This window comes from Carya illinoinensis, chromosome 3 (genome assembly GCF_018687715.1).
Source record: "Carya illinoinensis cultivar Pawnee chromosome 3, C.illinoinensisPawnee_v1, whole genome shotgun sequence".
Classification (NCBI taxonomy): Eukaryota; Viridiplantae; Streptophyta; class Magnoliopsida; order Fagales; family Juglandaceae; genus Carya; species Carya illinoinensis.
Window position 1 is genome coordinate 27,046,626 of NC_056754.1, and position 60,948 is coordinate 27,107,573.

Sequence of the window (60,948 nt, forward strand, 5' to 3'; positions counted from 1 at the left end):
CGATTTTGACTTCAGGGACTTATCTAGACAACTCCTAACATTTCTAGATAGACTCAGCATTGTTTAGATACAAATCAATAATTAATTTTACATTCATCCAATAATAATAAATAATATGATAAGATAAGCCTTATCATTTACTCATCTAATCCTAGCCAACTTTTTTGCCTTTACAAAATCCCCATTTGGCGGATTAATGACGAAACCAGTTTGATGAATGTAAATTCCCTGAAAATATGTCAACTATCAAATCACAAAAAATATAGAAGATTATAAAGAGTTGTGATTTAATAAAAATAGAATTGACAGTTAGCCTAATCAAAATACATGCCAAATTGTATCTGCATTACAGCCTCAAAAAAAAAAAAAAACTAAACTGGAAAACAGAAAAAAAAGTAACATGATAAGTTTTTCAATTTTTTCAGTTGTCATTGTACTCCCCTTTGATCCTGCTGCTCCCCCTTAAACTTTTCTCCCCCTTTTTGTCAACAATCAGTCATGGAGGTCTATCTTTCATCGTCAGAATCAACTACACTTGCCATAATGTGTTGGACATCCAAAGAAAGTTGAACCAGTCGATCATTTGCCTGTACACAATCAGAGCGTACTGCAGCCAATTGTTGCTCCAACTTGGACTGACTGGCCTCCCACTTAGCTGTGAAGCTATCAATCTTCTAAGATAACAAAGAGATTTGCTCAAGAACTTGAGAGGTGGGGATGGACGGTTCAAGTGGAGAGGATGCTGACTCAGTAGTGAGGGGGTGCTTCTTGGTGATGACAGCTGCTAATTTAACCACGGTTAAGGCTGAAATAGGCCCTGGCAGCTTCATGGTATGTTCATTTGCTCGAAGTGGCACTTTTGCAATCATGGCCAATTTAGTAATTAGACTTCCAAATGGGAGATTTAACTCTTTTTCCACATGTGAACGATGAATAATATCAATGACATGCCGTGGAAAATCAATAGACACACCAGTAGCAAGAGTATACATAAAATAAGCTCTCTCTAGAGAAATTTCGGTGTGACGACTAATAGGCCAGAGATTGGTCAATACTATTTTGGCCAGGAGCCGATACTGAGGAAGCATATTGTGAAGAGGCAGTCTGTGTGTCTTGGCAGTCCATTTGGGGCCAGTGAGACCAACAAATAGATTGCGCATCGCAATCTTGGTTGGGGCTCCCATGCCCTTATATGGGTATAGAGGGGATTCCACCTCAGGAAGAATAAATAAATTGCGGAGAATAGCAGGAGATACCTCAATTTGAATCCCTCAAACAGTAGAGATGATGCTATGATCATCTAAATTGAAGTGGGCTATATTGGAATAAAATTCCTGGACCACCTCGACACAAGGTGTAGGAAGGGCATGAGTGAGCTTCTCCCATCCTCTTTCAATGAATATATGGCGGATAATTTGGAAGTCATCCGAAGGAAAGTCATGAATGCTTACCTCCCGTTCACCCAAGACGGGTCTCTTGGAAAAGGTATTTCTATAGGCATTCTCAGCTTCAATGGAGGTGAAGCGATCAGGAGGTGCTTCTGTGGGCACAAGCACCGATGGTGATGGAGATGGAGGAGGGGCGGAAGTGTCGCCTAACTGCATTGGTTCAAGTGAAGGGACATCCTCACTTGAAGAGTGCTCGGATGGTACAGGAGTAGTGATCTTTATGTGTTTTGCCCTTTCTTTGAATCTCATTATGTATAGATAAGAAAGAACCGTCCTAACAATTGCCCAAAACAAAATAGAGATGAGTCAGGAAAAAACACACACTTGGTGTGCACCCGTGGAGAATAAAAACAGAGAATCCGTGTGCAATGGAGCTTTGTCCTCAATACATGTATATAGTGGGAAGAAACAATACAACCAACCCATTTTCGAGTAGTGCAGCTCAACCAAACAACCAAAAAAAATAAAACCCTTCACAGAAACTGTAGATATCAACATATCGAAACTTGAGAGAAGAAAAGAAGAGGAAAAAAAAAAACAGAAGAGCCGAGAATACTTACCTTGAAGATGGAATGAGGAGGAATGAGAGTGAAAAGAGCACCATGTATGGAGGATTGTGGGAAGGAAGCAAGCTGCCATGAAAATGGGTAAGGGGATGCTTATGAGGGTCGGGCTAATTGTAGGAGACAAAGGGCAAGAGGTATGCTAAAAGGTTTTAAAAGAAGAACCCCCCACCGCGCATGTGCTGGACCAAAGAGTCCTATTAGGACTTCTACACTTAGACATAAAAGACCCGATATATATGTATGCAACACATTGGGAACCCCTTTTTTTTAATTTTAAATAAAAAGGAACAACAGAACAAAAAACCAAAAAAAAAAAAAAAAACTCTTAGTTTAATAAAAAAATTAAAAAAAAAAAAAAACAAGATAACATGCCTAAAAACACCTTAGTTTAATCAAGTCAGAATATACAAAAAAAAATTCAATAATCCTTAGCACACTCATGTTTGCAACAATCCCTTTTTGGATGTTCACTCCTCATAGAATTAGTAATGTCAAAGTTCATGTGAGTGTGTGAGTGAGTATACTTATACCATAGCATGTTATGAACTTCCCTTTTTTTTTCTTTTTTTTTTCTTTTTTTTTTTTCTTGCTTTCTTTTGTTTTATATTTTTGATACCTTTGTTTAAAGAAAGATAATTTTTTTTTATAAAGATGCTCTCAAGAGTTTGTTTCTTGACCTTAAAAGTCAAACTTTATGCTAGGGCCTAGATACATAAGCATCTCCTCCAAACACTAGTTTGTACACCCCTTTGTTCATGTTTGGTTGCTCATCTTTTTCCATAATGATTGGAGCAACGATTTTTTCTGTAAGAACTCAAGGTGATAGATCCGTGTAGGGTGCTTGTCTTTTTCTGCAATGAATAGACACCACTTTTTCTATATGGATCACTCTTTGTGTTTGCCAAGAAGAGAGCTCTTTAAAGATGTACTAGGTTCAACTAGTATTAGTCAATTTAAGGCATGAACTCCCTCTTTGATGAGCATAAAAAAAAAAAATTATAGGATGCTTACATATAGGTTCCTCACAGTGCATTATAAATGAACTTTGCCAAAAAGACCTATAGGGTTAGTATACTTAAAGAGAACTGCACAAAGAGGAGCAGTACATAAGATCAGAAAATTTTTAAGGCAATTCCATACATGCTCAAACTATGATGTAACAAACATGTACCTTAAAGAAAATACACAATCCAGTTTTGTTTTTATATTTATTTAAATTTAAAAAAAAAACTAAAACATTCATGCTTTTAAAGAAAGAAAAAAAAACTGGAAGAAAATATCCTAAAACTAGTATGATAGAAAACCTTTCACTTGGGATCACATATACCAATGGCTTTTCGTAAAAACTCAAATCTAAGTCCATCCAAAGGTTTAGTAAACAAATCAGCCAGTTGATGTTCAGTAGACACATGTTCCAAGGATATTATTTTAGACTCAACCAAGTCTCTTATAAAATGATGTCTAATATCAATGTGCTTGGTTCGAGAATGCTGGACAGGATTTTTGGAAATACTTATAGCACTTGAATTATCACAATATATTGTCATAGTGTCTTGAGAAAAACCATAATCATCAAGCATTTTTTTCATCCATAATAGCTGAGTACAACAACTCCCTGCAGCTATGTATTCAGCTTCAGCAGTAGATAAAGAAATAGAATTTTGTTTTTTACTCATCCAAGCTGCAAGATTTCCACCTATATAAAAACACCCACCCGTAGTACTCTTTCTATCATCAGCATTCCCAGCCCAATCAGCATCCGAATAGCCAACAAGTATAAGATTAGTGTCTTTTGAGTACCATATCCCATAATCAACAGTGGCATTAAGGTATTTTATGATTCTTTTTACTGTAGTAAGATGGGATTCTTTAGGATTAGCTTGAAATCTAGCACATACACCAACACTGAAAGCTATATCAGGTCTACTTGCTGTAATATATAATAAACTTCCTATCATGCTTCTATAAAGAGTGGGATCAATATTTTTACCTGTGGAGTCATTGTTGATTTTCACTGAAGTGCTCATGGGAGTTCGAGCATTGCTTTTTCCTTCCATTCCAAATTTTTTTACAAGATCTCTTGCATATTTGGATTGTGAAATAAATATTCCTTCTTTACATTGTTTTACTTGAATACCCAAGAAGAAATTTAACTCACCAATCATACTCATCTCAAATTCAGATTTCATTTCATTTGCAAAGTTATAAGCAAGAGATTCAAGTGTTGCTCCAAAAACAATATCATCAACATATATTTGAGCAATTAAGAGTTGTTTACTTGATCTTCTTGTGAATAAAGTCCTATCAGCTTGTCCTCTAACAAAGTCATGATCAAGTAAGTAGGCAGTTAACCTTTCATACCAAGCTCGAGGTGTTTGTTTCAATCCATACAACGCCTTCTTCAACCTGTAGACATATTCAGGGTAGAGATGATTAACAAATCCTTTTGGTTGGTTGACATATACCTCTTCTTGTAACACTCCATTTAGGAAGGCACTCTTGACATCCATTTGATATAATTTGAAGTCTAGATGACAGGCAAGTGCTAGTAGAATGCGAACAGATTCTAGTCGGGCCACAGGAGCAAATGTTTCATCAAAATCAATCCCTTCTACTTGTGTGTAACCTTGTGCAACCAGCCTTGCTTTATTTCTCACAATAGTACCATGCTCATCGGATTTGTTCTTAAAGATCCACTTAGTCCCAATGATGTTATAATTTTCTGGTCTAGGAACTAACGCTCATACATCATTTCTAGTAAATTGATGGAGTTCTTCATGCATGGCGTTGACCCAACTTTCATCATTTAGTGCTTCCTCGACTTTCTTGGGTTCAACCTGTGACAAATAACACACAAAAGAAACCTGATTTAGTACTCTTCTTCTAAGCCTCATACCTTCATCTAGCTCACCGAGAATGTTTTCTTTAGGATGATTTTGAGTGATTTTTGAAGAAGGTTCTTTGATTTGTGGATTTTGTGATGTCTCCTCTATATGATCTTCCTCATTTTGCACGTGTGAGTCTTTTGCACTGGTCTGCCCCAGTTCCTTCATATTCTCAAGCTCCTTCATGGTAGTTTCAGCTGAAATGTCATCCACAACTACGTTAATTGATTCCATAACAGATTGTGTACATAAGTTGTAAACTCTATAAGCCTTACTATTGGAGGAATAGCCAAGAAACAATCCTTCATCACTTTTGCTTTCAAATTTATGATTGTTTTCTCTGTCTTTCAGAATATAACACTTGCTACCAAAAATTTAAAAATACTTTACCGTAGGCCTTTTATTTTTCCACAAACCGTAAGGTGTTTGATTGGTGCCGGGTCTTAGAACCACTCGATTCAAGATATGATTTGCTGTATTCACAGCTTCTCCCCAAAAATATAAAGTCATCTTCTTGTTGCATAACATTGTTCGTGCCATTTCCTGAATTGCTCTATTTTTCCTTTCCACCATTCCATTTTGTTGTGGAGTGATAGGTGCAGAAAATTCTTGGTGTATTCCCTGTTCATCACAAAAAGAAGTAAAATTAGTATTCTCAAATTCTCGACCATGATCATTGCGTATTCTAGAAATAGAAACTCCCTTCTCTATTTGTAGTTTCTTGAATAGCTTTTTGGCAAGATCAAAAACTTCAGATTTTTCTCTTAAGAGCATTATCCATGTGAACCTTGAAAAGTCATCTACAATCACCATGATATACTTCTTTCCTCCAAGACTCTCAGTTTGTGTTGGACCCATCAAATCCATATGCAATAGCTCAAGAGGTCAAGAGGTAAGAATATAAGAAATCTTCTTGTGTTGAGCTCTAGTTTGTTTTCCTTCTTGGCATGCTCCACACACTATTTTCTTCACCTTTATTACCTTGGGCAGTCCATCAATAATTTTTCTTTTTGAGATTTTTGGCAAATTTTTAAAATTAATATGCCCAAGGCATTGATGCCATAATTCAGCTTCATCAAGTGTGACTCTATGACATTTCTCCAATGGTTTTGGAGAAATTCCATAACAATTGTCTAAAGTTCTCGTACCTTGTAAGATCCATTCTCCACCTTTATCATATAGGTTGCATGCATCTTTTGAAAACTGCATAGAAAAATTATTGTCACAAAACTGACTAATGCTGAGTAAATTAGCTTTCAAACCATTAACAAATAAAACATCATGCAACATAGGTAGTCCTGGTATTTCAATACTCCATTTCCCTTCTATGACAGCCTTGCTCCCATCTCCAAAGGTCACGGTGCCTCCATGAGATGTTTCAATTTTCTTGAGTAAGTTTTTGTCTCTAGACATGTGCCTTGAACAGCCGCTGTCCAGGTACCACAGACAATCTTCCTTTGATCTCAGTGCTGTGTGAGCAACAAGACATACTGCATCTTTCTTTCTCACCCATTTTGTCTTGAGTATTGACTTGTGTTTTTCTTTGTTTTGAAGGCAAATATCTGCTAGTTCCCCAAGCTTAAGATTTATGAGATTGATTTGTTGACTCATGTCATCAACTTGAGTCTGTAGGCTCTTCTCTTTTCTTTTTCCTTCAAATTTCTGCACTTGATTCATGTTAAAACAATGTGGTCTTATATGACCTACTACTCCACACTTATGATATGTAGGAACAAATTTATCATGCAGGTTTTTTGAATAAACTAGCTTAAGTTCAGCATGATTTTGAAAACTCTTACCTTGACTTCCTTTAACAAAAACAATACCTTTGGAGGTTGTAGCAGCAGATGATGAGACCAATTTTTCTTTTCCTTTAGAAGTCGTGTACCCTAGACCAGTTCTGTCACTACTCATTTTTTGAAAACTCAACATTTCTTCTCATTTTTGTGTTGTTGTTTTTTCTTCAACCTTTTCCAATTCCTTTTCTAGTGCAATATTTCGATTTTTTAATCTGGCTATTTCACTCTCAGAAACTTTTAAAGCTTCAGACATGTTGTTTTTCTCACTCTTCATATCAGTGAACTTCTTATACAACTTCTTGTTGAGTTTCTTTAATTTGATCACTTCTTCACACACATCATTGTAAGCCTCCTGTAAACTCAGTTCTTGATCACCCTCAACAATTGATACATTTGAATCACTGTACTCACAACTACTTTCAGATTTTGTCTGTGTAATATCAGGAAGATCATTCACAATAGTAGAGAAAGCCATAAAAGATTTTTCATCATCAGAAGATGAGTTTGAACTTTCAGAATCTGAAATATCGCTAAGTGTGACATTCAACGCTTTCCCTTTGTTTTTCTTGAAGTTTGGACATTCAACTCTTATATGACCATACCCAGAACATTCATAACACTGAACTTTATCCTTTTCCTCAGTTTTTTCTTTTTTTCAATTTTCAGATTCATTTTTCTTAGCAAAAACATTTTTTTTTCGTTTTTGTTTACCATTCTCTTTATTAAACATGAACTTTCTAAATTTTCTAGCAAGTAAAGAAATCTCTTCATCATTCAGACTTTCTTCATCAGAAATATTTTTATAATTTTCTTCTATAGTCTTTAAAGCAATGGACTTACCTTTTCTTGTTTGAGGAAGTGAAGATTCATATGTTTGCAAAGAACCTACCAATTCTTCTACCTTTATTGCATCCAGATCTTTACTTTCTTCAATTGCAGTAACTTTGGGTCGAAATCTTTCAGGTAAAGACCTTAGAATCTTCCTTACAACTCTTGAATCTTCCACCTTTTCTCCAAGATTAAACCTGAAATTCACAATATCATTCAGTTTAGAATAAAAATCATCAAAACTTTCCTCTTCCAGCATTTTAATCTCCTCAAATTTAGAAGTTAACAATTGTAATTTTGAGTTCTTCACAATTTTTGTTCTTTCATGTGTAATCTCCAAGATATCCCATGCCTCTTTAGCAATCTCACACATGGAGATTCTCTTAAATTCTTTTGGAGATACAGCCATGAATATAGCATTCAGCCCCTTGCTATTCCAATTACAGTTGGTGATTTCTTCTTTTGTCCAATCATCAATATTTGTTTCTGGTCTGATCCATCCTCGTACAACCGCATTCCACACTCGCTCATCCAATGATTTGAGAAAGGCTCGCATGCGTACTTTCCAATATGCATAATTTTTACCATTGAAGTGCAGTGAGGCAGTCAATGATGACATATTGCAGGGGCACGGATCACACTCGAAAGAGTGAACCACGCTCTGATGCCAATTGAAATTCCCAACGTACCCCTATAAAACCACAAAATCGTCTACCAATTTCCTTGAACAAATAAGTTAGATCTCAATTATCAAGATTATGAAACGAATCAAATACTTTAAAATAAATAATCAATTTTGCAAGACACAACGATTGGTTACGAAGGGAAACCCTTTAAAGAACTCTTTAAAGGTAAAACCCTACGGGGCAGCTAAACCTAGGAAAGTCAATTTTATTATTTGAAGAACAATTACAAGCAATAATCAATTACAAAACCTTTACAATTCGACTCTCTTACTTGCCTAGACAAACGACCCGTTTGTCTTCTACCACAGTAACAGCCAGAACCTCTGGCGATCTTTAAATGTTGACTTCCCTTCTGGAACTCCAAAGGCTGAAACCCAATCGATGTTGCTACGCACTCAAAGCACGATTACACTCAAGAAGATATGAAAAACCCCATGAAAATTCTCAAGTGAATTTTCTCTCATAAACACTCAGAATCTCCTCTGTAAAATTCGTGGCTTGAAGTCCTTGAAAAGATACAAAACCGAATCCCTTTAAATAGAAGGTCTGAAAAGAGTTCTAGTTGCAGTAGGACTCTACTGACGGTTAGCAACAGACGCAAAAATGCGTCCCGATGGACTGCTAACATTTCGTGATAACTTCTTCTGATATAGACTAAACTCAGTTCAGATTTCTTCTGGACAAGTGCAATGCTATCAGAACTCGATTTTGACTTCAGGGACTTATCTAGACAACTCCTAAAATTTCTAGATAGACTCAGCATTGTTTAGATACAAATCAATAATTATTTTTACATTCATCCAATAATAATAAATAATATGATAAGATAAGCCTTATCATTTACTTATCTAATCCTAGCCAACTTTTTTGCCTTTACAAATACCTAGTTGCCTTATATTGAACATATAGTATTAAAGATGGATTTAATTTGTGTGAGTGGGCGAGCAGATTATTTTCATTTTTCTTCCTAGTGTTGTGATGAAAAGTTTTCGTTATTGAATTTTTAAAATTTTCAGTATATTTTCTCAAAGGGGTGAAGGAACTACTCATTCCTTGAAAGGGATGGAAATTGTGAGAAAATAAATGAAGTTAGAATGGATGCTTCGACTTGCTAAAAGGAGGGAGGAAATGCCTATAGTGACTATTGACATTCGGTTAGAAGAACTCCCACTAAGGAGGCATAATCTTAATTAGACAACTCAAACGAAAATGCAGCTGCTCTAGTTTGAAATGTACTTCTTTTTTTATCTTCTTTTTTTCTTCTGGTTCCTATTTCCCTTTTATATTTTCTCAAATTTTTACATGCATATTCTATTTGCAAGAACTTGTATGCCTTCTTTGTTGTCTGTCTTACCATGCTTATTATGTCACAATTTATTTACTTATTTTATAGATAAATAATGTGCAAGGCCAATACTTGAATCTTTATTTGAAGGATAATGGTAGTGAATATCCAAAAGAAATGAATGGGTGTGAAGCTAGTAAGAACTAACTTTTATCTTCTTAATTTATAGGAGATGGAGCTTCAAGCTGGATATTGAAAGTGTTGAAACAATCATAAGAACTAGCAGTCCAACAAGAGCTAAGGTTTTAGGAAGTATGTTACCTTAAGTTCTATATATTAACAAGCATCTCCATGGTCCGTTCTCTCTCTCTCTCTCTCTCTCTCTCTCTCTCTCTCTCTCTCTCTCTCTCTCTCTCTCTCTCTCTCTCTCTCTCTCTCTCTCTCTCCTTATTTTTGTTGTTATTTCTAACAAATGGAAATGTGTAGGTTGTTGAAGAAAGGTAGGGTTCTCTTGGTCAACTGGATGTTTCTGTAGCATCTCATTCAGCTGCCTCATCTCGAGCTTATCTATGTGCCATAAATTATAGAAAGAAAGGGGAACAACGAACAAGTTTATATAATCCAAATGAGACAGTTACCAAAAAGTACATTGCCACCTTTCTTTATCCATTGCATTGCTTTTTTTTTTTTTTTTTTCCCTTTAATTTCATGTATGTTCCCTTTATGTTGAAACTTACCATTGTTGTTTGGGGTGAAAATAATTATCACATTCATTTTGCTTACATTTTACATATTTCTTCTTCTCAAGGGCATGATTGGCATGACTTGAAAGATGTACCTTTCAAGCATCATAAAATCAGGGCACCTAAAGTTCAAGATTCTTTATCGATCGTGGGAATGTAGAAGAATCAAAATATGTTTTCTAAGGATGGTGGCCTTATATCTTTTGTAATAGGTTTGCCAATGATGGAATCTCATGCACAGTACGTTTCAATAAAAGAATAATGATCATGTTGGTTTTGTTGAGGGAAATGTGGAGATGGAATTCGCTTCATCTCAAATGAAACAATCTAGCACAGGAATTGTAGTGACTAATGATGCATTGAGTGCAAACCAGTTGGCAACTAAGGCAATTCAGTTTCATATGAATGGAAAACATGAAGAAGCTGAGAAAATCTTGGTAAGACTGTGTAGTTCGCATTATAAATTTTGGTAGTGTGTGCTCTCTCTAAAATGATTGTCTGATTGTTTGTGACTTGCAACAGATTTCTTAAGGGATTGGAGAATATTAAAGAGAACAAAAATAATTAAGTAACTGCCACTAACAACAATATTAATTTGAAGGTAAAAGTTTGTAAACTCTCAATGGGGCATTGCAATCTAAGTTCAATAGTTTCCAAACTAGAAAGGAAGTTCCTAGGTCTTGCATGTCTACAAAGAGGTACAAAAAGTGTTGAGTGTTGTAATTTAATTAACCTTGATCATATAACTAATAACAATAAACTTACTGAAGAAAGCTCTGAGTTGTTTTAGATCGTAATCTAATGAAATCTAAGGGAGTTCCATAATTTAGACTGGTTGATGAATTCTTCTCGTAAAACGGCTTGGCTGCTTTGCCGTTTAGTTTATCAAAGCACCATTGATCATAGCATTAGCGGGCTTTCATCCTTAAGCACTATTTCTTCTTGTTGTTATTTATTTTTAAACCATTATTATAATGTGATTTTTGGGGTCTTGGCTTGTTATCTATCTTTCTAGTGCTTGATTATTTTGGGTCACCTCTCATTTTCAAATTGAAAAATAATGAAGGTGATTTTGGAAGGGTCTTAGAGGTAATGCAAGATTCCACTTCTTGTGCTATATTATTGAATGAATTTAAAGATGCATGCCATAAATAGTATTTATGTTTTTGTTAGAGCACTTATTCAACCTTTTTCACTTTTGGTTAAAGCAAAAAAACAAGATTTTTTAAGGGTTTTTTTTTTTTTTTTTGTGTGTATCCTTTCCCCTAACTCTCTCTTCCATGTAGGTCAATACCTAGTTGCATTATGAAACTTATAGTTGTATAAATGGATTTAACTTGAGTATGTGGGCGAGCAAATTATTTTTGTTTTTCTTCCAAACATAGTCATGGATTGTTTTTTATTTTTTATTTTTATCAAATTTTTAAAATTTCCTATACAGTTTCTTAAAGGCCCAGAAACATCTTATAGTGGTTAAACAAGATTTTTTTTTTTTTTTTTTTTTTTTGTTATTGGTTTGTAGAAAATGGTGAAGCAACTACTGATTCTATGAAAGGGATGGAAATCATGAGAAAATAAATGGGATTAGAATGGATGCCTCGATCTGTTGAAATTAGCGTGGAAAGGCATGTAGCGACTATTAACATCTAGTTATAAGAAAATCTCACAAAGGAGGTATAATCTTAGCTTGACAACTCATACGAAAATTTAGTTGTTCTAGTTTGCAATGTACTTATATTTTATCTCTCTTTTTTTTTAGTACATTTGGTTCCCATCTCCTTATACCATTTTTTAAATTTTTATATGCATATTCTGTTTGCATGAAACATGTGTGCCTTCTTTATTATTTGCCGTCCCTTGCTTATTATGAAACAATTTTTTTTTTTTTTCAAGATAAATAAGGTGCATTCCAAGGAATTGAATCCTTATTTGAAGGATAATAGTTGTGGTTATCTAGAACATACTAATGGAAGCAAAGTTAGTGGGAACCAACTTTTATCTTCATCTTTTGTTAGAGAATGAGTTGCAAGTTGGAGACTAAAAGCCTTTAAGCATGCACAAGAATAAGCAGCCTAAAAAGGGCAAAGTATTCTGGAAGTATGTTACCTTAAATTCTATATATTTGCAAGTATTTTTTAGAACATTTTTCTCTTCCTTCCTATTTTTACTGTTGTCTCTAACAAATGGAATTGTGCAGGTTGTCAAAGAAATGTGTGGTTTTCTTGGTCAACTAGTTGTTTCTATTATATCTTATTCAGCTGCCACATCTCGAACTTATCTATGTGCCAAAAATGATAGAAAGAAAGAGAATGGAGCATTGAACAGGTTTAGACAATTAAAGTGAGACAGTTACCAAAAAGATACATTGCCGCCTTGCATTATCCAGTGCATTGCTTTTTTTTCCCCTTTAAATGCATTTATGTTTAATTTAAGTTGAAACTTATTCTTTTGTTTGGGGTGAAAATAATTATCATATTTATTTTGCTGGCATGTTACATATTTATGCATCTTATGAGCATGACAAGCATGACTTGAAGGATGTACATTTCCAGCATCTTAAAATCAATGAGCCTAAAGATCAAGATTCCTTATTACAAGAAAGATGGAAGAATCAAAATATCTTCTAAGAATGTTGGCTGATCAGCTTATAATTATGTCTTCTAAGCGTAGAAGCTGTCAAAGTAATACAAGGATAAGTCCAGGATCGTATTCCATAGAGACAAAGAGTTATCAAAACGTTTGTGAGATTTCTTTTGTGTAAAAAATGTATCAATTATGAAAGATGAAAATAAATGTGAATCTATATTTCTAAAATTACCAAAACTAAGAAGTTTAGAAAAAATGTGTAGCAAATAAATTAAACTTGTAAGAAACAATAAAAGAAACACTTGGGATATAATTTTCACCCACTGAATTGGAGATGGATTTACTTTTCTTTTCATCTTCTCTCGACCATGCTTCCATTCCTAGAAGTCATGGTCGGATAATATAGCAATGAATCCCAATTCTTAACCTAATAAAACTACTTGATAGATTATATAACAATTATAAGATAGTGAAAGAAAGTCATCAAAGTCTTGTTACTTGTTCAACTATTAATTGTGCCTTTACATCTACAACTAATCTAAACCAAGAACAAAGAACTTCAATCCTTTCTAGATGTAAACTAAAATATCATCCAACAAGTTAATCATTGAAATCGCATAACATTGAAGAAAATCCATTCCAAAACAGTCATAGGTTACTCATTGAATCTCAAGCTCAAAAATCTAGCCTATCATCTCTAAATTAGCAAAATGTCCAAAAATGATGAATCCTAACATTTCAATTTGCTATATAAAAATAAATGTAGAAGAATAAAAATAGCTAACTGCTCCTAAGTTCTGGAAAAGGAACCAACAAAATAAAATTAAAATGAAACTGACCAATCCAATGAAAGATGAACAAGAAACGAAAAATAAAATCAAAACGAGAGTGAGAGAGGGCTTCCGCCTACACCCAGTTCATAAACCCGGGAAAAAAGAAAATAAAATCTAGCCGACTAAAATCCCCCAAAACCAACGTAAAGTAAAACTAAAAACAAGAAAAAAATTCAATCCAAACTAGCCGACACCTAAGAGCTTAAGAAAGGAAACTCGGAAGAAATGAAAACGTAAAACCCACACAAAAATAATCCAAAAGCCGCCACCTAGGTCTGTGTCTTCACAAGACAAAGAAAAAAAATAAAGAATAAAATAACTAAACGAGAGTGTGAGCAGGCCTTCCACTGACTCCTTAAGGTCTGGAAAGAAATTAAACTAACAAGAATAAAATGCAAACCAGCCGAACAGGTCTGGAACTAAAGAAAAAAAAGCTAAGAACTGTCAAAACGAAAAAGAACCAAGCCGCCTATGTCTGAACCGAGCAGAAAAAAAGTAGAGCTATGAAAAAATAAGTTATGAAGCTGTCCCCCGGGTCTGCAACGTGCTGCGTCCAGCGTGATATCTTCGGCGTGCCCCTACTGTGTCCAGAGTGAAGTGCAATTGATCCCTATTAGATGAGATTCCACAAAATCATAATCAATTCTTCTATTTTCTTATAGGTCCCATTCTTTCTTTCCTTCCATAAATGCCCAATAATATATAAATGAAATGATATTATAGTTTAAGTATTTCAATGGCAAATATGAGACGTTGATGCAAAATATTATCATCAATAAATTTTTTATTAAGTGTTAAAATTTTAATATATAATTAAGTGTTCAACCCTTCTTTGATGTAATAAATCAATCACTAAAACAACTTAATTATGCATTTCTAACACTTCATCATTGGCCTTATATCTTCTGCAGCATTTAGGTTTGCTAATGGTTGAAACTTCATGCACAATGTTTTTTTATCGCAAAATAATGATTCTATAGGCTTTGTTAAGGGAAATGTGAAGACATAATATCTTTCATCCCAAATGAAGCACTCTAGTAAAGACATTGGAGTGGTTAATGATGCATTGAGTGCAAACCAGTTGGCAACTAAGGCACTTCATCTTCGAATGAAAGGAAAGTATGAAGAAGTCGGTAAAATTTTGGTAAGACAATGCGGTCCGCACTATAAACTTTTTTGCTCTCTTTTTATCAATCAATATTTTATATGAAAAATGTGTACTCTCTCTCTCTCTCTCTTAAATGATTGTCTAATTGTTTGGGACTTGCAACAACGTTTTTTTAGGATAAGAAAACGTTTAATATAATAAAAATATTTAAATAACTACTATTGACAATAATATTATTTTCAAGGTAAAAGCTTGTAAACTCCAAATGGAGCATTGCAATCTTGCTTCAGTACCTTCCAAACTAGAAATGAAGTTGCTTGGTTTTGCATGCCTTTGTGAAGGTACTAAAAGTGTTGACTGTTGTTGTTTAATTAATTTTGGTCATTAACCAATAACAAGTAACATAAGTTTGACAACCTCGAGTTGTTTTGGGTTATATTCTAATGAAATCTAAAGGATTTCTCCAATCAAGGTTGTTTAAAGAATTCTTCTTGTAAAGTGGCTTGACTACTTGACCATTTAGTTTATCTTACCACCATTGATCATGACATTAGCTGACTTTTTTCCTAAACCATAATTTCTTCTTCTTGTTATTTATTTTTAAATCAATATTAAAATTTGAATAATATTGTCTTGACTTGTTATGTTTTCTTCTAGTGTTTGATTATTTTGGGTTCCCTATCATTTCCAAATTAAGAATAAATAATGAAGGTGATTTTGTAAGGGTCTTAGAGGTGATGCAATATTCAACTTCTTGTACTATATTGTTAAATGAATTTAAAGATGCATGCCATAAGTTGTATTTATGTTTTGTATGAGCACTTATTCAATTTTTCTCGCTTTTAGTTGCAGTAAAACATACGAGTTTTTAAGTTATTTTTCTCTGTATTGTATCGTTTCCCCTAATTCTCTCTTCTCCACGATTCAATACCTATTTGCCTTATATGGAACTTATGGAAGTAAAGATAGATTTAATTTGTGTGAGTGAGCGTGCAAATTATTTGTGCAAAGAAGTATGTTATCTTACATTCTATATATTAACAAGCATTTTTGTGATCCATTTCCTCCCTCTTCTTATTTTTGATGTTGTTTAAAACAAATGGAAATATGCCAATTGTCAAAGAAAGGTGGGATTCTATTCGTCAATTGTATGTTTCTATAGCATCTCGTTCAGCTATTTCATCTCGAGCTCATCTATGTGTGAAAATTATAGAAAATGAGGGGAACAACGAATAGGTTTAGACAATCAAAGTGTGACAGTTACCAAAAAGTACCTAGTCACCTTTCTTTATCCAATGCATTGCTTCTTCTTTTTTTCCTTTATATGCAATTATTTTCTATTTAAGTTCAAACATATTGTTGTTTGTTTGGGGGTGAAAATAATTATCAAATTCCTTTTTCTGACATGTTACATATTCTGCTTCTCAGGGGTTGACTTGAAGGATGTACCTTTCTAGCATCATAAAATGAGGGAAGCTAAAGTGCAAGATTCTTTATCATGGGGAAGGCAGAAGAATCGAAATATGTTTTCTAAGGATGATGGCTTTATATCTTCTATAGTATCTAGCTTAAGTAGATTTGTCAATGATGGAAGCTTCACGCACACTACTCTTTGACATTAGAATAATGATCCTATTGGTTCTGTTGAGGGAAATGTAGAGACAGATTTTACTTCATCTCCAATCAAGCAATTTAGTGAAGGTATTGGAGTGACTAATGATGCATTAAGTGCAAACTAGTTGGTAGCTAACATAATTCATATTCGTATGAAAGGAAAGCAATAAAAGGCCAATAACAGTTTGGTACAATAGTGTAGTTCGCATTATAAACTTTTTTGCTCTTCTCATTATTTAATATTTCTGATGAAAAAGTGCATTCTCTCTCTAGAATGATTTTTTTATTGTTTGTAACTTGCAACGCTTTCATAGAGGATTTTACTATATCCAGATCATATTTAAGAGAAGAAAAATATTTAAGTAACATTGATTGAAAAATATTAATTTGATGGCAAAAGCTTGTAGAATCCAAATTGGGCATTACAATTTAGGTTCAATACTTTCCCAATAAGAAATTAATTTCCTATGTCTTGCATGTCTATGAAAAGGTACTAAAAGTGTTTGAGTGTTATTATTGAACTATTTTGGTCATTTAACCAATAACAAGAAATGTAAGGGTGAAAGGCTTGACTTGTTTTGGGTCATCTTCTGATGAAATCTAAGCGATTTTTCTAATCTGAGCTGGTTGTAGAATTATTCTCGTAAAACGGCTCAACTACTATACCATTTAGTTTATCTTAGCACAATTGATCATGACATTAGCGAGCTTTCTTTTTTAAGCACTATTTCTTTTTCCTGATATTTATATTTAAACCAATATTATAATGTGATTTATGTGGTCTTTGCCTTGTTATCTATCTTTCTAATAGTTGATTATTTTGGGTCCTCTATTACCTTCAAATTGAAAACCAATAATGGAGGTGGTTTTGTAAGGGTCTTAGAGGTGATGCAAGATTCCACTTCTTCTACTACATTGTTAAATGAATTTAAAAATACATGCCATAAATTGTATATATGCTTTTGTAGGAGCACTTATTCGACTTTTCTCACTTTTGGTTGCAGCAGAAAATATGATTTTAAAAGTATTTTTTCCTTGTATTGTATCCTTCCCCTAACTCTCACTTCCCCATGGTTCAATACCTAGTTGACTTATAAAAAACTTATAGCAGCAAAGATGGATTTAACTTGTGTAAGTGGGTGAGCAAATTATTTTACTTTTTCTTCCTAATTTATTGATGGAAAGTGTTTTTTATTGAATTTTTAAAATTTCATGTACAATTTCTCAAAGGTGCTGAAACATCTTATAGTGGTTAAGTATCTTTTTTTTTTTTTTTTTTTTTTAGTTTTTAGAAATTTTTCAAGGAACTACTCATTTTATGAAGGGGATGGAAATTGTGAGAAAATAAATGGGATTAGAATGGATGCTTAGACCTGCCGAAAGGAAGGTGAAAAGCCTGTGATTGTTAACATCCAATCAGAAGAAACTCCAACTCAGGAGTTATAATCCTTGTTTGACAACTCACATGAAAAGTCAGTTACTCTAATTTGCAATGTACTTATATTTTTATCTTCTTCTTTTATCTTTATCTTTTATCTTTTTTTTTTTTTTTTTTAATTTCTTGCTCCCATCGCCCTACTACATTTTTCCAAGTTTTTACATGCATATTCTGTTTGCATGAAACATGTATCTCTTCTTATTTGAAGGATAATGGTAGTGGTTATCTAAAAGATATGAATGAATGTAAACCTAGTGGGAACCTAGTTTTATCTTCTTCTGTTGTAGGAGATGGAGCTACAAGCTGGGGACTATAAGCCTTGAAGCATGAAGAAGAACAAGTAGCCCGAAAAGGGCGAAAGCTTAAGGAAGTATGTTACCTTAACTTTTATATATTAATAAGCATCTCAGTGAAAATTTTTCTCTCTTTCTTCCTATTTTCACTACAAAATAAGTGAGAATTTGTGGCTCTAAACATTTTCAGCGAGTAAAATCCCACCGGAAATACACAATTTCCTTTTTCCCCGGATTATTTTCTGTCCATTATGAAGTGCTGCCGAAATAAGAACTTGTTGCGGTGTTTTATGTCGCGGTAATAAATTGTGCTGCAATAAGATTTTTATTGTGGCAGGAGAATGCTAAATTACGGCGACATCTATACTGCTGCAACAAGTCTTTTAATCACTTAACTGGTGGGAAAACTCCTCACCTAATCCTTTACCGATAGTGAGACTCAGTTCTCTCCATTGTCTCTCTGCTGTGTGCTGGTTGCGTACGCCGTCGATTCAGCTACTGTGCCCTCTCGACGCCGGTGAGTCTATCTCATGTTTCTCTTACTCTCCGAGCTGTCTCAACCGATGTTTCTCTCTTGGTACTTAGGGCTTTGAAATGGCAGAATATGTTGTCAAAGCACTTCTAATTTCTGAAATCGTATAGCCTCTTGATTGTAATTTCTGAAATCGTATAGCCTCTTGGTTGTTGTTCTCTCAATATAGCCTATTTTTGGCTTTGCTGTTGTTTTCCAAATCAAGGCTTTGCTGTTGGTACGCAATGCGTGTGGGTCTTAAGTTGCTAAAACCACTAGATAATCCTTATGTATTTTGGAACAATTTTATGTATTTTGGGAGGGAAGGATGTGCATACATGCAGGGAAATAGATTCGCTTTGTTTTAGAATATTCTCTTACCACTTTTGAGATTTTGAACGTGGTTAATACTGTTGTACGCTTCGTTTGCTCTATTTGATATCATGTATTAACTGTCAATCATTTTATTTTCCTCTGTTTTTTTCTATATTCAGTTTTCCTACACAAACTACTTACAGTGGATCTCATTCTAACTTAAAAAATAAATAAATAAAATTCAAACACCAATATTTTTTAGCATAGTTGATCTGGAAAGTTTTTATATCAGCAGTATGATGAGTTAATAAGTTATGTGTGAAAAACAAAAGGTTTCTCAATAGATTTTTCTTTTTTTGGAGGTGTGGTTAATTTCCCAATAACTTTTTCCTATAAATGTATTTTTGTAATAAAATTGAATGGAATTTTTATTAAATAGTTTATTCATAATAAAATGATCAATCAGTAGTATAGTTTGGAAGTGCCAAAAGTTTTCTAGTGTACTCTTCCCTTTAGGCTAGCTTTAAGTAGTCCAGTTAAAAAGGATCATTGAATTGAGCCTTATATGGATGGTAATGGTAATTATAAGTTGCCTACAAAAAACAACATATAAGTCATGAAATTGCAATCAGATTGGAAGTTTTAAAAAAAAACAAAACAAAACAAAACCAGAAAAAACATAGGAAACTCAGTTTAGTTGGCAGGCTGGATTGTGGTTGCAACTGTTTAAGAAAAGTGAAAAGATATGGGGAAATCTTTCTTTCTTATGACTTTTCTCTCCAACTTGGCATATATATGCGGATTGCTACTTATCAAAAAACTTAACATATATATGTATGCCTTGTGATATTCAATGGCTTTTTCCCAATTCTGTTCATAGGCTTTTTTGACTGTTGCTTTGGTCTGTTTGTGGGCTGTTGTTTTTTCTCAGGACTAATTCCCAATTCTGTTCATAGGCTATTGTTAATTCTTAGTGAAAGTATTATTAATACTAGATACAGTTATATTGTTTGCTTTGGGCTTGAGCTTTCACTCCCCTGTTCCTGAACTTTCACTCCCCTTATAAATACTGCATTATAAATACTGCATTATATCAATGCATTTCTAAACTGCATTATATGGTTACTGCATTATAAATACTGCATTATATCAATGCATTTCTAAACTGCATTATATGGTTACTGCATTATAAATACTGCATTATATCAATGCATGAATAAACTGCATTATACAAACTGCATTATAAATACTGCATTATATCAATGCATTTTTAAACTGCATTATATGGTTACTGCATTATTTCAATGCATGAATAAACTGTATTATACAAACTGCATTATAAATACTGCATTATATCAATGCATTCCTAAACTGCATTATATGGTTACTGCATTATAAATACTGCATTATATCAATGCATTTCTAAACTGCATTATATGGTTACTGCATTATAAAAACTGCATTATATCAATGCATGAATAAACTGCATTATACAAACTGCATTATACAAACTGCATTATATCAATGCATTTCTAAACTACATTATATGGTTACTGCATTATTTCAATGCATGAATAAACTGTATTATACAAACTGCATTATAAATACTGCATTATATCAATGCATTCCTAAACTGCATTATATGGTTACTGCATTATAAATACTGCATTATATCAATGCATTTCTAAACTGCATTATATGGTTACTGCATTATTTCAATGCATAAATAAACTGCATTATACAAACTGCATTTACATCAATGCATGAATAAACTGCATTATAAATACTGCATTATATCAATGCATTCCTAAACTGCATTATATGGTTACTGCATTATAAATACTGCATTATATGAATGCATTCCTAAACTGCATTATAAATACTGCATTATATCAATGCATTCCTAAACTGCATTACACAAACTGCATTATAAATACTGCATTATATCAATGCATTTCTACACTGCATTATATGGTTACTGCATTATATCAATGCATGAATAAACTGCATTATACAAACTGCATTATATCAATGCATTCTTGAACTAGTTAAAGGTTTTTCTATAATTTGTTGCTACCAACACCAAACTCTTTGATCATTATTAAATAATGATACACCACACTAAAGAGCGATGAGCAATAACACTTACCCACACTTACCCACATGATTCTTTAAAGGATCTTTTTCCCAATTTACCAATTTTTAACCTTTAGGTATTTTTCGTAGATGGACAAGAGTTGGATGAAAATCACTGATAGATTTCGATCCAGTGAATATGCGACAGGCGTTAAAGATTTCATTACTTTGGCTCGATCTCATTCTACAAGTGATGAAATCCGGTGTCCATGTACCCTATGTTCAAATAATTATTTCCTACCTATAAGTCAGGTAGAGAGACATCTGTTCATTAAAGGTATTGAACCAACTTACACAACATGGATATTTCACGGTGAGGAGGAAGATTTACCTTTTATTGATGGTGACGATCTTCATGATCCCGAACAAGCTGATCCCTACATTGATGACATTGATGTTATGTTACAAGACATTCGGGCAGGGAATTTCCCTAATGTTCCTTCACCCGAGTCATTCTTTGCCGGGGGTTCAACCTCAGTCGGAAGTGAATCAACCATGAATTTTGACCAGTTGTTGGTTGATTCACAGCGTCCTCTTTATGAAGGTTGTTCCAAGTATTCTAAACTTTCATTTTCAGTTAAGTTGCTGCACATTAAAACACTTGGTGGCTGGAGTGTAAAGTCATTTGACATGCTTCTTCAAGTACTACAATCAGCTTTTCCGAATGCTCTTTTACCGAAGTCATATCAAGAGGCACGGAACTTAGAGCGAGGTCTGGGATTTTCTTACACAAAAATACATGCTTGTCCAAATGATTGCATACTTTATTGGAGGGAAAATGCAAAGAAACAAGAGTGCCCTAAATGTAAGTCATCAAGATGGATATTTAGTAACAATAAGCAACGACAAATTCCTCAAAAGGTTCTACGACATTTTCCGTTAAAGCCAAGGTTGCAGAGATTGTTTATGTCACGTAAAACAGCAGCTAATATGAGGTGGCATAAGGATCAGCGTGTCAATGAGGAAGGTATTCAAAGGCATCCTGTTGACTCTGAGGTCTGGAAGGCATTTGATCAAGAACATACTTGGTTTGCAGAAGATCCTCGAAATGTATGGCTTGGTTTAGCCAGTGACGGCTTCAACCCCTCCAATAATTTGGCAAAGCCTTACAGCATATGGCCAGTGATTTTGGTGCCTTACAACTTGCCCCCGTGGCTATGCATGAAAGATCCATTTTTCATCACCTCATTGTTGATTCCTGGACCAAGGTCTCCAGGAAATGATATTGATGTTTATTTGCAGCCTCTAATAGATGAACTATTAGATCTATGGGAAAATGGTGTTGATACATACGATGCCAAGGCCACAGAGACTTTTCGATTGCATGCAGCTTTAATGTGGACAATTAACGACTTCCCTGCTTACGGAAATCTCTCTAGGTGGAGCACTAAGGGGAAGATGGCATGTCCATTGTGCGAGCAAGAAACAGATTCGTTGTGGTTGAAATACAGCCAAAAACATTGTTACATGGGTCATCGCCGATTCTTACCCCTGGGCCACATTTGGAGAAAGAAAAAGAGTATTTTTAATGGCAGTGCAGAGCATCGTGGCCCACCTCAGTAGTTGTCAGGAGAAGATATACTTAATCAATTGCAGAATATTCCAGATACTAATTTTGGCAAATCTACAAAGAAGAGAAAGCGTACCACTGATGAGTTAAATTGGACCAGAAGAAGTATCTTTTTCCAATTGCCGTATTGGTCAACTCTAAAACTTAGACATAACCTTGATGTAATGCACATTGAGAAGAACATATGTGACAACATCTTAGGAACTTTGATGAATATCGCTGGGAAAATTAAAGATCATGTCAATGCACGTCGTGACCTTTCCAATCCCAATATAAGAAAAGAGTTACACTTGATCCAGGATGGACAACGTGTGAGTATGCCACATGCATGTTACACCTTGTATGGAGCTGAGAGGGTAGGTTTTTGTAAATGGTTGAATGATGTCAAATTCCCAGATGGTTTCGCTTCTAATATTGCGAGATGTGTGAGTGTTGTTGATTGCAAAATCTCTGGCATGAAAAGTCACGATTGTCATATTTTTATGCAAAGATTAATACCTGTTGCAATTTGTGGATACTTACGACAAGATATACGATTAGCATTGACTGAGCTGAGCACATATTTCAAAGAACTTTGTGCAAGAACTATCAAGGTTGATGTCTTAGAACGGCTTCAGTCTGACATAGCCGTCATTTTGTGCAAGCTAGAGATGATATTTCCACCTACATTCTTTGATGTAATGGTCCACCTAGTCTATCATTTGCCACATGAGGCACTACTTGCAGGGTCAATTCAATATAGGTGGATGTATCCTTTCGAACGGTATCTTGGAAAATTTAAGAGATACGTTAAGAATAAGGCCCATCCAGAAGGTTCAATTGCGGAGGCCTGTATCCATGTAGAATGTTTGAATTTTTGTTCCATGTACCTCCATGATGTCGAATCTAGATTCAATCCTCAAGAACGGAACTTTGATGGAGGAGAAGATGGTGTAGGAGAAGGACTGAGTATTTTTAGACAGAAGGTGCGGCCCATGGGTTTCGCCTGTTTCTAAAAGTAAAATGGTACGAGGCCTCGTCATTTTCAAATTGAAAACCAATAATGAAGGTGGTTTTATAAGGGTATTAGAGGTGATGCTGTAACAGCATGCTAGAAATTCAATTGTGGAATTTCTATTGGCTTTAGGAACCTCGTGAAGACCCTATACGTTTTCACGAATCTATTAATCATATAGGTTTTAGTCTAGCCACATAGTTAGTGCTATCACTCACTATAATATCAAAAGTGTATTTTTAATTATTGGAGATAGTTAGAAGTGTCAGAATGTGTTATGGTTTGTGCTATTAGACTCGGTAGATTATTTAAAGTCTTATAACGCAATAGCTCTTTTTCATATTTTGAGATGAAATGCCTGTTTGAAACTGTGATTTTATTTTTAGGGTCACTTTGGGACTGATTATTGATAAATGATTGTCACTGTAGTTTCAAAATCACAGTGTGGAACGTCTAAATTAAGTTAGAAAAGTTTTAATTGTACACATGGAAATATCTTACCCACCTCACTCTTCCAAGTCTACACTCCACCTTTAAAAAATATCTTGAACTGATTTTTGTGGATATTATTGGGTAAAAATATCTTGAGCTGATTTTTGTGGATATTATTGGGTAAGAAAGGCCAACACTCAACCCTCACTTCAGGCTCATCATCTTCCATATCTTGTGCATAAATATCTCCAGCCCACTTCCCACGAAATAATCTTCCTTTACACCTTTCATTGAAAGAACACCAAACACTCTCTCGGACAGCTTTTAGGTGTTCTTTTGCACACCCATTTCAAAGCTTTTTTAAGTGTTTTATCATAAAATTTCCTTCATATAAGTTATTCATTTTTTCGTCTAGTTTACGCAGATCTCTTATTTGTTCCATTTGAAAATAATCTGGTCAATCAATTATTATTTAAACTCTAGAAAGGTCATTCTGGGAGATAAACTAGAGAATATGTTGTATTTTAGAGTTTTTGACCAAGCTAATAGATAGATCTTGGTCCAAAATTTTTATGAATTATTGTTAACCTATGTATATGATTATTTTTTGAGGATTTGTTTCATGATTAAAGGTTTTGATGAAAGATTTTCTTAGATCTAGAAACTTAGAAACTGGAAGAGGAAAAATAGTTTCTGTTTTGAGAAAGTTTAAATCTTTGGTAGTTTAAACCTATTCCAATGGTTTTGATAATTTTACTGAAAGCTCCTCAGCCTCTTATATACATGTTAGAATATTATTTTGAAGATATTTGATATTAGTTTCAAAGATATGAAATATTATGCAAAGAGATGTTCGGATAGGCCAAAGTGTGGATGTTCTTGGCTCAATTTATGTTTTGGTTAATGTTTAACCATGTGATCTTGAATTAGAAGCTTCTATATATTTTAAGACATATTTTTAAATCATGTGATGATTTAGTTTGAAAATCACATCTTTGTAAGTCATAGATCAAAAAGTTGATCAAACAAGTTAGAAACAAAAATCAATGGAAATAGCATATGAGAATTTCGGCCCTATAGAGTTTTAATAGTTGTGATTAGTTTTAAATTTTTCTAAATTGATATTTGAGTTTAGGATCAAATTTACATGAGGCATATAAATGTTGGTGACTTTTGGAGTTAGCATGCAAAACCCTTAAGTTAGGGGTAAAATGATTATTTTCTCACATGTAAAGGGTAAAATGAAAATTTTACTCTTAAGTTAGTATTTTTACATATTTCAAATTAATATTGATTTAGTTCTAACTTTTAGAATCACTAATTACAATTTCTCGTGATCGCGCTTGAGCTTTCATAAGAAACGCGGAAATTAAGGTAAGTTAGCTTTTAACTTACTAGCAGTTTACTGTGTATGTGTGCTAAGTAAATATGTATGTGTTATCATATATGCCATGCCATATCAAGTTATCACATATTTGTCTGTTACACATAATTTAGTCTGTCATGAGTTATTCATCTATTACACAATTTATCATGTATTGCTATACATTATAAGTACGTCATGTTAACTATGCCCTCTATTACATATATGTTAAGACATGTAATATTCACTGTTGCAAGTATGTCATATTAAATATGTTGTCTATTATATGTTATGCCATGTTACGAAATGTTTCAATCTCAAATACGTCATGTCTTTCGAGTTACATTCAAGTTTGTTATGTCTAGGATACTCCAGATGAATCATTATGATTGTCCAAGGATCTCCTTTTGTAATTCAAGCTAGGTACTTTTGGCGAAATCATTTTGATTGTCAGAATTTAGTTCAAGTTCAGTTATGCGGATACTCCTGGCATAATCATTCTGATTATTAGGATATCTTATTTAAAATACTCGTGATGGAATCATTTTGATTGTCTGAGTATCTCTGATGGAATATGTTAGGCATAATCATTCTGATTGTTCACTATTCCTGACGAAACGACTGGTGGAATCATTTTGATTGTCAGAATTCAAGTCCAAGTTCATGTTAAGTAAATAAGTCAGATCAAGTTTATGATAAGTTAAGTTTCAGTTCAAGTTCAAGTTCATATCAAGAAGTTGAGTTACATTCAGTTTTGTGGGATCTATAACAACTGTGGCACACAAAGTATGGGGTCACAACAATTGTGACGCATACACCACATGAGACACAGCAATTATGACATGTAGAATACATGGGGCCACAACAACTGTAGAGTATGTATTTAAGCAGTTAAAGAATAAGTTTCAGATCACGTTCATGTTAAGTCAAGTTTCAGAGCAAGTTCATGTTAAGTCAAGTTTCAGAGCAAATTCATGTTAAGTCAAGTTTCAGATCAAGTTCATATCAAGTCAAGTTCAGTTCATATTTCAATTTAAGTTATGTCAGTTATGCTATGTTGTACGTCAAGTTATGCTTTAATTACTTATGAATTTAATTATGCATTCATGCTTTTACTGTCATGCATGCATCATTAGCCTGTGTGAAGATTTTTTGTTAACTTACTGAGATTTGTAATCAAATCTCATTGTGGTAGTCTCAACTACCATTCTCCCCGAATGATAGATCTTGTTACAGGACTTGAAGGAGAATCGGGAGCTGACCAACTAGACACAGTTGACTGAGCAACGGTGCGACGTCAATGTTAATGTAGTAGTTAATTTAAATTACTACTTGTACTATGGAGTTGCATCTCCAGTAAGTTTTTTGGATCATAGCCATTTTGGACTAGTGTTGTGATCTTAGTTGTTCAATGGGTCTTTATGTATAAAGTATGTTTTAAGCATTTGGGATATTTTTAGTTTGGTGCATAGTATTGCTAAAGAAAAAAAATTTATCTACTGCGAATATTGCATAATGTTAGATGCATGTCAGGAACATTACATCTTATATGTCATGAACGGGAGCAGGTAACCTTGTGTTGCATGTCTCGACACTTCAAATGTCCGTCCGATCCCAAGTGAAATTTAGGGGCTTCACAGGGTGGTATCAGAGCAATAAGTCTCTAGGTTATAAATCCACGTGTCCTTAGGAAATGCACCAAACATTTGGCTTGAAATTTTAGTCGTCATCAGGCTTGAATTTCTTAAGGTATAAAAGGTAGTATGTGGTTGTAATATGTGTACTTGTGTGTTTCAGGAAAGGACACATGACTCGCGGTAGAATACCTCGAAACCCTAAGGGAGATTTTAATAAGGAGAATCAAAATGCCCCGATTTAATGGCAGATTAGCTGAACCTGTACGTATGTAGACTGACATGTTTAGACATCAGCAACAGCAGTAAGTACACGTACCTAGGCCCGAAGTTAAGGGTTGTCCATATGAGAAGTTTTTGATTACCCGTTACCCGAATTTTTCTGGTAATGAGGGGGCACTGAAAGCTGAAAAATGGATTATGGATCTTGAGACGACTTATGAGATTTGTGGGTGTACTGAGGACTAGAAGGTTCTATATGCTGGATACCTATTCCAAGGGAAAGTCGGAATATGGTGGGATACACATAGGCAGCTTTTAGTTAGGGAACTGGGAAGTATGGTTACATTGTCATGGGAGAGGTTCAAGGAAGAGTTTGACAACAGATTCTTCCTAGACTCTGTCAAATAACTGAAGGCCCAGGAGTTCGCATCCTTAACACAAAGTAGTTTGACCGTAGAGCAGTACACCACTAAATTCATGGCGTTGGGAAGGTTTGCACCACACTTGATTTCTACTCAATGGATCCAGGCGCAGAAGTTTCAAGTAGGACTTCAGTCTAGAATCCGTAGTTAAGTAGCTTGCCTTAGAATAGAGAATTATCAAGAGATGGTAAACGTCGCTGCCATAGCAGAGGCAAAGCAGAAGAGTTTGATTGCCTCGGTCAATGTAGAAAGAAAGAGGACTTCACTGTATGCTAGTAAAGAGAGTTCGGAAAGGAAGAAGGTGTTTACTGGACTAGACAAAAGGAAAGGCATTGAGATTGAAAGCTCAATGCCGACCATATATCCAATATGTGAGATGTGCGGAAAGAATCATGGAGGTAAGTGTAAACTCACCTTAGGACTTTGTTTCGGATGTGGCGAACTTGACCATGTGATCAAAAATTGTCCCAAGAGAGCTCAGAGGAAAGGCATTGTTCCCAACAGAGATTTCAAACCAAAGCCACGGCCTCCAGTGCCAACTCGAGTGTATGCAGTCACTCCTAGAGAGACAGACACTAACGCCCCAAGAGCATATAGATTAAATTCCATTCCTGATATATTTCTAAGACCTTTATATTGTTAAGCTTAGTTAAGATTGATTGGATATGTATGATTAACTGCATATTTATTTGGATCATTGGATCATGACATATATATGAAAATTCCTGAAAGATATAAAAATGCCTGAAGCTTCTAATCTGAATACATCCAGAAATATATATTCTATTAAGTTTCAAAAATCCTTATATGATCTAAAACAAGCTATTTTCCATATATTTTCAGTATCTATATTAACTTATTGCAGTTTATATAGAGGATTTAAATATTATTGAGGTTCCAGAAGAGTTCATGAAAAATGCACATATTTGAAATATAAATCTGAAACCCTTGCGACTTCAAGGAGGAGATGAATGAAATTATTAGATCTGAAATATCATCTCTTAAATACAATTATTATTTTAGATTCATATTATGGTTTTGTAAGAAGTGAAATATTATTACCAAAAGATAGAAACACAAATATGAATATTTGTGAAATATTATTTTATTATCTCGAAACAAAATTACAAAAATTTGAGACTCTTCGCCTCATTCTTTAAGTGCTATTGCTCTTCAAAAATCTGTATGGCATCCCTATCTAAAGGAGTAGGCAATCGAAAAGAAGATTTAAGCAATAATTTTAAATTTCTATTCTCTTACTTTATTGCTCCTATCTTCATGTTGGACTCCAGAAGAAGTCGCTGAAAGATAGAAATATCCTTGTTGAGTTTGTCAATCCAACAAGTTTTGGATTGTAGTCGATGAGAAAATGCGACAATGGTTGATGAGCATCGGGTACCGAGAGTAGATAACTTCATTATCTGACTTATTAGTCAGATTATTATTGTATTGCATTATAGCACCTACGGTAGAAGCAGAAACAACTGGTAAACGAGGTGCAGAAACCTCATATATTGGTTATGAGAAGATTGCTGAGCCATTGCAAAGTGAGAATGCAGAAAGAGATTGCAGAGTAAGAATGCAGACTAATTACAGAAAAGTGAAGAAGATGAGATGCGAATAAAGATGAACTGAATATATCTTTTATAGAGAAAATTATGACAAATCATCTCTATTGCTTCACAGTATCTCTCGTGAAACATCTTTCTATAAGAGACAAGAGATGTAATATCATAACTCTGCAGTGCTTGACAGCTATAGAAGAGCATCGTACCATCATAGCTTTGCGGTGCCTGCGATGCTTGTCTGGTCTAAAAAGATGGCCATCATTTTTGTTGAAAAATGAGGTTAGCTGCTTAATTTTGATTAATTCTCTACTAACTATGTTATTTACAAGAACACTTAAAGTATATTGCTTATATTTTTCTAATGAAGAGTTTCGGAAGAATAATTACTTGAAGTTTTAGGTTTGGAGAGTATGTCGATACAACTTGGCCAACCTTGTAGAAAGAATTATAATATAATTGTTGATTAAAGTGAGAGAGTTAAGGAATGACATGATCTCAAAGGTAGATATATACGGGATAGATAGCAGGTTGGTAAGCAACACTTCTTCCTTAACTTGCTATTTCTTACTTACTTCGATTTCAAGGACGAAATCTTTTTTTTAGGAGGGGAGATCGTAACAGCCCGCTAGAAATTCAATTGTGGAATTTCTATTGGCTTTAGGAACCTCGTGAAGACCCTATACGTTTTCATGAATCTATTAATCATATAGGTTTTAATCTAACCACATAGTTAGTGTTATCACTCACTATGGTATTAAAAGTGTGTTTTTAATTATTGAAGATAGTTAGAAGTATCAGAATGTGTTATGGTTTGTGCCATTAGACTTGGTGGATTATTTAAGATCTTATAGCGCAATAACTCTTTTTCATATTTTGGGACGAAACGCCTATTTGAAACTGTGATTTTATTTTTAGGGTCACTTTGGGGCTGATTATTGATAAACGATTGTCACTGTAGTTTCAAAATCACAGTGTGGAATGTCCAAATTAAGTTAGAAAAATTTTAATTGGACACATGGAAATATCTTAGCCACCTCACTCTTCCAAGTCTACACTCCACCTTTAGAAAATATCTTGAGCTGATTTTTGTGGATATTATTGGATAAAAATATCTTGAGCTGATTTTTGTGGATATTATTGAGTAAGAACGGCCAACACTCAATCCTCACTTCAGCCTCATCCTCTTCCATATCTTGTGCATAAATATCTCCAGCCCACTCCCCATGAAATCATCTTCCTTTACACCTTTCATTGAAAGAACACCAAACACTCTCTCGGACAGCTTTTAGGTGATCTTTTGCACGCCCATTTAGAAGCTCTTTTAATTGTTTTATCATAAATTTTCCTTGATACAAATTGTTCCGTTTTGAGTCTAATTTATGTGTATAGCTTATTTGTTCTATTTGAACATCATTTGGTTAGTCAAATATTGTTTAAACTCTAAAAAGGTCATTCTGGGAGATAAATTTGAGAATATGTTGTATTTTGGAGTTTTTGACCAAGCTAATGGATAGATCTTGGTCTAAAATTTTTATGAAGTATGGTTAACCTGTGTATATGATTATTTGTCAAGGATTTTTTGCATGATTAAAGGCTTCGATAAAATATTTTCTTAGATCTAGAAACTTAGAAACTGGAAGAGGAAAAATAGTTTCTGTTTTGAGAAAGTTTAAATCTTTGGTGGTTTAAACCTATTCCAATAGCTTTGATAATTTTATTGGAGGATCCTAAGCCTCTTATATACATGTTAGAATATTATTTTGAAGATATTTGATGTTAGTTTCAAAAATATGAAATATTATGCAAAACGATGTTCGGATAGGCCAAAGTGTGGATGTTCTTGGCTCAATTTATGTTTTGTTTAATGTTTAACCATGTGATCTTGAATTAAAAGCTTATATATGTTTTAGGACATATTTTTAAATCATGTGATGGTTTGGTTTGAAGATCATATCTTTATAAGTCATAGATCAAAAGGTTGATCAAAACAAGTTAGAAACAAAAATCAATGGAAATGGCATATGAGAATTTCGACCCTATGGAGTTTTAATAGTTGTGATTAGTTTTAAATTTTTCTAAATTGATATTTGAGTTTAGGATAAAATTTACATGAGGCATGTAAATTTTGGTGACTTTTGGAGTTAGCATGCAAAACCCTTAAGTTAGGGATAAAATGGTCATTTTCTCACATGTAGAGGGTAAAATGAAAATTTTACTCTTAAGTTAGTATTTTTTCATATTTCAAATTATTAGTGATTTATTTCTAACTTTTAGAATCACTAATTACAATTCCTCGTGATCGCGCTTGAGCTTTCGTAAAAAATGCAAAGATCGAGGTAAGTTCTTTTAACTTACTAACAGTTTACTGTATATATGTGCTAACTAAAGGAACTATAGTATACATATGTGTGTTATCATATTTGTCATGCCATGTCAAGTTATCACATATTTGTCTGTTACACAGAATTTAACCTGTCATGAGTTATTCATCTATTACACAAGATATTCTGTCATGTATCACTATACATTACAAGTACGTCATGTTAAGTATGTCATCTATTACATATATGTCAAGACATGTAATATTCACTGTTACAAGTATGTTATGTTAAATATGTTGTCTATTACATGTTATGCCATGTTACGAAATGTTTCTATCTCAAGTACGTCATGTCTTTCGAGTTACGTTCAAGTTTGTTATGTCTAGGATACTCGTGATGAAATCATTATGATTGTTCGAGGATCTCCTTTTGTAATTCAGGCGAGGTACTTTTGGCGAAATCATTTTGATTGTCAAAATTCAGTTCAAGTTCAGTTATGCAGATACTCCTGGCGTAATCATTTTGATTGTTAGGATATTTTATTTAAAATACTCGTGATGGAATCATTCTGATTGTCTGAGTATCTCTGATGGAATATGTTAGGCAGAATCATTCAGATTGTTCACTATTCCTGACGAAATGACTGGCGGAATCATTTTGATTGTCAGAATTCAAATCCAAGTTCATGTTATGTAAATAAGTCAGATCAAATTTATGATAAGTTAAGTTTCAGTTCAAGTTCAATTTCATATCAAGAAGTTGAGTTACATTCAGTTTTGTGAAGTCCATAACAACTGTGGCACACGAAGTTTGGGGTCACAGCAATTGTGACGCATACACTACATGAGACACAGTAATTGTGACACATAAAATACATGGAGCCACAACAACTGTGGAGTATGTATTTAAACAGTTAAAGAATAAGTTTCAGATCACGTTCATGTTAAGTCAAGTTTCAGAGCAAGTTCATGTTAAGTCAAGTTTTAGATCAAGTTCATGTCAAGTCAAATTCAGTTCACGTTTCAATTTAACTTATGTCAGTTATGCTATGTTGTACGTTAAGTTATACTTTAATTACTTATGAATTTGATTATGCATTCATGCTTTTACTGTCATGCATGCATCATTAGCCTGTGTGGAGGTTTTTTGTTAACTTACTGAGATTTGTAATCAAATCTCGCTGTGGTAGTCACAACTACCATTCTCTCCGAATGGTAGATCTTGTTACAGGACCTGAAGGAGAATCGGGAGTTGACCAACTAGACACAGTTGACTGAGCAACGGTGCAACGTCAATATTAATGTAGTAGTTAACTTAAATTATTACTTGTACTATGGAGTTGCATCTCCAGTACTTTTTTGGATCATAGTCATTTTAGACTAGTGTTGTAATCTTAATTGTTCAATGGATCTTTATGTATGAAGTATGTTTTAATCATTTGGGATATTTTCAGTTTGGTGCATAGTATTGCTAAAGAAAAAAAAAATTATCCGCTGCATAGTATTATAAGTTATTTTTCTTTGTATTGTATCCTTCTCTCTTATATGAAACTTATAGCAGCAAAGATGAATTTAATTTGTGTAAGTAGGCAAGTAGATTATTTTCATTTTCTACCTAATGTAGTCCTGGAAAGGTTTTTTATTGAATTTTTAAAATTTCATGTACATTGTCTCAAAGGCATCGAAACATCTTATAGTGGTTAAATATTACTTTTTTCTTTTAATTTTTAGAAAGTGGTAATAAAAACTAATCATTCCATGAAGGGTATGGAAATTGTGAGAAAACAGATGGAATTAGAATGATGCTTCAACCTGCTGGAAGGAGGGTTTGAAGGTTTGTAGTAACTGTTGACATCCGGTTAGAAGAAACTCTCATTGAGGAGGTATAATCTTAGTTTGACAACTCACATGAAAATTCAGTTGTTCTAATTTGAAATGTACTTTTATTTTTATCTTCTTCTTTTTTGTACTTATGGTTCCCATTCCCCTTTTATCTTTTTCCAAATTTTTACATGCATATTCTGTTTGCATGAAACATTTATGTCTCCTTTGTTGCCTGTCGTACCATACTTATTATAACATGATTTATTTAATTCTATTATAGACAAATAAGGTGCATCCTAAGGAATTGAATCCTTATTTGAAAGATAATGGTAGTGGTTATCCAAAATATATGAATGGGAGTAAAGATAGTGAGAATCAACTTTTATCTTCTTCTATTGTTGGAGATGGAGCTGCAAGTTGGAAACCAAAAGCCTTGAAGCGTGCAGAAGAACAAGCAGGCCGAGAAGTGTGGGGGCTTGTGGAAGTATGTTACCTTAAATTCTATATATTAACATGCATCTTTGTGATACTTTTTCCCTCTCTCCCTATTTTTGCTGCTGTTTCTAACAAATGAAAATGTTCAAGATGTCGAAGAAAGGTGGGCTTCTCTTGGTCAATTGGATGTTTCTGTAGCATCTCATTCAACTACCCCATTTTCAAGCTCATCTACGTCCATAAATGATAAAAAGAGAGAGGAACAGCAAACAGGTTCAGACAATCAAAATGAGACAGTTACTAATAAGTACCTTGCTACCTTGTGCTATCTAGTGCATTACTATTTTTTTCTTTAAATGCATTTATGTTATATTTAAGTTGAAAATTATTGTTATTTGTTTCAAGGTGAAAATAATTATCAAATTTCTTTTACGGATGTGTTACATATTTATGTTTGTCAAGTGCATGACAGGCATGACTTGAAGGATTTATCTCTCTAGAATCATAAAATGAGGGAGACTAAAGTTCATGATTCTTTATCGTGGGGAAGGTGGAAGTATGAAAGTGTATTCTAAGGATGTTGGTCTTATATCTTCTGCAGTATCTAGCTTAAATAGATTTGCTTATGATGGAAGCTTCGTGCACAATACTTTTCTACAATAGAATAATGATCCTGGTTGTTCTATTGAGGGAAATGTGGAGACGGATTTATCTTCATCTCAAATGAAGCAATCTAATGAAGGTATTGGAGTGGCTAACTTTGCATTGATTGCAAACCATTTGGTAACTAATGCAATTCAGGTTTGGGTAAGACAATGTAGTTCACATTATAAACTTTTCTGCTCTCTTCTCACTAGTCAATATTTTTTCATGAAAAATGTGTACTCTCTCTCCAAAATAATTGTCTGATTGTTTGTGACTTGCAATAGTTTTCTCAAAGGATTTAAATATACGTAGATAATATTTAAGAGAACAAAAATACTTAAGTAAATGTCATTGAAAACAATATTAATTTGATGATAAAAGCTTGTAAAATCCAAATTGGACATTTCAATCTGGGTTTAATATCTTCCAAACAAGAAATTCATTTCCTAGATCTTGCATGTCTATGACGAGGTACTAAAAGTGTTAAGTGTTGTTATTGAACTAATCTTGGTCATTTAACCAATAACAAGAAACGTAAGAGTGAAAGGCTTGAGGTGCTTTGGTTCATTTTCTCATGAAATCTAAGGAATTTCTCTAATTGGGCTAGTTGTAGAATTCTTTTCGTAAAGTGGCTTGACTGCTATACTGTTTAGTTTATTTTAGCACTATTGATCATGACATTACTGGGCTTTCTTCCTTAAGCACTATTTCTCCTGTTTGTTATCTATTTTTAAACTAATATTATAGTGTGATTTATGTAGTTTTGGCTAGTTATCTATCTTTTTAGTGCTTGATTATTTTGGGGGCCCCTCTCATTTCAAAATTGAAAACCAATAATGAAGGTGGTTTTGTAAGGGTCTTAGAGGTGATGCAAGATTTCACTTCTTCTTCTATATATGCCATAAGTTGTATTTATGTTTTTGAATGAGTACTTACTCAAATTTTCTCACTTTTGGTTGCAGCAAAAAATACAATTTTTAAAGATTTGTTTTCCTTGTATTGTATCCTTCCCCTAACTCTCTCTTTCCCACGATTCAATACCTAGTTAGCTTATATGAAACTTATAGTAGCAAAGATGAATTTAACTTATGTAAGTGGGTGAGCATGGAAAGTGTCTTTTATTGAATTTTTAAGATTTTTTGTACAATTTCTCAAAGGTTCCGAAACATCTTATAGTGGTTAAATATGTTTTTGACACGCGTATGATACCTAAACGAGCGATGCTCAGTTCCGCGCCCCGCGCGTTCGTAGCCAAGCATCCTCTAGCCCTCACCAGCGAAGGGTCACGGAGTCGGTACGAGAGCATTACCATCCCGCCCACTCACATTGTCGCCCAGCGACAACTCAGGGTACGTCACTCAGTATATTACGCTCCCGAGTGACCAAAGGAGCTCCACTGAGATAATACCCCATCTCGGCGTGGGGTCGTGATACACACGCACCCAAAAATCCATTTACGCCAACAAAATATGATTTTTCTCAATTAAATAAAATGCACATGCATGCACCATGTAAATGCAACTTCAAGGCACAAAACAACCAACCAATCACAAATCAACAAACCAAACAACTCCATCCTCAATCTATCCGACCCTCGAACTCCTCGGACTCAGTCCGAAATCAACCAACCAACCAGATAAATTATTTTAAGAGCATAATATATTTATATCTAAAAGTAGAGTTTGGAAAATATTTACAACGCTATTCGGTATTTTTTGAAAGCTCGCAGCGTTGCAAACGGCGGAGAAAAAGCAACATAACAGTATATTTTACACTGTGGCCGTGGGTAATAAATTACCCACTTTCAAACGGGGACAAACCAAGATACGAAATTGATAGAAAATGTCCTTGAGATGTTTATGAAGCTAAAGGAAGTGACTTATGGCCGTGGGTGGCAGTGGAAGCCCCGAAAGGGGCTGAACGGAGTTGAGCTCGTGAGCTGCTCCGGCAACGGATCGAGGCTGGAATTGGATGGGTTAGGTCGGCAAGAGGTAGGGGAAGAAGCTGTGAAAAGGTAGTGGCTGGAGGTGGAGCGACAGCACCGGAATCGGCAAAAAGCCGTGCGGAAAGAAAGGGCTGTAGGGGGCTAACGGCAGCTCGGATGGAGGAGATTTTTGGTGGAGGTGTTCACCGGCCGGAGGGGGACCGAACAGCGGGGGTGGTTTCGGCCACGTCGGCCGGCGACGGCGGTCTGGGTGGCTAAGCCAAAACGGCAAAGGGGAGAGGAAGAGAGAGATTTGGGCGTGCGGGAGGAGAAGAAGGAAAAAGAAGAAGAAGAAAAGAAAGAAAAAGGAAAAAGAAAAAAGAGAAAAGAAAAAGAAAAGATGAGAGAAAAGAAATGAAGTCAAATCCTCACTTCCAGAATCCAAAAACTGATCCGTTGAAAACGATTTTAAAAACATAAAACGACTAAAATAAATTAAACATCACATCAAATAAAATAAAACCAATTTAAAATAAAAGAGCCAATATATTAATTAAATTAAAAACACTCCTTCAGTGAAAATACACGTAAAAACGGATCATCACAAAGTTCATGCAAAGAAAGTAAGAAATAAAATTCGTGAAAATGTTGGAAATTCTCAATTTTGCATTATTGTTAATGAGACACAAGATGAGTCTAAAAGGGAGCAAATGGTTGTAATCTTGAGATTTGTTGATGTTGATGGTTTTATATAAGAACGAGTTTTTGATCTTGTACATGTTAAAGATACATCGGCATTGATTCTAAAAAATGAAATATCTGCAGTTCTTTCTCATCATTATCTTGATATTCAAAATATTCGTGGGCAAGGATATGATGGTGCTAGTAATATGCGTGGTGAATGGAACAGATTGCAAGCATTATTTCTTAAAGATTGCCCATATGCATACTATGTTCATTGTTTTGCTCACCGATTACAGTTAGCATTAGTTGCTGCATCTAGATAGATGGTTTATTTCATGAGTTTTTTTCAAATTTAAACTTTATTATCAATATGGTGGGCGCTTCATGTAAACATCACGATGAATTGTAAACTGCTCAGACAACACATATTGCACATATGATAGTCATTGATGAACTTGAAAGTGAAAAATGAGTTAACCAAATTGGTACTATCAAACAAGCCAGTGATTCTCGTTGGGGTTCTCATTTTTATTCTATTTATAGTCTACTGCAAATATTTGAAGCTACTTGCTCGATGCTTGAAACCATAATAAAAGAAGAATCCACTTACTCTCAGTGCGGGGATGCAAATGCTGCTTATAAAATAATTACCTCATTTCAATTCATATTTATTTTACATTTAATGAAGGAAATCATAGGTATTACTGATGTTCTTTGTCAAGTTTTGCAACAAAAATCTCAAGATATTTTGAATGCCATGAATATGGTATTTACTACAAAATGACTCATTCAAAAGTTGAGAAATGAAGGTTTGGAAAATCTACTTGAGAATGTTGTCTTTTTTTTCAAGAAATTTCATATTGACATCCCAGAATTGAGCTCTCATTATATACAAGGTAGTGGTCGTTATCAACGAGATCATATTACGATAGAGCATCATTATCATTTTGAAATATTTAATGCTACTATAGATTTTCAAATGCAAGAGCTTGACAATAAGTTTGGTGAAAGAACGACAAAGCTTTTAACCCTTAGCTCAGCTTTAAATCCAACGGATGGGTATAAATCCTTTAATATTGATGATATATGTTGTCTTGCAAAAGAATATTATCCTCTTGATTTTTCTGAGAATGAGAAAATCAATTAAAGGTTTCAATTGAAGCATTTTGAAGTTGATGTGCTTAGCAATCCAAAGTTTCAAGATTTGAGAGCCATTGCAAATTTATGTCGAAGATTGGTAGAGACAGAAAAATCAAAGATATACTATCTTATTGACAAATTGATTCGTCTAATTTTGACTCTTTCAGTATCTACAGCAACCAGTGAACGAGCATTTTCAGATATGAAGATTGTTAAAACAAGGTTTCGCAACAAGATTGAAGATGAATTCTTATCAAATAATTTAGTTATCTATATTGAAAGAGAAATAGTTAAGAATTTTGATTTAGATTCAATACTTGATGATTTTGTTTGTTTAAAAGAACGCAATTTACAATTTTAGACACTATGTATTTTTTTTATTTAATATATTTGTATGAATTTCTTGATATTATTTCAATGTTATATTGTTCTTGACATATCAAATATTTTTTTAATATATAAGTTGTATTAAACGTATTTTATTTTTATCGTAAATCTTCATATCAGATTATTATATATCGTAAAAAAAAAAAATTGTATAAAAGTAGAACAAAAAATATGTTATATACATTGTTTTAATTTTGTTTAGCCCCCATAGAGTAAATTCCTAACTCCGCCACTGGCTTTATACTTCATTTTCTCACTCTTCCCTATTTGATAGGAAGATAAATGCTAGTGAAAGTAGTGGAAATGAAAATAGAGTGGCATAAATAAAAGTATCTTTTCCACTAATCATTATCATACAACTATAATTGATTATAGAAGCACTTTCCTTTTAGTTTAGAAAGAGAAGTTCTGACTTCTCTCTAAAAAAACAAATCTCTCCATTCAGTTTTGCCGGTGAGGAAGGTGTGAGTCTCGGTTCCACCTTTCTCTCCATCTCGCTTTCCTTTTCGGTTCCTTTTCTGCTACCTATATGTGAATATGCTTATATGGTAGGTTTTTTCCACCGGTTCAGATTTTTTCAGATCTGTAACTTTCTGGCCATGAACAATTGACACGCGCCACACCAAGACGTTCGCCTTCTGCCGATCTACTGGAAAGATACAGAAGCCCACCCAATATGTCGGCGCGTGACCCTCACGCGCGACTTGTTTCCGTGCATGGCCCTCACGCGCCACTGCGCTCCGACAACACCACTAGTACACGCGCCATACCAGCAAAATCGTCACCCTTTGATCCTTCAGATTGGCTTGACCTCTCTTCATTCCCACCGACGCGTGGTTCTCACGCGCCACTCTAGAGGCACGGGTTTGCTTTTCGGCCAGTGCATATCTGCCCTTCCGATGCTAGTTTATTCAGATTATTGCTTTCCCTAACCGGTGATCTTGTGAAAGAGACTAAAGACCTCACCAACAAATACTTCAAAACTTTCAACTACAGTGCTTCCGCTTACACTGCCTCCGGCAATGGCTTACCTTCAAAACATCTTTTAAAACGATACCATCTTTGTAGGGTTTGGGTAGAGACTAAGAAATTAGTCTCAAAACCCATTTTTTTCTTTTTTCCACCTCGTTTGCATTGTGGTTGTTATTTTGGAGAATTTGTTGAGAAACTCCACCCTCTCTAACTTGTATCATCTTTTAATTTAATGAAATTTGCTTTCTTCAAAAAAAAAAAAAAAAATTATCATACAACTATCTTTTCGTCAAAATCAAACCCAGAAATAATTTCCCGACGTAGGTGCTATTGTTGATTCAATAATTCGTAAATAGTGCCAACTACTGTAAGTATCCAGTCAAAGCGGTCCTTGCTTAGGAATACTATAAAATATCAGAAACCGTAGCTCATGATTCTTCCATATATATTGATTAAAAGAAAGCCGTGCACCATTAACTTTGAAGATCAGGTGCACCAACTATGAATGGTGCATATGCATGTCACGTACTGTTCCGTTATGGAGCCCATACCAATTGGTAAAAGACATCACTCAATATTAATTATATAGATGATAACCACTGGAGGCTACGTTTCAAAACTCAAAAGTAATCAAGTGCACCCGCATGTCAATTGACCCGAAAAGATAATGATATTGTAATGTGCTCAAAGATCAGGACTTTTAAATTGCATAAACCGGACCAGTTTTACCCAGTCCTGATGCTCGATTTAACTTTCTAGTTTATATCCAGATTCCAGAACGGGATATCTAATAAACCAACCTTCCAGTGCTCTGAACAAATAAACTAATTATGTCTTCGTATATCTCTCCGAGGAGAAATTAAATTAGACTCTCGTTTACAAGATGAGAAATCCAGCAAAAGTAGTTCAAAGCTCTTCTATGAATGTCACACTCAAACAGGCTCACAGTTATGTGTGCACAAACAATTACGTTATGGTAGAATGTACCAACTTTGGCTTACAAAATGGAGAATACCCACAAGGAAGCCAGATTTGAGGCAACTATATTTTAGGATGGAGGATAATAGATCAATAAATACAGGTAGAGCGGTTATCCAGATTTTGTCCCTCAGAACCAATGGAAGAATGAGATTAGCAAGGAAGCTGTGATCATTACCAGTGTGGACTGTGTAGCAGCCATCTGACCTCCATTGCTCCTCTCTTTGGGTTCCTCTACATTGGTGCAATTAAGTCCAAGTTGTCCTTCCCTGCACAGGTTTGCAAACAGGCCCGGAGGGTATTTTCCATAGAGGTTGATGTAGCTGAACATGGTAGAAGCGCAATCGGTTGTCAGATCATTAATTGCATCGGCAAAAGGGCAAGCAAAGTCCTTGAAAGCACCACAACAAGCCTCTGGTGTGTATTGGGGTCCTTTGCACCCGCTGGTGAGGATTGTATAGTTCTGAGACTCAAAGTTTACACTGCATGCTGCACATAGTGAAACATAAAATCTCATACCACAACCCTTCCACAGATAAATCAATCGTGCTAGCACAGCATTATAAGTTCAAAATTTATACTGTATTTGCTTTCAATTGTTTTTCCTTCCTTTTCTTTTCATTCTCTGCAGTCTCAAAATGAAAGACATACAAAGCGTTCAGAACAAATTGTTGCAAGTACTTTTCTTTCCCCTCAAAATTATTGCAAGTACTTCTTCCAAAAAAAGGACAAACTAACATATATGACATATTATTTTAATTGTAAAAAAGTGATATATTAACTGATTTCGCCAATCCAGTAGACTACTTGAGAGAAAATATCAAAATGAATTTTATTTTTTTTGAAAAAATTAAAGACCTTAGCTTTTAGGTGGAACTTGAAATTTTGGTGATTTTTCACCGATAAAACAAAGGGTTTTGCTACCCAGCTGCAACACATCATACCTATTTTTTTTTTTTCATATTAAACTAATTGAATTATTTTATTCATCATTTCTACATCACATACTCATTAAGAAAGAAAATAAAAAGATAAAAAAATAAAAATAGATATGTGGCGTAGGAATGTGTTAACTATCTTTGAAGTATCAGAATGCACAGATTTTTCGCTTTAAGGGATAAAACGATTGAAAAGCAACCATACGTGTGCATCCTCTTTCCATCTTCAATAATGATGATAAAATCGTATAAAAACAACTCTAAAGCTCTAAAGGAGTAAATCAAACCGAAATGGAAATAAAAACGAAAAAAGTCTCGCATCATCGACATTATTTAACAACAATTTAACCGTGATGCAAACACAGGAAAGTTGTGTACCAAGCATTAGTGTAACAGTAGAGCACACCCTTTTCAGTTGCATTAAGGTAGTTTTGTTAATGATATTGTAAATTTATAAAAAAATATATATATTTAAAAGTATTAAAAAAATACATAAAAAAATTTTTAAAAGAGAAAAAAAAAAAAAAATTGTTTTTGCACTGCCTGGGATCCCATATGTGGCTGTAGAGCCATTCCGGCCAACATAAATGGAGGAAAAAGATAAACCAAAAGAGGAATAGTGAAACAAAGTAATACATTTTTTCGTCTGAAGGAGGGCACGGCCAGTGGATCCATGAAACTCAAGTAATTCATCTGAAACGTCGAGCAATAGAAAAACGAATCAGAACACTATTAATAATGATACAACTAATATAACTCAAAAAGAAAGATCGATTTCTTTTGCAAATGAAAGAGAACAGAATAATACTGGAAAGAAACGTGGAAGAGGAGGCCAAGCTTGACAGGAGGAAGAAGGAAAAGAGAGAGAAACAAAGAAAATGATTCAAAGAAGCCATGTTTTTGCTAATGGTTTCTTTGGAGAGCGGTCAGTGGAGGCCTCAATCTCCGCCTCCCTACAGTTGGTGAGAAAGTTTTTTCTTTTAGCGGTTTTGCTTTTGTGGGTGGCAATTGTGGAGACAGAGACAGAGGGAGATACGGAGGGAGAAAGGGAGGAGAGAAAAAGTTGCAGAATATTGCGGTGGGTAAATGGCATTTGGTAACAGTAGAAAAAGGGTTAATTACAGCCTAACCACGTTACTTACCTAAAAGTTAGTTTCTGCCCAACTTCCTCGAATTGAGTCACAACGTTCTGCCGATTTCATTTCAATCCCCTCGCCTCGTCTCACCTCATCATACACCATCTGGCATCCGCCAACGTCATACTTGTCCCGTGCACCGCCATAAATCCCTTGGGCACCATGCCACCAAATACATCAACTCAATAACTCCCTGCCCGTCCATGCCCGTCTTTACTTTTAACACACATGGAATCCCCCTCCGTCTTCCCCTTCCCATCCACATGCCCGTATTCGAAATGCACGCCAACCCGGTTCGTGGGCTGCAAGGCCCGTTCCAAATGCACGACCGATCCCGGTTTGAGCTCGATCGATGATGTTTTTCGCAGTTTCCGGCGATAAACCAGCGTTGAGCTCGGACAACAGCAATGCTTTCCCCGAGGTGTACTCTTGGTAGTCTCTTGGAGGGTCTTTGTGGCGATTCTCATATCGAATCCGTTGTGTTCAGCGATACCCAATTTCTTGATTTCACCAATTCTTCGACGATCCCGGAAAGAGGCAGCAGATACGGAATTGAATTGCCCTTTTTTTCTCAATTAATTGGGTTTCTGAGAAGGGAGGAAGAGGGCGAGAGTGCAGGTCTGAAAGACGGATTCAACATGAGGTAGGGCTTGGGGGAGATGGTGTGTGACTTTGGGCTTGGGTGAAACTCTACTCCCAAGAGAAGTTTGTAATAGACTATAATAGTAGTAGTGAATATATTGGAATGTATAAAGGACTCTAATATTGATAAAAGCCTCACGGCAATAGCAACACTTTCTTCGAGGGAAAGGACATCTACAGTGGTGATGAACAGTCAAATTTTCAGATGATAGGTTAAATCTCCTACAAAGACCTTATGTACTACCATATGTATTTTACTAAAAAGTCCTTAATCTAATTGGGCTAAAGGCCCTTACAGTTTACTTAAAGGATAACTTCTGCAGCTTATGGCCCATACGGCCCAACATCTTTATTGTTTGATTCGGCCCACCAGCAGGCCTCTTCACCGGTAGCCCACGACAGCAACTAACTCATGTCTTCATGTCTTCGTGTGCCCTAAGTCAGTAAGTCCCCTTATGTCTTCGTGTGCCCTGTTCCATGCCGCCGACCCCATTCTGCTCCCAGATTGCCCAAGCCGTGTGACAACTCCCCCTTTCTTCAGAAAACCTTGCCCACAAGGTGGGGAAAATTTTCACAAAGCTGATGGTAATTCTCCCAAGAAGCTTCCTCTGTAGTTTGCCCATGCCAACGGACCAAGATCTCCACTACCGGTTTGTTTTTCATCTTCTTCAACCTCCGGTTTAATGCTTCAGCCGGTTCCACTTTAATGGCTCCTTGTTTGTCTACAGGAGGAAGGGTTGCTATGGGTAAAGCCCCTTGACCGAGTTTCAGTTTCAGCTGGGAAACATGAAACACGTTATGGATCTGTGCAGTGGCCGGAAGCTTCAAACGGTATGCCACCTCTCCGATTCGCTGCTCTACCTCGTACGGTCCATAAAACCTTGGACTGAGTTTGAGATTCTGCCGAGTAGTGAGGGACGATTGCCGATACGGTTGGAGCTTCAAAAATACCCAATCTCCAACTTGGTATGTTTGTTCCTTCCTTTTCAAATTAGCATATTTACTCATTCTATCTTGTGCCTTAATGAGATTTTGCTTTAACAGGACCCACAGCTGCTCACGGTCACGCAAGGTAACCTCTATTTCTTCTAACTTTGAGGTTCCTGGTACATAGCATGTCAGTTTTGGAGGTTTGTAGCCATACAATGCTTCAAATGGCGTAAGTTTGATAGATGCATGCATGCTTGAGTTGTAACACCACTCGGCTAATTCAATCCAGTGAGACCAGTTCTTAGGTTTGTCCCCGACATAAGACCTTAGGTAGTTCTCAACCCATTTGTTAACGGCTTCTGTTTGCCCGTCTGTTTGAGGGTGGTAAGTTGTGCTGAAAGCCAGCTGCACTCCCTGCAAAGAAAATAATTCCTTCCAAAATTTACTTGTGAAAGTGGAGTCTCGGTCGGAAACAATCGAGCTTGGCATACCATGTAGCTTGAATACATGTTTCATAAATAGCTTCGCTACATCCTTAGCTGTGTAGGGGTGACAGAGTGGTACAAAGTGAGCATATTTTGTAAATCTATCCACAATAACCCATAAAGAGTTGAACCTCTCCGACCTAGGCAACCCATCGACGAAATCCATTGTGATATCGGTCCATGGTTTTGAGGGAATGGGTAGGGGCTGTAAAAGTCCACTAGGGAGAGTATTATCTACCTTCACCACTTGACATGTGTTGCAATTCTTTAGGAAAGCCTTCACATCCGCCTTCTGTCCAGGCCAATAGAAATCACTTTTAGCCTGTGTAAGGTTTTATCAAATCCCATGTGACCACCCATAGGGCTGCTATGAATTAACTCCAGGAGTTTCTGAATTAAGCCCTGATTAGCTGGGATGTACAACCTGTTTTTGTACAACATCATACCATTCTTGACAGTATAGGGACTAGTGAGTTCCCCTTTTTGGTGCCTTTGCCATAATTCTTGCACTTTTGAGTCTTCTCCATAATGCCCCTTGATATCCTCTATCCAGTCCCAAGTTGGTAATGAAATGAGTGACAAGGTTATCTCAGCTTCCTCCCCTTGCCTAGACAAGGCATCGGCTACTACATTCTACTTTCCTTTTTTAAACTCCACGACAAAGTCATAGCCCAATAGCTTAGATATCCATTTTTGCTGCATGGGGGTTCCTATTCGTTGATCGAGTAGGAATTTAAGACTTTGATGGTCAGTCTTAATCACGAAAGCCTGTCCCAATAAGTAGGGCCTCCATCTCTGCACTGCTGAAACTAGTGCTAAAAATTCCTTCTCATACGTAGACATCCCCACCGCTCTTCCCTTCAAGGCTTTGCTGAAATAAGCCAAGGGTCTACCCTTCTGCATTAACACAGCCCCAATCGCCTCACCCGAGGCATCACACTCAATCACAAAGGGAAACTGAAAATCTGGTAGGGCCAATACAGGGGGTCGGGTTACTGCTATCTTGAGTCTTTCAAAGGCCTCTTGGGCTCCTTCATTCCAATGGAATTTCTCCTTTTTTAAGAGGTCAGTCAACCTGGCAGCTATAGCTCCATAGCCTTTGATGAATCTTCGGTAATATCCCGTGAGGCCTAAAAAACCTCTTAGCTGTTTAACAGACCGTGGATTAGGCCATTCTAGCATAGCCTTGATCTTTTCCGGATCAGCTCTTACACCATAACCAGAAATTAAATGGCCCAAGTAAGAAACTTCTTCGCACCCAAAACTGCACTTGTTGAGTTTAGCAAACAACTGGTGCTGCCGTAACATGTCAAAAGTGACCCTTAAATGGCCCAGGTGGGTTGCTGCATCTGGACTGTAAACCAATATATCATCAAAAAAAACTAAAATGAATTTTCTGAGGAAGGGTTTAAAAACCTGGTTCATTAAACTCTGAAACGTTGAGGGGGCATTAGTCAACCCGAAGGGCATGACCAAGAACTCGTAGTGACCCTCATGAGTGCGGAAGGCAGTCTTTGGGACATCTTCTGGTTTAACTCTGATTTGATGATAACCTAACCTTAAGTCACGTTTAGAGAAAATTCTGGCTCCATGTAGCTCATCCAACAGTTCCTCCACCACTGGAATTGGATATCTATCCTTAACAGTAGCACTGTTTAATGCTCTGTAATCCACACACAGCCGCCACGTGCCATCAGCCTTCCTTACCAACAACACAGGAGATGAATAAGGACTTTGGCTAGGATGAATCACACCCGAGCTCAACAACTCCTTAACAATCTTCTCAATCTCATCTTTCTGAAAATATGGATAGCGATATGGGCGGACAGAAATGGGTGTTGTACCTGGTTGTAAAGTTATGGAGTGGTCATGGGAACGGTTGGGGGGTAGGCCTTTTGGGGTGGCAAAAATGTCAGTGTATAGGTTGAGTAGGTTCTGTATATTGCTTGGGATTTGGGTTGGTGTGACTTGGTTGGAGTTGTCGATGAGTTGTAGCATGACCCCTTTTTTCTCCATGCTGTTACAGTTTTGAATGGAGCCTTCCTCAATCCATTTGTGCCCCGTGAGCCCCTTAAGAATCACAACAGCCTGTTGGTAAGTAAACTGCATAGTTAACTCCTTGAAATTCCAAAGGATTGGCCCCAATCCTATTAACCATTGGACACCCAAAACCATGTCACAACCAGCCAACACTAAAACATACATATCAAGTAAAAACTCAACTCCTTGAATCCCCACTTGTACTCCCTTCACCTTACCTTCACTGTTTACTAACTCCCCATTAGCCACCTTAACCCTGACCTTATCCTCCGCTACTATGGGTATGGAAACCCTTGAGAGCACTGATGGATCCAGGAAATTATGGGTACTTCCCGAATCAATGAGAATAACAACCCACTTAGGCCCAATCTTCCCCTTCACCCGCATAGTCTTTGGGCCCAACGAGCCAATAATAGCCTGTAAGGAAATCTCTGGAGTCTTTTGCATGTCCTTTTTGACCTCACACACACCTTCTTTGTCAATCTGGACATAACACTGACCCGTGTCTTCCACTGTCTCCTCCTCCTCCTCTACAACTTCTTCAATTAAATAAAGTTTTGGGTTGTTGCATCGGTGCCCCGGGTGCCATTTCCAGTCGCAATGGTAACACAAGCCTTTTTCTCTTCTTATTTTCATTTGATTTGGACTGATTTTCTGCACTGGTACTATTGCCTTGTTATATGGTTGGTGATTTTCTGAATGGTTGGGATTCTGTGGTGGTTGGTATTTGAATGAGGCTGGTTCAACATTTTGGAACAGGTTTGGTCGTGGGTTTGGCTTTTTATGGAGGGATAGTTTTTCTTCTTGAATTCTAGCCAGCCTATAAGCTGTGAGTAGTGTGTGAGGGTTAAACATTTTAACCGTCAAACGGATATCGTCTTTTAACCCACTGATAAAGCAACTTAGTTTGTCACTTTCATCCAAACGCCTTAGCCTATTGGCAATCAGCTCAAAGGCAGTCTTATACTCCTCAACCGAACCCATCTGCCTTAGTCTAGTAATTTGTTCCACCGGATCATCATAGCTACTAGGGCCAAAACGGATCAGTAAAGCATTCACAAAATCATCCCATTCAGTTAACAAACCAGACTCATCAAGGCCTTGAAACCAAACCAAAGCCTTACCCACCATGTGAAATGATACCAAACGTAAACGGTGGTGAGGTAAAGTATTGTGAAATGCAAAAAACTGTTTTACCTTGTACAGCCAACCTTGTGGATCATCCCCATCAAAGGTTGGAAAGTCAATTCGTACGGATCTGGGCTGTATGTCACCCGCTTGAGGTAGCATGTGTTGTCCACTGTTTTCTCCATGGTTACTGCTTTTTGCATGTGATTTTTGCATCTCAGAAGCGAACGCTTGAAACTGGTGCATCATGGTTTCCATTTGCATTCGGACTGCTTGCAACTCAATACTGATGTTGGTAAATTGCGATTCAGAATTTTTTATGTATGCTTCAGTTGATTTCTTGAATGATGAAAACCCTTCATGCAGGTCCTTCAATCTAGTGCCTTCAGCCATTGGAGTTTCAGGATAGTAGGATCTGGGCTCTTGGATACCACTTGTAATAGACTATAATAGTAGTAGTGAATATATTGGAATGTATAAGGGACTGTAATATTGATAAAAGCCTCACGGCAATAGCAACACTTTCTTCGAGGGAAAGGACCTCCACAGTAGCGATGAACAGTAGAATATTCCAGATGATAGGTTAAATCTCCTACAGAGACCTTATGTACTACCATATGTATTTTACTAAAAAGTCCTTAATCTAATTGGGCTAAAGGCCCTTACAGTTTACTTAAAGGATAACTTCTACAGCTTATGGCCCATACGGCCCAACATCTTTATTGTTTGATTCGGCCCACCAGCAGGCCTCTTCACCGGTAGCCCACGACAGCAACTAACTCATGTCTTCATGTCTTCGTGTGCCCTAAGTCAGTAAGTCCCCTTATGTCTTCGTGTGCCCTGTTCCATGCCGCCGACCCCATTCTGCTCCCAGATTGCCCAAGCCGTGTGACAAAGTTACGGCTTCTTTTTAGCTTTTTAATTTTTAATTTTTAATTTTATTTAATAGAAATTATTTTTAAAAGAATTTGTTATTTTTTTAAAGAATTTTAAAAAATGTTTGAAAAAAATAAAAAGTTTGCACGTTCGGTGAGGGATCTTGATGAGGTATTTCGGTGGTGTAGTATCACTCTTGAAAACTTTCCAATTTTAGGAAACTTTCAATTATCAATAATTTTCAAATTTTCTAATTATCAATTTTTTCAATTTTTCAATTTAATCAGAAAATTTTAAATTAAATAAATATGATATCCCGTTTCTACGTGTATTTTCACTGAATGAGTTGTTTTTAATTTAATTAATATATTACTTCTTTTATTTTAAATTATTGTATTTTAATTGGTTTTATTTTAATTTGATGTGGTGTTTAATTTATTAATCCTGCTACAGTCAGTCAGGATATGCAAACGCGGGTAAGCGTGCAGGCCACGTCAATTAAATTAAAAGTAAAAAATAAAAAAGACAAAAACAAGAAAGAAATATAATCAGTTGGTCGTCTTCTTCTTCTGGGTCTCTCTTCTTTGTATGAGTCTCTAGATCTCGCATCTTCATTTTCGAGTGGGTAGCTGAAAAAGACAAATCTTTGAGTCTTCATGTGGGTCATCTTCTTGGATAGATGAAAAAGTCAAATCTTTTTCGTGATTTCTACGACCCTACACCATTTGTTGGCGCAAGTAGTTTCTATGACTGGTAGGGATCAAAGAGTTTCATGGATTTAGGGATTTTGGATAACCAAAGTCTTAGAAGCATCTATGGGTGAATATGATCTCGATTTCAAGAGTTTTTTTCTTGCACAGATCATTTACTTGGAAGCACGTTCTTTTCGGCATTACTTTTTACTAAAAGAGCTCCATTTCATGACCTTGCTTAAGAATCTTTATTGGCTCTGTTTTTGTACTCCTTAAAAATAAATTGTGAAGCTTTATTTCTAGGATTTTTGTTGACCTTTTTGTGATTGTAGAGTCAAGTGCTTTGAATTTATACAATGGGATATTTGTGATCGTTGCTTCGTGGTTTTGTTCATTCCAAGCACTTATGAATTACAAACTTTCGAAACCCAATTTTACTGCAGCTAAGAAAGTAGTTGGGCTACCCTTCCTCACTGCAAATTTTGGGAAATTACGTTGGAGATTTATGTAGCCTATCTTCTTCTACACAGATGAGCATCTCATGCCAGGACAGTTCGGTTACTGAGCTCAAAATAATAAGAAATAAGCTTACCAAGGTCAGTGGATTCAATGAAAGGGAAACGGTGTTTGAGCAAAGGGAGGAGAAGATAAGAGGGGAGACGAAGAAGACGAAGAAAGGAAGAAGATGAAGAAGATAAGAGGGGAGACAGAAGAAGAAAGAAGATTTTCCACGATGCACACAGTTTCATTAAGGACACGTAGGACCCGACTGCTCGGCGACTGCCCCTCCCGCTTGCAGTTAGCATTTTTCTTAATTTATTTTAGTCGTTTTATATTTTTTAAAATTGTTTTCGTCAGATCAGTTTTTGAACTCCGGAGGTGAGTATTGGACCTCATCTCTTTTCCCTCATCTTTTCTTTTTATTTTCTCTTTTTTTTTTCTTTTTTTTCTTTTCCTTTTCTTTTTCTTTTCCTTCTTTTCTTTTTTCTTCTTTTTCCTTCTTCTTTCCTCTCCTCTCCCGTGCGCACAGCTCTCTCCCTCTCTTCCCGTCGCTGTCCAGTCTTCCACCCAGAACCACCGCTGTCCGACCGGCGTGGCCGACACCTCCCACCCAGAAAAATCCCCCTCCGACTGGAGAACACCCCCACAAAAAATCAGCCACATCCGAGCTGCCGTTAACCCCCTAGAGCCCCATCTTTCTGCACAGTTTTGAGTCATTTCCAGCGCCGTCGCTCCACCTCCGGCCACCATCTTTTTACCACTTCATCTCCTGCCTCTTGCCGTCCTAACCCACCCAATTCAGGTCCCGATCCGTTGTCGGAGCAGCTCCCACGAACTCAACTCCGATCAGCCCCTTTTTGCACTTCCACCGCCATTTCCACCGCCATCCACGGCCAAAACTCACTTCATTTAACTTCATAAACATCCCTAGGTCATTCTCTATCAATTTCATGTCTTGGTTTGTCCCCGTTCGAAAGTGGGTAATTTATAACCCACGACCACAGTGTAAAATATACTGTTACGTTGATTTTTCTCCACCGTTTGCAACGTCGTGAGCTTTCAAAAAATACTTTATAGCGCTGTAAGTATTTTTCAAATTTTATTTTAGATTTAAATATATTTTTTCTCTTACAATAAATTATTGAACTGGTTGGTTGATTCTGGACTGAGTCCGAGAAGTTCGGGGGTCGGATGGATTGAGGACGGAGTTGTTTGGTTGATGTTGATATTTGTTTGAGATATTTGTGCCTTGATATTTGCATTGTATAGTGCACGCATGTTCATGTTTAAAAAATGGAAAACTGGATTTTTGTGTAATTGCATGCATGTACATGTGTTTGTAAAATGAAAACTGGGCTTGTAAGCGAGAAATGATTTATGGTATATGTGAACGGTTGGACTGACTGGTTCGAGTCAGAGGCACGTGTAGGGATGGTGGTAAGCAGGAACGGTGGTAGAATCCCACATGAGGTTCCCGCCTACGGTGCACGCGGCGTAGGGATGATAGTAAGCAGGGACAGTGGTAGAATTCCGCATGTAATTCCCGCCTACGGTGCACGTTTAGGGACGGTGGTGAGCAGGGATGTTGGTAGAGTCCCGCCTGCGATTCCCGCCTACAGTACTATGATAGTTTGGTTTTTAGGCCATTATCAGGGATAATGACGAGGTTATGTTTTGGACCAAAATGGGATTTTGGCGTGCGTGGAAAAATGTGGTTTTATGGGATCTGTGCATTTGCTTTCTTTCATGCATATTGTTTGAGTTTAATATATTTTTATCTTATGGCGTTTGGATCTTTACTCACCTACGGCACCATTTTGGTACCGTAGATTCTGATGCAGAGGTCGAGGATGAGGAGGAGGCTGAGCCCGAGGAGGCGACTCCACCGGAGTTTTGAGTTGAAGTTTATGCCTTGTTGTTAGGTTTGAAACTATATTTGTGGCTTGTAATATTTTATTATGTATGTTTTGAACGGGTTTGTATTAAATAAAGAAAAATTCTGGTACTTAACTATATGACTTTGTTTATCCACTGCATGTTTTCTTTTACACACTTGTTGCATGTACACACACTTGGCACTTGGCGATAGGGTGGTGACTTATGTTGTCATCATCTTGACGTCTCGATTTCCCCATGTGCGTACGTGGGATTTGGGGGCGTCACAATAAATTTGCAAAGAATTAGATAATATTTTGGGAACAAAAAATGTGTGAAAATAATTTTTTAATGCATGGAAGAATTTCCTCCTAATATTTTTATTTATTAATAAAAAATATAAAAAAATAATTATTTCATAATTACAACAATAAACCTTAACTTTCTATAAAAATTTAAATATATCTCAACTTACTTCGTACATTCAAACATATCCAAATATATTTCAATGGAAATCCATTCTGTTACACAAAATTTACTCAAATATCTTAATTCACTATTATTTATAGATAAAAATAAATTATTATTTAAAATAATCTTAACATCTCAGCGGAGCCTCAAAAATAACCCAGAATGATCCGACTCGATCCAATTAACAGCTCAAAGTTTTTCTTAAAATGTCATTTTGCATAGGTGCTATGGGGTGAACTGTATTGGCCCAACAACACTGTAAGCCCAATTGAGTGCTGGTTACTGCTGGATAGTGATCGTTCTTAACCCTAAATTTCTTCTGAAAACCCAAGCCGAAGAATTTCACTCTTTTCGTTTGTTTGCTGCAATTGCTATGGGCATGGCATACTTCTCAAGGAACAAAGTCGCCCGCAAGCAAGACATCCTAGATACTCTGACTTGGATCAATGTCATATTTTACCACTTTTTACAAGCTTCTTCGTTTTTTTGAATATAGAAGTGTGAATCAGTGTGATAGCGTGCCTATTTTAACGTACCATTTCTTGTTTGGTCTTTATCCATTTTTATCTTGACCTTAGGAGTGATGAGGAATAATAATTTTATTCCACTCCTTATTTGCGTGCTTGATTTGTTTTTCTTATTGTTCTTTTTATTTCCGTCACCTTATTATTTTCCTTCTGATATCTTCTTTTTCTTGTCCTTTCCTTATCTTTTCTTTGTCGTTTCTTCCTCTCTCATTCTGCTATCTTCTAATGAGTGTTTTTTGATGGGCTGGACTTTGTTTATATGGGCCAGGGGAATATTTTATCCCATTCAAAAATGTTGGACTCAACCACTTATGCATAATTAATTCGAACCATATAAAAATCAATTCGGTTGTTGTATTATGGAAGAGACAATTCAAGATCAAGAGGTCTACTACACTAACTCATATGAAACTTTGTTTACTTTAGAAGACTTGAATCTCCTTATAGAAAATGAGATTTCCGTATCTCAATACAAACTAGTTTGATTTCAATTCTAATTTCATTGTAATTTTAATTTTATTGTTGTGTATTTCACCAACAATTTGCCTCTATGATAGACACCCTCCATGCGTGGACCTACAATCCTAGTTTTGGAGAAGCAAAAGTGACTCTGTTGGTAGCTAAAAAAGCAAAAAGCTTGGGCATGAACAATTTGATCATACAAATCGATGTCATCACAACTTTCCAAAATAATACTATAATACTATACTATCCATATAATTTCTTATTTTTATTTCGAGGATTTGAATCTCTTTCCTTTTTCTACTTCCCTGTTTGTTGCAACTCTCTAATATCTCTAAGATCTTAAAGAAATCATTGATCGCGTTTTGTCTATGAAGGTTATAATTTGGCACCTCAAAGATGTGGAAGGCATTCAAAACATACAAAAACATCAATTTCATGCTCACCTTTGAATTTGGTTTGTAGCTCCTGACATGCATTATTTTTACTTGCTCATCATATAAAATTGATTACTTTTACTTGCTCATCTTGCTCATCATATAAAATTGATTACTTTTACCTGCTCATCGTATAAAATTGCATGGAATGAAAGATCCCGTTTGGATACACAATTAATCACATCTCAACATTAAAACATTACTCAAACATAAACATATTAAATTTCTTTTTCATACTTTTAAATTTCTATAAAAAAACAAAAAATAATAATAATAATTCAACTTTTTCACATCATAAAATCAAAATTATATTATAACAATATTTTAACTTTATAAAATTTTTATTCAATTTTTTCTCTCTCATTTCTCTAAACCCAACAAAAATCTTAACTCAAACTATTTCATTACTATTCACAAATTCTTTTATCTCATCTCATCTTATGTGACTATCCAAACGGGGCCAAAGGTACACTTGGTAGGTGGTAGGTGCGAAATTGTTAACCACAAACACATTAGATTTGCCAACTCTTGATTCGAATGATAATTATCTCATTAATCTTATCAAGGAAGACTAACGTCCAAAATAAGAAAGGCCATGCCTTTCATACCCTAAAGTCTACATTGCAGAAAAAGTAGAAAACCTAATGACTGGACAATAGTGGTGACAGTTGAGAATTTCAACTAACAAGGCACACAAAAGTATGAATACAAGTCCACCACCCCTCATCTGCCTTCCTACTCTCGAGTATGGGGTCCTTTTAATTTTAGGCTTTTTCACCCCCCTAGGTAACATTTCCATACATTAAATCTCAATATTGGAATCCCATTTCCTTGTGGACATTAAGCTATCATCCATGGCCAAGACAAAGAGGCTATGCCTCCTCCTGGCACGGCTCATGGCGCTTGGTGCCACTCTTTCAGCTGCAATTGTCATGGCCACTAGCCATGAAAAAGCTAGTTTCTATGCTGTATCCTTCGAGGCAAAGTACGACAACACGCCAGCTTTCAAGTAAGTGTCTTCAAATATTGCCATCTCAGTTTTTTGTGACACAAATACTTGCAGAGTTATCTTCTTCTTCTTCTTTCTATTGATTATTTAAACATTACCATAGGTATTTTGTGATCGCGAATGCTGTTGCTAGTGTCTATGGGCTTTTGGTTCTTTTTCTTCCTTCGAAGAGTCTGCTCTGGCGATTGGTCATTGTCCTGGATGTGGTAATTGTTTACAAAGCCTGTCTTATACCTGCATTTGCTTTGGGTAATCTCATATCCCATTGAGGTACAACAAAAATGGCTCTCAAGCACAACAAATATTTAAGAAATAGTGGTAACTACTGATCAAAATGTGTGTTCACGCCTGCCTTTTGTATTTTCATTTATATTCTTAAAGAAATTAAACCAGATGGATTCTCTTCTGGCATAAGTTCTTGTTTCAACAGATATGAAAAGGCAGATAAGAGTAACATTTGCTGTGAGCAAAAGTGGTCCTGAATTCTTAACATTGCTCTTTTATTTCACAGTACCAGTAATGCCCTCTTCAATCTGACACAACACTATCTTAGAACCTCATAGATTTAGCCTGTCAACATAAAACGATTACAAATTCATTAAAAAATAATTCTTTAATCATTAAGTAAAGAATAAAAATAAAATAAAATAAAAAGCAATTCATTACAAAAATTCGGTGGGTATCCTCGGTGGGAGTAGGGTTTTACTTTAATGAAACCCAAATTAATTATAGTACCTATGGTGCTATATATATAATATAACAGATGCATTCATTGTTTGGACCAGGTTTTCACCATGTTGGTAACTTCAAGCATTTCAGCAGCCTTGGCAATAGCTGAAGTGGGCAAGAAAGGAAATTCTTCTGCAGGTTGGCTGCCCATCTGTGCCCAAGTTCAGAAGTACTGTGACCAAGTAAAAGGAGCTCTTATTGCTGGCTTCATTGGAGCCATTATTTATCTGTTGCTTCTTCTCTATTCCATCCACAATGTCTGGGACCCTCTTTTTAAGCAGAATACTTAGATTGAGGGTCTCAAAGTCAACTGGGTTTCCACCCAGCTTGCTCTAAATCTTTCTTAGAAGGCACGCCATAAAGCATTATATATAACGTTAACCATTTGCTTTTGGTGACAACTGTTCTGTTAAATGATTCTAAGCGACACAATATCGGAACTGCTACTGTTTGTTTTTTTTATTTTTTTGATAGGTACTGTTTGTTTTTTTACATCATGCTCTTAACTGACTTTATGGATCAGTATGTTTTGAGTTATAACGGGCAAATTAATCTACGTTTGTCTTAATTATAGAGAGATATTTTAAGATTTTACAAAAATAATTTATAAATTGAGACAGTTTAATATAGTACATTAAGGCCTAGTTTGAATGGCAAAACTATATCATCTCATCTAATCTAATCATTATAACTTTTCCAAATTTTTAAATAAAATACAAGTAATTTAACTTTTTCAAATTTTAAAACAAAAATTATGTTAAAAAATTATATTCTAATAATATTTTATTCAACATTTTACTTTTATTTTATCTCAACTCATTATCCAAACCAGACCTAAATTGTAAAATTATTTTTATTGTAAAGTTAATCTAACGTATCACATCAAATCATATCAATTTATGATTTTTTTTTTTTATAAAAGTTTAACACCCTGACCTGTGGCAGACCTACCTTATATCTAGGGCCCAAAAAAAAAAAAATTACACTCCTCGTATGTTCTTTAAAATTTTCTAAAATCTCAATATATTTATAAATGTCTTTTTCTAAATTTTTTTCCTATAGCCTCGAAATTTTATATAATTTATATATATTATTTACTTTTAAGGATGTGGTCTCACCAAAATTAAATTAAAATTAAGTTTAGGAAAAATAAATAAACTTATTAGTATGAATCTCTATTTTTTTTTTTTTGTTATAAAATATTAGATTTCTTAACATAGAATCCAAAGTGAAATTATAAGAAAAATCATTTAAGATTGATAGTTTACATAAGAAATAGTTGAGAGATTTTATCCTCTAGACTTTATTGAGTAAAAATATAAATAAATATATATATATACACATATATTTAAGGTCTCAACTATAACATTGTATACTTAATGTAACACGAAAATATTTAAATTTTGCATAACATTTCATAAACTAGCTTACAAATTAGAATTAAAGATAACCTTTTAAAAGATTACTTGATAGTTTCTATGAAAAAAATAAATTCTAAATATTTCATTATAAAAATAATAATAGATTAATATTATTTTATGAAATAATATCGTCAAAAAATTGAAACATATATTAAGTTGTATTTTTTAAAATTTTATTTATATATATATAACAAATTATTAAGATCTAATTTTATATATTGTTCTATTTTACGACTTTTAAGTTTCTTTTTATTTTATATATACGTGTCACATGATAAAAAAGTTACCCCCTCTTAAAAGTTTCTGGTTCCACCGCTGACCTTGGCGGAATGATGACTTTGAGTGGCGTACTGATCAAGAAGTTGGATTTCCTCCATGCGTGAAGAAGACTTGCACTTTATTTTCATGATAAACATTTCTTTTAGAACTTTCGGGGATATTGAAAATTTTGCCATGACATAACCACCCACCCAAGACTTCTCGCTAGATGACAGAAATACGTGCAAGTTTAGGTTCAACTTCATGTACTCAAAACGCATCAAGCCAATCTTTCCTAAAGACATTTAATTTAATATTAAATTTAGTTCAACCAGGGCAAGTTTTATTCTGGTTCAATCTCAAATCCGAATAACCCGATTTTGGAGCAGGCTATCAGCCTAAATTTTATCTAGGTCGATAACCAGATTACCCACCTGCTCATACCAATAACGAATACGGATATAGAATGCTGGATTTAAAATTTGGTACTGCAACCCAATCTACATTTTGAAAAAATTAAGTTTATTTTTTATTTACATAAATCCAATTTTATTCATAAAACAGATCAAATGTGCCGAAAACTTTACAAACAAAGAGAATTAAACACTAGAAATCCTAACAATATCTACAGCTACCCTGTTGGCAAGAAAAGGAGGTTCCTATCATCATTGTAGAGCATCTTCCACAATCGTGCATGACATGCTAAAAGATGTGCAACCTCATTCCAACATGATCAACAATCTCTGAGGTATGAAAATAAGATAGCATCATTTTGATCTCTTGTATCAAAGGACTATAACTTGGAAAATGATCCTGATCTGAACAATCAGCTTCCACAATAATCAAAGAGTCACCTTCAAGAACCAAGTATGAAACTCCCAATTATGTGATCATTTGTAGACCTCTTAATGCAGGTAGGGCCTCATTCTCTTCTACCTCATAAAACCCTCCTCTTTCCTACACATAGCCATAAGCATTTCACCTTTTTCATTCCGTAGAATATATAGCACCCAAACCAGACTTATTCAACGAATAAAAAACAGCCCATCGAAATTGAATTTACATTTACCAAGTGGAGGGGGCTGCCAACACAACAAAGGTACCTTATTATGAACCAACTGATATGCTTTAACATGCCGGTAACTCTCTACATATGCAAGACTATTATCAATTATGTCATTTGAGACAATTTCATCACCTTGAAACAGTCTCAATTTCTACATTTTCATATTGTCGAAGCAGTAGTCAGAAACTTTAATAGTAAGAATTGATCATCATGTTGCATAACTTTCTAGACCAATAAATGACTCCGTTGTCATCAACAAAAAATAAATGACTGATACGTGGAGCTTGATTGCATATACGTATCCCCATTAAAGTACCTTCCAATTCAACTTTTCATAACATAGAAGAGAAAACCCCAGCACATAAAACAAATAGATAAGAAGAAAGAGGACAACATTGTCACAAACCACGTGTAGGTGAAATAGAGCCAGTAGAAACACTTAGAAATGTAACTGGTCCGATTTTGGACCAAATTTAGGACCGAACCTATATGTATTAATTTTGCTTTTTTAAAAATCGATTATGCACCAGTTATCCTCCTAAACTAGTACATTCGGTTTTATCGATTTCAGTCCAATTCAATCCGGTTTTTCAATTTTAATAAAATGCAAATTTGTAAAAAAAAAAAAAAATTATTTATAAAAAAAGAAACATATATATGCATACACGGTTGATAATATCATATAATGATCATATATAGCAATGATGATGGGAAGGTCAATTACTACTTCCATATGTACAATTGTACATACATATCTACACACACACATATATACATGCATGCATACACATAAATTCAACTTTGGTAGATAAATTCAAATTTGGTAATAATATTTGAGTGATTGTTTTTTCTTTTTTGCTAAATAATATTTTAGTGATCTTACTTACAACTTTGGTATATGAATTCAAATCTTTTTATATTTAGGATTTTTTTTTTTCAATTTTAAGTGATAAAAAAATATTGATGTGATTTATCAATTTCAATTTAAAGTTTTATAATTTTAGTTTACTTTTAAATTAATTTATATTATTATATATATTATCTATATAAATTATATATAATATAAAAATATTATATAAGATATTAAAAATAATTTAAAATATATATTATATAGAACCGGTTCGGTCTGGTCCGGGCCTAAAAAGTCTAGAACCAGAACCAGACCAGTTCCAGCTGGTTTTGCCATTACAGAAACTAGTTCCAGATCAGACATGTCCAAAATCGGACCGGATTGACCGATTCGGGCTAGTATGGTCCGGTTTCCTTTTATTTTTTACAACCTTATAAACACCATTTAAAAGAACATGATAAGAGACTAAGAGATACAAAAAATGATAAGAGTAATCCATCATTAACTGAAGCCCAATTTCTGCATAACTTCAAGAAAATTTCATTCTACTTGATCATACGCCTTACTTATATCTAATTTGATGGGCATACAACCCTTACGGCCTTTGCCTTCTTCGAATAGCATGCACCATTTCAAATGAAACCAAAATATTCTCTATAATTAACTTTCCAGATACAAAAGCACAATGTGTAGCAACAACAGCTTGAGGTAATACCAATTTCAAATGATTCGCAAGTATGTTTGCAATAATTTTATAGACTACATTACATAAACTTATAGGTCTATAGCCAGGAAGGTACTTACAATTGCTCTTTGGAATTAGCACAATAAAAGATACGATTAAAGAGTGCATTATTGTAAGAGTCACAGAATGACTTACTATGTGCCAATATTTTTTTAAAAACAACGTACAGAGGCATACTATTCGGGCCCAGTGCTTTTAAAGGCTGCATCTAAAACATAGTTGCTCTAATCTCCTCACAGATGTAGTCTCGTAGCAAGGCTACATTCATAGAATCAACAAATCTATGTTGGATAGAACACAGAGCAGAACCCATATCATGTGGTTATGTCAAGGAGGACTATTGAGAAAAAATATGCTCAAACAACTTATTTCATATGCTTCCCTTGTCTAAGAATGCCTCCGAATATGGTAAAGAAAATTCCTACGTTGTCTTTGCGACGCCTTCTAATGAAAAAATTCTGTATAATGATCCCCAACACTCAACCAAGATACTCTTGATCTTTGTTTCCTCAACTCTTCTTGTTCCAACAATAAATTCTTATCTTTCCTAAGTTCATGAATAGGGATGGAGGAATCAGTTGCTGATCGAGATGCGTAAATTAAAGCCAATTCCCTTTGTTTAACAACCAACTTTGGTTTAATATTTCCAAATCGAGACTGACTTCTTTGGGTAAGACTACAACCACAATTATGCAAATTCTCAACTAGAATAGGCACAGGAGACAAATCTCTAGGAGAATTCCAAGTTGATGCTATGGTCTCCTCACATCCCGAGACCCCTACCCACGTAGCTTCAAAATGGAATAGCCGTTGCAGGCAAGGAACAAGATTATTTACTCCATTAGTGATTGACAACAAGAAACTATGATCAGAAACAAAAGTAAAAGAATTCTGCACTTTACATGAAGGGTACAACTCTAACCAATCCCAATTACCCAAGAATCTATCCAACCTCTCCTTTATATTTTCAGAGCTCTCTCTTAAATTACTCCAGGTAAATAATGAATCGTCAGTAGCTAACCCTCTACATTGGAAATAGTTAAGGACATACAGAAATCTTGCATCTGTCAAGCCAGACATTGCCTACCGACCACTTTCTTAGTATTGGAAACAATCTCATTAAAATCTCCAAAACATAACCA

The 60,948-nt window shown here is 35.2% G+C and overlaps 2 protein-coding genes and 2 long non-coding RNA genes across 4 annotated transcripts; 3 read left to right on the forward strand and 1 right to left on the reverse strand.

The window, feature by feature from the left end:
* The first annotated feature begins 18,398 nt into the window (after positions 1 to 18,398).
* Positions 18,399 to 34,743, forward strand: LOC122303992. The gene is made up of 4 exons (XR_006240881.1): positions 18,399 to 18,629; positions 33,364 to 33,482; positions 33,704 to 33,907; positions 34,009 to 34,743. It is a non-coding gene; the product is annotated as an uncharacterized LOC122303992 (long non-coding RNA).
* A 5,687-nt stretch (positions 34,744 to 40,430) lies between these two features.
* On the reverse strand, positions 40,431 to 42,630 carry LOC122303993 (GPI-anchored protein LLG1-like). The gene is made up of 3 exons (XM_043115999.1): positions 42,335 to 42,630; positions 42,163 to 42,219; positions 40,431 to 41,077 (listed from the first exon to the last, which is right to left on the reverse strand). Exons 1-3 carry the CDS (start codon positions 42,420 to 42,422, stop codon positions 40,719 to 40,721), a joined length of 504 nt encoding a protein of 167 aa, XP_042971933.1. The 5' UTR covers positions 42,423 to 42,630; the 3' UTR covers positions 40,431 to 40,718.
* A 1,344-nt stretch (positions 42,631 to 43,974) lies between these two features.
* LOC122303994 lies at positions 43,975 to 48,571 on the forward strand. Its single transcript, XR_006240882.1, has 3 exons — positions 43,975 to 44,270; positions 44,349 to 44,376; positions 48,254 to 48,571. It is a non-coding gene; the product is annotated as an uncharacterized LOC122303994 (long non-coding RNA).
* A 5,912-nt stretch (positions 48,572 to 54,483) lies between these two features.
* Positions 54,484 to 55,926, forward strand: LOC122305573 (CASP-like protein 1C1). Its single transcript, XM_043118167.1, has 3 exons — positions 54,484 to 54,737; positions 54,841 to 54,943; positions 55,523 to 55,926. Exons 1-3 carry the CDS (start codon positions 54,583 to 54,585, stop codon positions 55,754 to 55,756), a joined length of 492 nt encoding a protein of 163 aa, XP_042974101.1. The 5' UTR covers positions 54,484 to 54,582; the 3' UTR covers positions 55,757 to 55,926.
* The last annotated feature ends 5,022 nt before the right edge of the window (positions 55,927 to 60,948 follow it).

Coding starts and splice junctions, on each gene's coding strand:
- LOC122303993 (XM_043115999.1), bottom strand. CDS start 42,422: ATGGCTTCTTTGAATCATTTTCTTTGTTTCTCTCTCTTTTCCTTCTTC. Junction 42,220..42,334: donor CTCTTCCACGTTTCTTTCCA/GTATTATTCTGT, acceptor TCGACGTTTCAG/ATGAATTACTTGAGTTTCAT. Junction 41,078..42,162: donor CCTCCTTCAGACGAAAAAAT/GTATTACTTTGT, acceptor CACTATGTGCAG/CATGCAGTGTAAACTTTGAG.
- LOC122305573 (XM_043118167.1), top strand. CDS start 54,583: ATGGCCAAGACAAAGAGGCTATGCCTCCTCCTGGCACGGCTCATGGCG. Junction 54,738..54,840: donor GACAACACGCCAGCTTTCAA/GTAAGTGTCTTC, acceptor ACATTACCATAG/GTATTTTGTGATCGCGAATG. Junction 54,944..55,522: donor TGGTCATTGTCCTGGATGTG/GTAATTGTTTAC, acceptor TGTTTGGACCAG/GTTTTCACCATGTTGGTAAC.